We start from the raw sequence: 61,870 nt of genomic DNA on the forward strand, positions 1-61,870 counted from the left end.
CTGAATTTTACTTAAATACCTTTGTAAACTCAAAACACTACTCATTGGGGTCAAACGACGATTGTCACGTAAGCTACTCATCAATTAAAAAAAGGAGAAAAGAAAGAATTGTACTCAACTTGGCGGAATTCTTAATTTTTTCATCATTTCCCTGCAATTGGCTGAGTGCGTAATAAACGCAGTATGCTATTGCAGTCTAAGAACCTTGCTTAAGTAGCTTACGACTTAATCCATTGACGGCAGTCCTGCTCCTAAAGGCATGTGTAAATATGCAACTGGAATTTCTTATCTATAAAATTCAAGTTTAACCTATTAAAACAAGCAGCGGATCACGGCCCTACACCACTTCTCTTGATACTGTTATTCATTTAGCGACTTCTCCATTTCCAAATAAGGCGTTATAATGTAAGTGTTTGAAAAATCCCATCAAACGATCACATCAACAAAATCAGGAAACGTTCGTGTACCATATGTTGTTATGGTATCTTCAAAATTGCGATCAAGTAGATTGAACAGGTAGGAATACAATACACGGACGGATGGACGCACCAGTTTAAACCAAGTCGGAAAATAATTTTGAATCGATCCGTGTAACAAAAGGATCTATCTCAAGTACTTTTGTGGCCTACACGCATCCGCAGAATCTTAATGTACTCACGAAACGCAACATGGTGTAGGGCGTAATAATAAATTGCAAATCGAGTGTCAACAAGAAGAAAGAGGCGCCAACGATGCGATTTCACAGTAATTCGAATGAAAACCGGGGCCATCGATCGATAAGCAAATTCCGCTGTCCTGTATGAATGCCTAATATACAACCTAAGGAACCCACATTCTTATATCATCAAATCTAAAAAGCATTGCCGTTAGCTTACACCAGCATTTAACTGCTGCTTAAGTATAGCTTTGCGAACTTAAGAGGCACGAAAAGGGACTTCAACTCAAATTTTTTATTCTTGTAATCCGCATTTTAATTATAAGTTTTCAATAGATGGACGGATGGACAGACACAGTTAAATCGTTACTACAAATATAACTTCCTGAGCATTTTCAACGCATTCTAATGCAAATGAAATATGCATCGCCGTGGCGAAGTTCTAAAAAAAGTTCTATCAAATGTGATTACAAGAATATGTGGTTATGTATATATTAAGTGGATTTTCGTAAATTATTTTTACATTTAAATTATTATATATAAAATATATATTTATTTTTATGTGTATTAACGCGTATACAATGCCAATTTTTATGTGATTCAACTTCAGATATAATCACATTCGCTCATATACACACACACACACACAATGCACGCACATACATACATTTCTTACATGCATGCGTTTCTATTTTCAAGTATATAGATATACAGGGATTTTTCATGAAAAATGTCTGTTATTCAAAGCATTTTGCAACAATGCACACATTGAGATTTCTTTTCTTTCGCGTCTTCTTTTTGCATTTTCTTTTTCTTATTCTTCGTCGGTGTCTTGGTTGATTTCGTGCGTTTCCTTACAAAATTCTTTCTTTGGAATCAGTGGCGCCTGCATAAGGATTTTATTGTACGTTCTTAGTTACTATAAATTTTCCGTTTTCCTTTTATTTTGGCATTTTGAAAATGTCAGTGGCATTTCCGTACCACAACATCTTAATGATGGAAATAATTTTTATGAAAAAAAAAATAAAAATAAAAAATAAAAAATTTTAAAATAACACAAAATAACAAAAAATGAAAACAATGCCGGCAAATATAGTCTTTTCTGTACAATGCACACAATATTGAGAGAAATATTGAAGGAAAAAAAAGAAACGTTAAGGGTGTACGAAGCGTAACATATCTATTCTTGCGTGTGTACTTCAAATTTTTGAATTGATATTTTTTTAAAGACAAATTGAACTTGAAACAATAATTTTTAAAACCTCTTAGGGCACGTAAATATATGAAAGACATGTCATATGATCAGGATAATGATGCGTCCCTCGCTAGATATCATCCCTATAGTGTGTATATTATAAATCGGATTTTTTGAAAAATTTTTATTGAGAAATTATCGAACTGATAGGAAAGAAATTCTACGTTTCTTCACAAAAAAATATATATATACACTTCCTTTCAAACCACTTTCAAGCCACATGCAAGATTTTAAATTGTTGACATTCTTCAATAACGGTTAAGATAGTGTGTCATTCGCTTCAGTTCGTGGTGTAGGCACGTGTAACCAAACATATGTGCATAACTATTGCATAAATAAAGTCAACATGAAAACAAAAACAATAACAATAACAATAACAATAAACAATAACAATAACAAAAATAACAATAATATGCTTTAAGTTTGATAATTAGCACTAAGCAAGCATATTAAGTTTGCTGCACTTGTGTTATAAACAACTAAATATCAAGTAATGCATGCAATCCGCACGTGTACGCACACACACAAAACACGCCCATACGCACATGCACACACAATAAGACACACAATCGGAAATACAAATATAAATGTCTCGGTATATGCACGACCTCTCTAGCATATGCTCGTATATGCGTTATCACCTATACATACATATATGTATATAGATGCATAGAAGACGAATTGCAAAAAGCAAATCGTTTTGGTATATGAGTTGGTATATAATATGCATGCTTATACGTATGCACGCATATAGCAAACTATACAAATCCCGGATAGAGTTATTTATGAATGCAAGTAGATGTAGATACATAAGTGTACGAGTGATGGCATGTAAGCGTTTTTGTTTTTTTTTTTTTTTTTGCTGTTGTTTTCTTTTCGAAAACTAATGCTAATATGTGCGCTGCTTTTAATAAATAAATCGTACCGTCATAACTAGCAATATGTATGCACGCAATACCATGCATGCACTGTACATAAAGCATGAACTTTTCGAACATGTTTCATTTCTAGTGTAATCGCCCAACAAACCACCCCATTTATCTATATTGAGTGTACGATATGCACGGTATGAACACTAATGTCGATTGAGCGAACGCGAAAGCACACGTTCGGCGGCAACTTTGTTCTCATCATTGCTTGTCACGCATTAAGATATCAAAAAATTTCCAGTTAAGTGCATGAGTGTGAGTGTGGGTATGCGTGAAGAGGTGGCGCAAATATTTTATTAATTCGCTGCTCGCTTAAAAGCAAAATCTTAAAATAAGAGACTTTATTTAAGAATTCCTTATACCTGGATTTCAAGACAATACTACTAAGCCATGCACAAAAGACAAATCAAGAAATCAATGAAGTGGAAATAAAAAAAGAAAAGCAAAGAAAAATAAAGTTGAAGTAGTATAGCAAGAGAAAATAATAAATTATTCTTCTTTTCAAAGTTGAGCAGTTAATTGTCTGTAGGTGTCGGTGGACGCAGGGGGGGCGCAAACTTAAAGAAACCCTTGTATCTCTCTACGTTTAGCCACGTTAATTCTTGTGTGGCATAGCTGGCTAAGCTTTCAAGGCAGATGATTGCTATACAAACAAAGTTCGTTTTAAAGTAAACATGAATTCTCGCGAAACATTCGAGCAGCCTTCACTGGCTGGTTAAGTCGGAAAGATATATGCTTTACGTTCTCTCAAACGTGCATGGCAATCCGGGTAAATGCGTTCATTCTCTGATCGTTGCGTAGGGAATGCAATGCCTCTAAAATCATTTGCCTTCAAAAGGTTCCCGCTTTACTTTAGAGGGCATTCTGTAGAAATGCTTAGGTCATGTTTAACTTCGAGGGGTCGGATATCACACAAAGTTCATTAATAAACCAATGGTAACTCTGCTATAGGCCTCCTCGCAACTCAGGTCTTAATCTAGTGCGACTCAATTTTGTTGAAATTTTCCCCATTCTTTCCTCAATTGGCTGGAACCTTTCATAAATGGTTTTTTCTCGTGCGACATGGGAATATAATCATTCATAAACACACATGTCAAACGTAATTGGCTGATGAACAAAGCAAATATAACAAGAAAAAAATATTTGTTCATTTTTTTAAGAAAATTTCTTTTTTAAGTTTAACTTAATTGAATCGCTATCTGTTGTTCATAGTAGCATTTAATTGAAATTATGAACAAAAGAATTTGAAAAAATGTTTATAGAAAATTAAACTAACGAAAAAAATAAACAATAGTTGTCTTCTAAGTCGAATTGTGTATACGCACAACTGAAAGCTGGAAAGCTACTTTAAGTCCAGATAAGATCTGTTACAAGTGCAAATGGATGCCATAAATCGAATTAATAATAAGCCTATGGTTCTCAGAACCGACATATTGCGACATATGACACTGCAGAGCGTACTTTATGTTTTTCTAACGTTTACAATGTGTAGGAATACGTACATACGAGCGAATCGTTTTAGTTGTGCCCATTTGCTAATCTGTTCCTCTTTGTGTTCTTTGATCATCGTCTAGAAACTGTAGGTTGCATGCTAACATAAATGCGAGTCTACACTTGCACGTATTCGACTCGATTTATATGCTAGTGAACACGGCTTCAATCTTACACGAACGCCACCTTTTGCTCACAACTTGATCTTTTTTTTTTTGGCAAATGTTTGTAAACATTTTCGATCAGCAAAACTCGTACAAGCGATCTGGCCACAATGATTAGCAAGATTTGTTTACGCATTAAGATCGCAAAGTTCTCCCAAGGGCATTGGAGTGGACCTTAGAATAGGATTCGAATTTCAAATTCCTAGAGCCAGTTCACCTGACCGCATATTAATCTTTTTGACGAGACAATTTAGATGTCGTCATATTGATGCAAGAGAATTTTTTTAATCCTGAAAACAGGAGCCTTCTTAATCACTTGATCGTAGTCCGGATCGGTCTAAGAAAGTCTGTCTGTGAACATGAAGATTTCAATTTTAAATTCATTAAAGGCAATATCCCTACCTTCTAGGTTTTTGTTCTTTACTAATAAACTATAAAAGATGTTAGGTTAAAAATTTCACTCTGTACTCTACGGTTTATGCCACCCAAACCCCACACTACGCCCGCGCAGAATAATAGAATATCGGAATTTAGTAAAGGTTAAGAGTGGTGGTTACAAGAAGACCTCCCACATCCAAGTATATTTTTTTTGATTTTTCTTACTTCAAGTGCATTCATTTTGGATATGAACCTATTTGCCTGGAACCTGGAACCTATTATGGTATATTATATCGGCTAGTAAATGCGAAATGAACGTTTCTTAATTTTCATATATAATCTCAGAAAACTAGAATCATGTCAATCAGAGCAGCAATCTTAGGGTGTTCAATAGCCTCTTACCCGTGTTGTAAACGGTCAAGTGATCATACTGCCGACCGCGTACATATATTGTTTACGTTAACAATTCCATAAATTGATGAATAAAATATTTTCTAAAAATTTCACTTATTTATAAACTTTTTCATAAAAATTTAATTAAATCGCAAAAAAAAAAAAAAAATAAATAAAAAAAAAAATATTTCAATTTGTAACATTTATTATTATTGAAATGTTAATTAAAAATTGTTCAAAAATCATTTGTTTGGTTTTTGCTACTATTCAATAAATACACGAATTGATTCTAATTAGAAAAAAAAACCTTTTGAAAAGTTTTAATGAAATTATTCAAAACCAAATGGAAAACTTATAATTATTGTGAATGAATGAATGAGTCACTGGATGAATGAACGAATGAATACATAAATGTGAAAGTGTGTCAATTGAATTGTTAAATATTATTACTTTTTTTAAAGCGACTAAGAAATCTATGTTGAGCAGTAACCTTTGACACGAATCTCTGATGTCAAGAAAGTCAAGCTCAAGTCATTTACAGTCGTTTACAATGAGATACATATATACGCATAGGAATATATAACATGACATCTTTCTTTCTAGCAATCGCATTATTTAGGTGAATGTTTTGTCGGGGTGGCATTAATATTATTACGTTGTGGCGAAAATTTGGTTATTCATCATTTGGGTGCAGTGGCTGCAGTGGGACGAGGAAGGGATTATTTGAAATTATTGTCATACTTTCGGTAAATGTTGAAATTAAATGTCAGTTATCGAAACGTTTCAAAGATAAGAAGATATTAATAAAGTAATCCAGTTATTTAATCCAACGTAAACAGGTGACAAGGCTTATGTCTTACTTGCATTTTCACCTCAATTTTTCCGGCATTCAGATTATTTCCAAGGAAGAATGTAAATTTTCGGGTAGACGAAGAATTTATTCCGAATATTTTACAGGTCGTAAATACATCTACTTTATAAAGCATCTAGAGCGTTTCCTTTCTTCGGCCTTGCTAACGGAAACGCATACCTCATATATGCTACCCTCGGGTGATGTTTTTCTTCTTTTTAATGTTTTTTTCATTTCCAAAATTTCAACAATTTGAACTTAGTTAAGCTAATGGTTATCAACTGCTTCCTAAGTGAATGGATGCCAAAGGCCAAATCTAAGAAAAATCACTGAGGAAACCTCCTCTTCACAAAAAATAGTTAGGCGATCGCTTTGACTTGGATCTGTGACACCAACCCAAAATATTACGCAAGCAAAATGTTTAATAAAATGATAACAGGTTTGTAGGGTCTTTTAGCCGATTTAAGCAGCATTTTCTTATATACATATTTTTTTAATATTGAACGTCTAAGTTGTTCGATGTGTTAGCAGGCGGACCGTGCAATCTTTTCTTTGTAATTTTAGATTATCCTGGTTTGTGCAGATTTTAACATAAATATCTATCCACTGTAAGCTATAGTTTTTTGCTCATTGCGTACGCGTTACTAGGCGACCCAAGTCCTTCTCTCACAGATAAACATCTACAAATCCTATGCTGTAAGAGTTTATCTATTGCAACGGCTTACGGTCGAGTCATGCTCGACGATTCTGTATATGCAGTAAACACCTATTTTTTTGGCAGAATCCCACTTTATTTAACAACATTGTCTTCTTCAACAGTTACACAATCAGTGCAACGACTTCAAACAGTTTTCATAGAATAGTGTCTCAAGTTGTCCAAAATATCATGTGATCCAAATCCTTCCATCTGTAGGACATCTGTAGGATGCAGGTAGTCATTAGCGGGTCATATCTCAGGCGTTCAGCAATTCGGACTTCAAGTCATGACGTTTTGTTAGCGCTTAGAAAGGGTAAAAGGCGAGTACTTCAGTTCTATTCTGAGTAAGGATGACACCCATTAGAAAAATCACTTTCTCGTGTTCAAATTTTTGCGAACAATAGGGTATACAGGGGCTTTTAATACCGCTCTGGCGACGGTTATCCTTTGCAACCTATGCTTTTGATTAGCGATTTTAGATGTTTCCTGGCGTAACGTTGTTTTGTACGCGTCCATTTGCGTTTAGCACACACATCGGTGCTAGTAGAGCTTCGTTTAAAATCAGTAAAGAACCGACAAATTATTCTTGTTTTCACGGAAAAAACTTGGTCGTAGCACTTTTCATATCAATGCCCATTTCGACGTTATTTTGTTGAGTCAAAAAGCGATTTTTAATTAACACAAGTTTCAAGAGTATCAAAAGTAGCACCACCAAGAAGTATCGTAACTCGTGAACAAATAATCGAAATGACTTGAAATGTTGACAAGTATCGATTAAGTAATAGCGGTGACAGCTGGACGTCTAGCCTACCAATGAACAACCGATGTCTTACATAGTCTTTGTTATTGCTTGTAATGAACTTGCAAATCAATATTTGCGAACCATAAATTTGACATCTCTGTCTTTAGCGTATTTATCGGAGAACAACGTAATTTTTTCACTTAAACTTTATATGATAGTCTTTGCTCATATTTGCTTCTTGTTCTAGATAAACATTGTGAGGAGCCAAAGTCGTCCCTCGTTTTGACCTCACACAGGTTCTTCGTCTCTGAGGGGGATTGTTAGAAGGCAGAATTAGGAGTAAGTGAAGAGAAATTATAGTAAAGAGAAATAAGCCGAAGTTGAAGTCAAATTCGTCGATGCTATGGTAAGCGAGAGAGAGTGAATTAGGGAAGTCGAGTAAAAGCGGTGAAACGTTACAGAACTATCGAGCGGAGGAGAAAATCTTTAAGTTGGAAACGTTGTAATAAAATAAAAGTTTAATAAAATAGCTTGAGAGACTTATACCAAGCTTATAAGGGAGTCACTTAACGGAAAGCTAATAAAACTGTTACTTAATTGGTTACATTTCATGAGTTCTGAACATTTCTGGACCATTGCTTTTTTAAGAAACATTAAAATAACAGATCCATAACTCGATTACAAACTATTTTATTTGGTATAAGAGACATGAATAGTTAAGTATAACAGCCTGTGCGCTGGATTTGTTAATTCGATTTATTAAATCAATTTGATATTCATTTTTGGTTTTGATCACATTACGCCGCATTTCTAAAATATATATTAAGAAAATGGTTCAAAGTTATTGGAGATAAGCCACCTATTCAAGGAAACTTCTTGTGAAACAAAACCAGAAGCCACTGAACTGCCCAGGCCAGCACCAGGTATGGGCTTTACCACTCACAATATTTATGAATTGACTTTAAACTTGATCAGCCGATAACAACCAACTATATATGTATATATATATAATAAGCCTTAAGTTTCTATTTCAATTCTTTGTTTTCATTAACGTAGGACGACGTATTGAGGTACGATTAAAACCACAATTGTTTCTTATGGTAATCAATGTACATGTATGCACTTAATTGAGTTTTAAAGAATATTTCTGATTGTTAGTAAATTCAATCATTTCATGATAGGATATTTCCGTTGTTAATTACGTTAAGTGAAGCCATCCGCCATTTCAGTATTTGCCGATTTCAAATCATTTGACTACGTAATTAGAAGATATGTGGAGTTATTTTTATACTTAGAAAGGAAAAAAAAGAAAAACATTCACGTATGCAATTTAAACATCCTTGTGAATCACAATCAAGAAAACATTGTTATAAACATTTCTCTAATGAGGGAAATATTAAATGCAATTTAACTAAGACCTTGTTATGGAAGAGTAAATAATATGTGACAGTTTTTTATTTCCCTCCTTTTTTTTTATCCTCACTACTGATTGTAAAGGCAAAAAAAAAAAAAAAACATCTTTCCACGAAATTGTACTTCGCCGACGTATGTACATACAAACGAATATAGTTTTCAACAACTGTGAGCTACTTTAAGAACGCTTTCGTATATTTGATGCTAACCTAACTACAATTTATACAAAAGTGAAATATTATACCGATATTTATATATATATATGTGTGACTGAATATGTATATATATATATATATATAGTGCTTTAAAATGTTGACTTTTTTCGTTTTTCATGTGACATTCTGATATGTGTGCATTTGTTTGTTTGTTTGTTTTTTTTTTTTTTTTCCTTTTTCGTTCTTTTCGTTCGTTTTTATGTAATAATAAACATAAATCGCTGGCACAAATGTTGTGTGTCTCGTTTACATAAGGACGCTTGTATAGCAGTATAGCATAGTATAGCAGCAGTAAGCACATCATGTATATGCAGTTTACACGTATATGTAAAATAATAATAGTGATACTGGCATGTGAACTTAAGTGGGTAGAATTCAAAACCATCACTACTACGGCTGCTATTGCTGCGATAAATAGGAACGCGCACAATTGTACACACGAAACAAACAAACAGCAAATAAACACTTTTATTTACATATATAAATACAGTGCTGTAGTGGCTTGGTATTCAACATAAAACACATACCTACAATACACACGCGATTGAACATATATATACGCGAACACACACGCACACAGGCATTTATAGAAAACCAAATGAAACTGCATCAGCTAAATAAGGTACAACGTTGTGATTTGTTTGCATATCCACCATTCCACACATCAAACCCACATACGTATAACAAATCCATACCACATCACCACTTGCTCCCGTATTCTGTATTCCTTGTATTCCTTGCGTTACGAATATGTGATTGTTTATTTTTCTATAAAAGTGCGAAAGTGGGCGATTTTTCTCTTTTCTCATCTTTTTCCCCTACTCCCTGCCTCGCTCCTAGCATCAGTCGCTTGCCTTTGTCAATCTCTCTCTCTCTCTCTCTCTCGATCTCTATCTTTCTTTCTTTCCAATATAACATACCCAACAATATTTTCTATTTATATTTTTATTTATTTCTCGCTTGCGGTTAAGTGTATATGTGTATAAGTGAATATGGGTTTATATGAAATTGAATAAAACCGCATAACATATTTTTAAAGCAATACTCGAAACTTTCAACCTGAATACGCAAACAACATAGGTAAGTAGAACACCTATCGTATTATAAAGTCTGTGCACATCTCACACATATGCACACATATGCATGCAGCTAGATGAGCTAGAGAAGAAAAAGAGAAAAGTTCTATGTGCTTCAGTGAAAGAATATTCATCATAAACAATCTTTTGTGTAAATAAAAATTAAATTACTGAAATAAGAGGAAAGGAAGTTTTGCTCTTCTCACCGCTCTCAACACAACAATTCCTTCTCTCTTTGCGAGCGTTAGCGAGCTAAATATTTTACAGGATGATAATGAAAAATTCAAAGGAAAACGTTGAGGCAGAAGAAAAAAAATAAAAATAAAAAAGAAAACAAAGGAGAAATTCCAAAATACACGTTTAAAGGAAAGCAATAACAAACCGTTGTTTGGGTATCTAACGGTAATAGCGAAATTAGGTAATGCATAGCGCGAAAGAAATAACTCAACCCGAAAAAAGCGTACAGACATACGCCCATTTATGCCAAATACACCTTAGTCGTCACATAGTGGGTGTCCAGTGGGTAAACGCATAACAATCACCGATTGGTCACACTAACCCCTGCACCTTTCCCTTCCTCCACTTATTCGGCATTTTGGCCGTCACCGTGTCACACGAATATCCACCGGCTAAGGTGAAGGGATTGAAAATTTGTTAAACTGCTTTCAACACACGTTAGACGTATGCGGCGCAGTTGGAGGGATGACCCTGCTTAGCCTCAATCTTGTTCATGTAACATTTACCGCGTCCCAAAACTAGATTCGTTAGAAAGTTGCTACAGTTGCCACCGCTACAATAGATAAAAGAACTTTAAAATTCCTTGAGGCTTTACGTTTTAGATCTCAACGTAGCCCATTTGATCTTTGAAAGTGGAAAACGTTGAAAATTCTGCAGACAGTTTTTAATAGGTTTTGATCAGTAAGGGGCTGACTCCGATTCGTGTAACATGGCGAACGACAGAAAGTTGCGAAAAACGGGAAAGAGAGGGTGAGGTGCCAGCAGCCAAGTGCGTGTGTGTGCGCAATAGGTAAGCGTTAAGCCTGTATTAGCCATCTTATTTGGACCAACTAAATGCTCTTTCCATTTGCGACTTTGGTTGACGATCTTCTTTTGAAATCGCGACAATCGAAACAATGAGTTATTGATAGGTCAGCGGGCATTTATTCTTAAATATATGCATTTTTTCACTGCATTTTGTTGTTGTATCTTTCTGTCGATTCCTTTCAGTGTTCCTTTCATGTTTTATATCGTCCATTTTTCCAGACGATTTTCATCGTCATTTTCCTATCGCTTCTATATCAGTCTTTTTTTTTCCATTTAAAGGAGAGAAATGCTTTTCTTAAAGTTTAGGGGTAAACACGGGCTAGGAGGCCAGATAAAAAAAAAAAATCAAGTATTACGCTCCCGTTATGGTTCCACCGATGTGATAGAAAAAATTAACTAAAATAAGGATTGATTGCTTTTCTTTAACTTATTTGTAGTAATGAAATCTCATTTATCGTACAACTACACTGGTTCAAATTAAATGGGCCTAGTGCTAACTAGACCTATTTGGATAGATGATTTTTGATTTCTTCAGTGGAAGAACATTTTTTTATCACACGATTTTATCAGAATTTTTGTTAACCGTCACGGCAGCTAAGTTGTTCTTGGGGCATTACGCGTACTTACAAGGCTTGGACTGCTTGGCATTCAATTAGTGTTTAGCTTAGAGATCTAAGAGAGAGGCCCAGTTTTATTTATTTTTTTTTTATTTTTGACTAGCCATTGAGGAGATGTCCCCTGCACATGTTGTCAGGAAATTGATTAGAAAGATCTATAGACAGAGCAGGGACAAAAGAATAAGTTTGTGTAACTTCGAAATGGATGAAAGAGTGTACGAGAGTAGTCAAATCTCATTGCAATGAGCTTGTTCGGAACGCGGCCTATGCAAGTAAAGAATGAAAAATAAACATTTGGCTTTGCGCGATGTAGAGCCTGTTCGAGACGTGCGGATATGATAGCCGAGTACTCCTACAACAAGATTTGAACGGTTGCCTTTGGTGTATTCACAAGTAAACATTGTACAGTTTACCTTACGTTTTATGGTCAAAAGAGCCCGTAGGGTTAAGTAGACTTTTCGTCCATAAATGTCACACAGGCGGATATGCGTGTAAATAAACGCCGTCTAACTCGTGCCTATTTTCGACCCGCACGCCTCTTCATGGGAATTTCGAAAATGTTTCCAGGATTGATATAAAAGTAGCGAATTGTTAAAAAATGCTATTCAATTAAAAAAAAATCAAAAAAGAAAAAAAAAATTTTTGGAGCAAATTCAGTTATCGCATTATAAACTTACTTTCGGACTGAGAAATTTTTAGTATTGATCTGTTGGGCATGCTATATTCGTATCTTTCGTGTCGGTCGAACAACGCTTCCTATGTGAAACCAAGTTTTTAGATCCGATAAATCCGCCTGAGCGGCCGAGTAGGCAAGAGTCACCACTAGCAACTCAATGGTCCGTAGGTTCGAATCTCAACTGCGGTAAAGTTTTTTAATAAAAAAGCCGATAGCCTTAGTGCTAGTTTAGCCTTAAAATTCACTTCTCTGACGAAATTAATAACAATAATAATAATAATAATAAATCCGATAAAACAATTAAACCCCGTCTTCTCATCTAGTTAACAGAGTTGAAAAAAGTAGAAACATTTTATTTCGAATATGATTTTCTTAAAAAATTTTCGTTATATAATTTATTAGGATGTAATAGAAGAAAGAGTTTTTGTTTCATTGAATTTTATAAATTCAATTTATAAACTCAACTTTTTCCCAATTGTGTGCACACTCTATATGAATTAGTTGCTATGGGAATTCACTTGCTTTGCTGCTGGCTGGCTTTCGCACAAACAACGATAAATAATAATAGTTTCAACTGAGAATTTAACTCATTATTATGATTATAGAGAATTGTGTCCATAAACTTTGGTTTCTTCTTCGTTTTCCTTTTCTTTTTTTTTTTTTTTTTTTTTTTTTTATTAACACTAAAGTTAGAAACAAATATTTACTCTATTGAATTCGTTCTTTGTGTCTGTGTATCAAAAAATTGTACGGGAAAAGTTTTCGGAAACTTGCGAAATTTCTTTTCGAATTTATGAAGAAAGGAGTTTTTTTTTTTTTTTGCTCTAACGTTTGTGTGATAAGTGCAAAGTAGCACATATTTTATTAAATTAACACCTGCAACGAACCATATCAAACAAAAACACTCGCTCGTACAAAACGCATACACCAACGCATGGGCAGAAACCATTTATATACAACTTCTTTGACTTCGGCACATTCGCATAATATTTGTGTACGAAAAACTTAAATTATTTTTCAGTCTTTCTTTATTATGGTTTTTCGGACTTTTATGCAACATTAGCGTCAAGTTTCTAGAATTTTGAATGAAAAGCAAAAAAAAAAATATATATAAAAAAATAAAAAAAGTCAAATAACATCAAAGTGTGTGTGCATTTGATGATAACGTAGAAGTTGAAAGTTATGATGCCTTTACCGCCATCGACCGATGTGAGAATATTTTCAAATGAGAAACTAGAAACTCTGGTCATTCATATCGTTAGAAAACTTTGCTTTTTTTTCCTTCGAAAACTTTGACAATTTATGTATTTTATGTATTCGTCGTAGTAAGTCGGAGTATATTTTTTCTGCGTATAAGAGAGTAATCATAATAAATTTATATTTACACTTAAGTAAAACTAGCTTTTCTTGTTCGATTCCGTTTCTTATTTTTTGCAACGAGTAATAGAAAAATGTTCATTTAGAATAAAGTCCATCCATTCAATTTCTTGACATGACTTTACTATTGCGAGCAATGCAGAACAAAAATCCCATTCTTTATACAGACAATTATTTTCTTAAAAATCGTAAGGGAGTTACAAGGACAAATCTATCAAAAATCTTAAAGGAGCTGTAAAAAGTTACGTTTCTTGAAAAACCTAAACGAAAGGAGCAATAGGAGTGAGTTCCTTGAAAAACTTAAAGGATTTTTAGGAGCTAAATTCTTGAAGAGGTAAAGGACTTACGTTTCTTGAAAAGCCTAAGGATTTGTGAGAGTTACTTTCTCGAAATACCTAAGCAGCTTGTTTCTTACAAAAAGTAAAGGAGTTTTGGGAGTTAATTTGTTAAAAAATCGAAAGAGTTTTTAGGAATTAATTTTCTAAAAATTAGCACATAATTGTTTTCAATCTTTACATTTTTATTCCAAGTTAGATCGAAAACAGCTTACGTACTAGTAGCGAGGCTGTATTCGCAATTCGACCAAATCCAACCAGACCAAATTCAATTATTAGTGAAACATAGCCGCCTTTATACCCATGATATGCCGTTTAAATGTAGTTTCTGTAAAAAGGTCTTCAGAAGAGTTGACACCTTAAAATGTCATCTAATACAGCACAGTAAAGGAAACTTGCATACCTGTCCGGAGTGCGGTAAATTATTTAAAAGGAAGTATCCCTTGGCGTTTAAAAACAGAAGGCCGGTTTTGCAGAAGTTGATGAAATCGATTCGCCTAAATGTTATTTAGATTAGATGAGCTTAGGCAATCTAAACTAAGTTCATGTCAATCGTGCTATGAAAAGCAAGGCTGTGCTAGGCTATGAATACAATATGTTTCTTCAAACGGTATAAGAGCGAGTCTTTTGTAACTAAATGATACGAATTTTCGCCTTTAGGTCGGCCGTACCACATATACATTCTAATCCAGGTGTTGTTGTTTATTAATGTGGAATATAGTGTTTCCGATAAATTCCATGCTGCAGCCTTAACTTATTTGCAACTACTAGCAAAAAAGAAAATGCCATTATTTCGGAAAACTCTGTATTTGGCTTGTTCATTACATAATAAATTAAGGGAAAACTATATATTTTTAGCTGGCAAGAATCCCGCGACTAGTTGTTGGGGTTAACTTTGCAGAACAAGTAGGATTATTGTTACGTATTATAAATCACAGGAAAATGTATGGAATAAACAGCAAAAGTATTCGATTTATCGTAAAAGTATTGTATGCATAGACAGGGAATAGAAACTACTTCTGTAGCCGTCCTCGCTTTTATTTCCTACCAATTTTTCTATGGAAGCACCCGATCATTCTTGAAAACGTAAGTTTAAGCTGTGGTACTGCAGTCTTGTGCATTTTTCTTTTCCTTGAGACTTGCCTTGCATACCAAGCTAACTGCTCTCGTCAACGTGGACTTTATTTCCTACCGTTTGAAGATTTACTAGTGGACGCGTTAAGTTAACCTGAAATGCTGGCAGTAAATTTGCAAATTTTCAAAATTCTTTGCCTTTCCACTTTGCTTACTCTTGCTTATTCTTATTTGCTTATTCTTAAGATCAAATGAAACAGTGGAAAAAGTGTTTTGATCTCTTCTCCTTTTTTTGCTTTTTATACAAAACTTTGTCCGGAAGTTGTTTCGTATTTATTCATTTGGCAAATGAAACGTAAGAAATTGAATATGTATTAAATAAAAAGTATACACATTTATCTTAAAGCTTTTGTTCGTATTATTTATATATCATTTGACGTTACAAACTTAAAGAAAGCGCAAAGAACATACTTCTTTTTATGCAAAGAGCGAATTTTGATTAGAGAAAAACGAAAGACTAATTAAGAATATAAAAAAGAAAATTATTTCATTTACTTTTTTTTGGTTGTTCTTTATAATCAAAGCATTTTGTGCATCGTAATAATATATAACAGCATTCATTGCAAATGTGACATGTTATGTAAGCGTAAGCCGTGTTATCAAATCACTATGAACATAGCGAGGAATGCATTCTGGCAACATATGAATGATATGAATATGTGGGGCAATATTCTGTTTTCTTGTCGTAGCTTAATCTACACTTAAGCTACTGGCGAATGCATGCAACGGATATCATACATAGTCAAATTGATTGTGTTCATCAACTTAGCTTGTTATCAATTAGTAATAAGACATTTGAACAGTACTATGAGAACATGCGGATACTACATATGGGATATGTGGATAATATTTTCCAGCTTCATGTTTTCCTTTTTGAATAATGCAAGAAGGAACTGTGGTAATAATATTTGGATTTCCTTCATAGGTTGCTCTTGGGTAAAAGCATGTTACCTTAGCAAATGCGGACATCAGATTTCCCCCTTATAACTGTTTCAGCGAAAGAGAAGTGCAAATTTTTAGCGTGATGCTTGCGGTTATAATAGTTGCTATCGATTCAGAGATAAAGCGTGCAGTCGTTTCTAAATTCAAGTTAGCCTGCGCTCTTTAAGTTAAAATTTATTACAAGTTTTTTTTACTATTTGCTTCAAAACAATGCTTTTCTAATGAAATTGTTGGAGTTGAAACATACGAAAGCTATTTATTCAAATTCCTGTATTCAGAGATAAAAAATAATGCAAATCTATACCATATTTTCGGACAGAAAATTACAGTCAATAAGCCTTAGGTAGAAAAATTGATCCGCCTGAGCGGCCGATAGCCTTAGATGCTACTGCTTTAAGAATTTATTCTCTGGCTAAATTTATAATAATAATAATAGTAATAATAATAATAAAAGAAAACCTGAAAACATTTCCCGTAAAAAATTTTAAGCTTTGGTCGCATCTCTTCTCTCACCACAAAATTGTTAGCGAATCACAGAAGTAGAATTTCGTGCACTTTTAAACATTTGACGCTATTCTTCGCAACATCAAAGAGACATCATAAATCACAAGGAATTTGTTTTTGTGTTGGTTGCGGGACTTAAAACCCTATTTTATTGATTAGACTATGCCTCCGGAATATCAAAACTGATATACTAGAAAAGAAGCTATTATAACAAGAATATATGTTGTTTTATGACTAGGGACGGATCACAACTCCAGACCCATACAGTCCTTTATAGCCAGCAGCCTACAGGACCTTGATATGATCCATTTACCTTTATTCTATTGTATTCTTCTAAAAATAGTTGACAATTATGTTAGTTGCGATATCCCGAGCTAGGTAATTGCGATAATAGTGACTAGAACAAATTCAAAATTATTTCCTATATTTATTTTTTTTTTACTAGCTGAAGCATCTTCTTCTAAGCATCATCGTCTAGTATGTACCTTAAGAGTTAGACGTCAAAAAAAAGGCAAAATTTGTTTTCCTAAAATCACTTCACTTAATCATTACATTAGCTGATCTTAAGAATAAGTATAATTTCAACTTTTTTTATACTGTTTTGCCCAATTTGTTGCTCGCTTAATTTGCTCCAGCAACACAGCATTTATTTTGCTTAGTAATTATCAACAATTCATTAACAGCTTGCATGCGATATAAATAAATAGAAATGAAAAGAGCAAAAAAAAATACATAAATAAATAAATAAAAAAAAAACAACAACAATCAAAGAGAAGTAATCTCATTTTTCTGTTCTTTTTTTTTTTTTGTGTGTGTGTGAAAAGCAAATTAACACTTTATCTTCTTCCATATCTTCATTCATTTTATTCAATGCAAACTAATTACACACGTGAACGGTTCGATAGCGATAGTGTAGTGTAAGGAAAGCAAAATAAAATAAAGGAAAGAAAAAAATGGAATAATTTTTTTGTTCATTTTTGATTAGTTCCATCTTAACGTTAATAAATTTCACATCATTTCTGGATCTTTATTGCTTTAAAAACGGTTTAACACAAGTGCTTTAATTTGCTTTATACTACTACAAGTACGCTACTCAACTAAGTTTAACCAGAAATAATATTAACAAATTTTCTGTCGAAGGTTTTTGTTTATTTTAATTAAAAATTTCGTTTTGCATTTAATAAGTATATGCACATAAGAGCAATTTGATAACCGGATGGAAAGAAATCGCTTTATGACCATTAATTATATGAAAATAAAAGCAAACTTTTTTTTTTTTTTTTTTTTTCATTTCAATAGTTTTTGCATTAATCACGCATAGCGCGACGTGTATACTAAATCAAACAGTGGCTAATGAATTTTTTTTAAACAAATAATCTTAGTGATTAGAACGAATCTCGCATATCTCCTCCTCGCATATGGGACTTATATGAATATATGAATACTGAATTCTTCTCGGGTTTTGTTAAATAAATATTTTTTGCAAATTTTTTGGGCTGGTTTCTGATAATTAATTTACGAGAAATTATAAAATTTACAAAAACCTTGAAAAAGATTTGCGCTGCGGACTTGTTTGCCGCTCTTTTAATTAATTAATGTTTTGTATTTTATGCAACTAACTATATATATATAGTTAGGTTTCCTAATTTCATTTTTAATCAACATGGTGATATTTTGTTGTTGTTTATTTATTTATTCATTCAATAAAACTCAGCTACAAATCAAATTATCAGTACAAAAACAATTAGAAGAAAAAAAAAAAAAAATCAAGTAAAAAAATTATATTCAGTCGTGATCGAATCTTTTGCACTCCATCATCCATCCTATGAAAATGATCTAAAAAAAAAAAAAGGGCGAAGAATGAGATTTTCATGCTCAAACATGGAGAAAGCAATGATGTTCACAGGTTTGGCGTGTGGGTGTGTTATAGGCAAGTACTTTGAAATTTTGACTTCTTTGCAAATTCTGTCTTGAAAGCCTCAGTTTTGCGGCCACGACAATAGACATTACCCAAACGGACAAACGGACAGACGGACAGAGGGACATGCTTAAATTGATTTAGATTGTTACTGATCAAGAATATATATATACTTTGTGGGATCTCTGAAGCTTCCTTCTGGGCGTTGCAAACATTTTGTTAAATTGAATATACCTCTCGTCCTTCGTTGATGGCTCCACTTTCAAGTGAAATGGAAATTATTAAAAACTAAATCAAAAATGCAATTAAAACAAAATTAAAATTTAGAAAATATAAATAACAGAAACAAAATTTGTACATGCACTGTGGCATTAATGCACGTTCACAGCCTTTAAATCTTAATGGGACCAGCATATCGGCCGAAGATGTACCCTATGTAGACTCAAACATGAAAAAAGTTTGCCAATCATTTGTTTGAGAATAGTTATACCTCACCGCATAGATAGACTCTTTGATATTTTTCGAGGTGAAATTAGGGACCGAAACGAATAGTTTACCTCATAATTTCTCCTGCCTATATTGGGATAAGGGCAAGGTGACATTGTTACATAAAAACCGAATTCTTTTCACAAAATTGATGAGCTATTTCTACAATATTCAAGCAAAGCGATATGAAGATTATCGCTAAGCGCTAGTGGAATCATCAATAGCGTCTAACAAGCTAGCGAGATAAAGAGATTGTAGGGACTTATTCAACATTACATTATATAATGAAGTCTGCCGTACTCTTTGCTTTGTGCCCAACGACTTCAATACATCAAAGATGAATCTTTAAGCCAAAGGAGAAGTACATGTTTTCCATATTTAATTTATATAATTATGGTTACATTGGATAAAGTCCCGTAGTGTCTCTGATTGTAACTTGAAGAGACAAAGTGTTTTAAATTGTAGATCATACTGAGCGAACTCCGAAAGCAAGTCCTGTCTATTACTCTTCGCATTTAAAGGCTTTAAAATCACTCATCTTAGTCAAATTTTCGATATCATCTCATATAATAAATTGTGGCATGCATCTCAGTACAGCATAGTACCCTTAAAGACATTTGTTAGATTTATGCGAGCATTTTTCCGAAAAGAACAGTCATCGCAAACGAAACGAATAATAAATTAAACCTTGTTCGCTCGTCTTTGCGTCGGTGAATCAATTCAGTCAGGTCAGTTTAGTTCTGCGCACGTGGTTGATAGCGAAGTAGAAAAAAATGAAAAAACATTTAAATCATTTCAGTGCAAAGTTCATATGTCTTAAGCAGTACTTAAGCAATGATTAGTAAAAATAGCCCATGAATGAAATTGACGATATTTCGTAATCTAAACAGACATTGTTAGCGAACTGCATGACCTTTAATAACAAAAGAGTGCATACAACATTCGCTGATTGCGAATTGCAACTTTTCCTGCCGACAGTTGCGCAAATCCATTCATATCGAAAATGACATCCTATTATCTGTATAAAGAATGGAGGTAAGAAATTTAAATCTTGAATTTCCAATTCTCTGGTCGTGAGAACTGGAAGAGCGGACGGATGGACAAACAAAAAAATATATGGATAAATCACCTTGGATTTTTAATTCGGGTATTTCAATATGGGAAAAATGGAACGTAAGGGAAGGGGCAAGGCATCACTGATACATCTTTGTTGTGTGTGTAATTTTATTAGTCCTTAAAAATGATTATTAGTCTTCTCTTACGGAAAACTGCTGTAAATCTTAAGGTGAGAATTGCAGAATACTAAAACTGGGACAGAAATCTAGTTCAACGAATGGGTCTTAGTCTAAAAAAAAAAAAAATAAAAAACTTTTTTAATCATAGTATATAAATCATTATTGTTTGTACAACAAAATCTTGCAGAAGCTTCACCGCGCATGTAAATATTTGCATTAAATTAATGCGAAATGACTAAAACACTTTGAAGGCCAAATAGAAATAGTGCCAAGAGCTTATACAACGCATTTCATAATGAAATGTACCGGCTGTTAATGACAAACATTTGATTTATTTACTTTTATTAGACAAAGTAGTACTCGTGTCGTCATTACTTTAATGCTCAGGCAAACACAAATACATTTCAACACAACATAAATGTTTATGCACACATACATTAAGATATTAAAGAAATGTACTAGTAGTTAGCTGCATCTTGCTTAGTAAATTGAAGTCCTTCCCCTAACCAGGTGAAAAATGATAATCGATTGTGAATTTTGTCTAACGGTAAAGTGAAAGAGTAAAATTTGGCTTAGAAAAAAAGAAAATTATGGAGACTGGACCGCGTCTCTCTTTTCCGATATTACGCATGTGTGTTTCACACTTAAGTAAGTAAAACATTTGATTTATTAATCGTAGCTGAAAATATCAATTTTCGCAAACCGCTCTCTTCTAAGCTAAAGAAAAATAAAGTAAAACTTGATTTACTTTCTATAAAGAGCACCACAACATGGTTTTAATTACTGCTTTCTCAGAAGTGCTTAGATTGTCTTTTGTTAGTCAAATATATCGTCCTTCAGCATATCGTTCAATAATTCCCGGGACTTGCTCCCTATTACTATCATCACCCAAATGGCTTTTATCAAAATTTCATATCGTTTCGAACACTTCCTTACGAGTTAGGCTAGTTTCAGCGGTCCTACTTTTTTCATTCTCAAAAAATCATCAGAATATCCAACTTGTCTTTGTCGATTAAAGGTTGGCCTTTGAAGGGGCAAAATCATCGTTCGAAATCAGTATTAGTTTGAAAATTGTCATCGCTGTGAACAACAATTTGTGCTGCTGAATACAGTAAACGTCCAAAGGAAGTCTTTTCACTTGAACTTAGAAAATTTTCTCAATAATCGAAAAGTGAAACTGCAGAAAGAAACTCACGGGGTAAGGATATTAAAACGGACTCTTTTCACTATTTTGTATGAAAATTTAAGCCTCAGATATTTGTTTTCCAAATCAATATCAGGTTTGCTTACAGTGAGAAAAACACCGGCGCTAGTCGATGGCAAATTTTTATGAATTGAATTTTGTTTTCCTGCCACACCCATCCTCTTCTCCACGAATAGATCCCGACGACTATTATCTATTTCCAGAATTACGCTCCATTTGCATCAAATATTGAATGGATTGCGGGAACTGATGTTTTCAGAGACGTTACAAATCGTGCGACTAGAAGGTGCTTCCATAGCGTTGGACAATTGATTGTGCGATTCTAGGAAGAGACTGCGTCGATGAGTAAAGTCCAGTTTAGCAAACAAGAAATGTTTATTTTTCTTACTTAGTCCCTGGACTTATCGATCTATGTATCTTAATATCTCTATTTCGCTATGATTCCTTTTCGTCTGTATATCTTATGCGCAGCAAACGTTAGGATGGATATAACGTAAGAAACAAGGATATAAATTTCAAGCACAGAACGAAGGGATGAATTGTTAGGGGATATTGTTTTTAATTGTTTTATTCAGTTGGAACAACAGTGTAAATGAGAAATGCCTTAACTGGCAGCTCGTTAATACTCCACGCAATCATATCAGAACATCGTAGGCAACAGCAGTTAAGTATTATAATTTTAATAAACGCCTTCGGGAGACCCTATGGGGTTAAGGCGAAAATGTTACTAAATGCGCTACAGACTGAATAATGCATGTATGTAAGGAGTAAATACGAGAATATTGCTTTGTCTTGGGTAAACGGATACTATGCTTGTATGTGTTTGTGTGTATTCGTGTATGGGTTTGCCTATGTATATATAGAGGGTAGCACTCAAGAAGAAGAAGTTCACTTGACATATCAAACTCCTCTGCATATTTTAAGCAGTATCTCGGCTATAATTGCCAGCTCAAGAGCATGGTTTGTATAAATAATTGCTTAAACTGCTTACACCCGCTTCGCGGAGTCACGCCAGCTTTCTTCCCTTCTCCCTTACCTAAGATGCACGCACAAATTCAAAAACATGAAAGAAATATCAATACTTTTGCGTCTTGGAATTCAATGTACAAACCATACTCGTTCGTTGTTCAGAAACGCCGTACTTTAACGTGTACACATAACGATGCTGGCAGCAAAGATGTATTGTTGCACGGCGACTTTCATTACCTTTCCCCTAAATACACTACCATGAATTCCGAAAAGGTCTATTGATCAGATCATTTCAGACAAGCGAATATAGTGAAAATGTTTTGTTTCAGAAATGTTGAAACTTGGCAAAATCTGCTTTGACTGAGTATTTGGTTAAGAAAAGATTAAACGATAACAGAATTCGTGAGTAGATGAGTATTGATTTTATCAAAATGTTTGCAACGTCCAGAGGGAAGCTGCAGAGTCTACACAAAGTTTATATATTTCTCATTAACATCAATTTCTGAATTGATTTAAGCTTGTCCGTCTGTCCGTCTGCGTAATCATCTACTCATCGTTCGTAAACTACAGCAGATAAATCCCGGGAAATTTGAATCTATATTTTGTGGGTGAATCTGGAAATGGAAAAAATTGATCTCGCTCAGCCAATATCGCACCGAATCAATATATAGTTTTGAGTAGTAAAACATACAAATTCTTGGACAGTTGCAACGTCGAAATGCATCTAAGCATTTCCATTTGTTTTGTCCGCCTCTCCAGTTATGTAGTATCCGAATTTGAAAGTAACCCAAACCGATCAAAAAAAAAACACATCTACAACGCTCACACGCCTATGTTACAAAAACTGTGAACACCGTGCATCGTATATGTACGCGTGTTTCTACTTTGATAGTGAAAATAGAAAAAACCGGCCACGCCCATTCAACATTGTAAAATAAGATAATTTAGTTATTTTCAATCTTTTTTTTTTTGTCCTTGTTAGGATAACGGTGTACGGTAACGATGACGGATATACCAAACTCGGTCACGACCGAATACAATTTTTTTATTTGGTTTTTTTTGAAACCTTTTGCCGGAACTGGAAGAAGTTGTTGTAATCGATTCGCCCTTAACATTGTCCAATCTGTCATCTTACGTATCTTTAAGAAAGATAAAAAGATCGTATAAAGAATTTTAGAAAAAAGACCTGAGCAATCTCAAATATTGTAAAGAAAATCTTTGTAAAGTTGAGAGCAAGGAATATTCTTTCTGAACCTTCACGAGTTATGGTCACAATTTTTACCAGATAAAAATGTGAAGCTTGCTAAATGAGCCTTCAAGGGCATGTACGTACGCATGAACGCATTGGAATATTGTAGTAGTTTTCGGAATTTTACAAACGCCGACTTTGGCATAACCAGATAGTCACCTATTTTTTAATTATTGTTTTTTAATAATTTTCTTTTTTCATCTAAAGCACTTCTTCTCGTTAGCGAACACCGGCTACAGGCACAACGTAGGCCTTATAATTAAAATACCGGTGACTATCGCAGAGTCAAAAATAGGTCGGTAACTGTTGTAATTGCAAATGAATTGTTAATTATTACATAAGTCATTTATTATTGTATTTATTACTTTCCTGTAAAGAATAGTTTGTGTATTAGAGAGTAAAATTTATAACTAGCAGTGAATACATTATCTCCGAAGTTAGAAGATAAAAAACAATCGCATTTATTTGCAGATAAATTGTAGTGGAGTGATTGGAGTGTTACGCTCGTGAGTCGCATATCAAGCAACAAGGCAAGGACAGACGATATCCTCCTCCAAATTGGAAGCGTAAATATTTTCATATGGAAATGTTGCCGCCTACTGACAACAATAACGAATTAAACGGTCCTATAACTTTAACGCCAATATCGTTAACAACAACAAATGCCGATAACTCGCTAACAAGATTCGGGAGTGAAGGAAGGCCAAGAGAAAATGAAAAATATGATGACCATCAATACAAAGGACCAAAAATGTAAGCCTTAAAAAAAATCTACTAAACATAGTTTAGAAGTGATATGAAATTTCGAATCATGGCTCAATACTTTTTGCACGTCCCATCTCATATACGGTTCCGGCATATAGTAGAACAAAATCTAGCATTCACTTTTATGCCTCTCTGGTTCGTTTTTTTTTTTTTTTTTGTTTAATTTTCGTTTATTTCAAGTGCACTCTACTGCTCTTTTATCCAGCACGAGTGTGAACATAAAACACTCAGACATTTGCTTACTTTGCGGCGATATTGCAGCAAGTGTGCAATTTTGTTTATTTGTTTACTTGTTTGTCTATGTATTTTACCTGTGTTTAACTAAATTACTTGTTTCACAATTAGAAGGCGAAACAGTAGAACAGAAGCTATTGTGTTAAACAATGTTTCAGGGTTTAGGACGCTGAGAATGTGACTTTTTTGTATAATGATTACATTGTTCTTATTATGTAGGCGAGTTTGTCTGCATAGCGGGTCTTCTAAGTGACATTGCGGTTGAGCTTGTTAAATATTTTGAATCTTTTGTGACTCATTTAAACGCTATTTATCTGTGACACCGCAAACACCTCGAGTGTATCTTGAAGCACGACAATCTTTTTGTCGGTTAACACGCACACCGTTATCGTACGCTTTGTTGCTTATTTTCTTTCTTTTTAACTTGCTACTCTACGCTTTCCGGATTTTAATGAAATCTTTTGTTCAATTTAACATTTAAGTTTAACGTGTTTCAGGCGTATCGACCTGATTGCGTTTTGGAAAATCTTACCGCAGGCATACTATAATTATATGGACAAACTCAACTTAATAAGGCTTTTCGCGGATTAAGCCAAGTTGTTTTTGTTATTTTGCAATAATTGCGAAACGAAATTCTAGCAATGTTCTAACTAGCTCCGCGTTGCATTCTAAAGATGGCCATCTAAGGGCCATGATAATTCAACGTATTAGGTATTGAAATTCAAATGTCATGTGAATGGAGAAAAAAAGTGCCCAGTTTTTATGCGGTTAAAGAAAATATTGCAAACATTTTGTCGTGAATTGCTTCCTATTTTCCTAAAGCAAGGCTTAAATATGGTTATGAGTCCGCGTGAAAACTATCTGACTTTCTAAGAAACTATATACTAAAGATAGGATAAACATAAGCAGATTCATCATGTTTTACCTGCGTACTCAGCTGCGGTTAACATGAAAACATTATTAGTAACTTGCTGAGCAAAGTTAGGGGAGTCAAGAGAGTTGATTTGTTAAATTTCAAAGAACAAGACCAGCATTGTAAAAAATATACGTACAACCTTAGAACGTAATCTTAAAAACAGGTGGGTGGAGGTGTAAAGTCATAAATGGCATATTTTCTACCGAATAATATAATAAAAGTTTCTAAAAAATATAATTAAATAATTCACAAAAATCCTATTTACTCATTAGAGCAGGGAAACATCTGGAGGTAAATCTATTTGTCGTTGTTTGTTGTTGCCCGCTCTAAAATCTAAATTTATTAAAACATACACTTGTCCGGATATATGGATTACATTTTTCATAAATAAGTTAAGGACCGAGGTACGTAAATAGCGTTGCGCAAAATGCTTCTCATTGTTAGTTTTACAACAAGTACTTGCGAAGCATAGCAAATATAATAATAATTGAGCCCTGGTAATATGGCTAAAATAGTTCTATGCCGTAAGAGAGCTAAATTTGGATCTGCTTCTCCTGGAAAAGAGCGAATTATGATTAAAATTTGCTGTATTTCAAGGACGAAATGTCAAATTCGGGCAACTAAAGTTCGTAGCAAATATGCTCAAGTGTTCCGCAGCAAGAGAGAAGCATTCACACCTGTTCCTTAAAGGTTTGAGAGCTACATAACCTATCAATTCAGATATTTCTATCAAATGCATAATTATTAGTAATTTATACCTATCGTATAAGTAAAATAATTCATATTAATTAATATTGTGAGATAGATTAAGAAAAAAGTACATATTTTTGAATAAATTATTTTCGAGTACCTAAACGATGAACATAAAAGAGACTCTACCTAAGATGAAGCTTTCATTTCCATACGTATTTGTTGCTAGCCTCTCGCATATATCAAGGATTTTATTACTATCCGTTACTTTACGGTAGCAGACTCTCATTCCAGTTCTTCATTGGCCTTCAAGTTTCCTCAACATTTCATCTTTCCAAAACTTGTATTGGTTTTAATCAGAATAATGGTCCGTTTGTAAAGATATTCGTTCTAAGGCAAACGCAGTTATTTCATCTGCTTTAGCATATTCTTCTAAAAAAAGCTACTGAGAATAGAATACAACTTTTTTTAGTTTTCTTTTTCCATATGACCGAACTTTTAAACACTTTTAATGCGCGGTGAACGTGTGGATTGTTGAGAAGATGCAACGAGTTTAACCAGAAATAAAAGCATATTATTTTACTTAACATATTTAATCCAAACAAGAAAAAAAAAAAAAAATGTCTTTTGCAGATGGCTTTACTTGGTTAGAAATTGGCCCATAATGTCAGAACCTTTAGCGATAATTTTCATCTTTTTATCACTTTGGACTATTGGATATATATTGATGCCAACGTATGCATTACCGCATACAGTTGTTATGCGTATAATTTTCTTGTTTATTGGAGCTCAAACGATTGGCGTTTTATTCACATTCATACAATTGCCTGATATGCTAGGTATGCTGTTCTTTGGTGTTCTATACGCCAATCTAGGTTGGGCCAATTTTAAAGATTATGAAAAATTTGAAGCTTTTTTAAGGTGAGTTTTCTTTATTGTTCTTATTTTTTTGTTTTTTTTTTGTTTTTTTTTTTTTTGTTTTCTATTTTGTTCTTTCACTTGGAAAGCTTTCTTTCTTTTATTCAGAGAAATGGCTTTAATAAATATTATGCTCTTGGCTGGGTTGGGTTTGAATGCCAATGCTTTTAAGAAATTGTGGTTTATGATTTTACGCTTGACTTTGATACCCACTGTGGCTGAAGTAGCCATTATTGCAATTTTGGGTCGATTCCTTTTAAGCATGCCGTGGCTGTGGGGCGTTTGTTTGGGGTAAGTTTTAATTTTGCGCATTGAAGATACATTTTATGCATACATATAAATGAAGGAACAAATGCTCCCTCATTACCATGTTGCCTTGAGCAAGGCGTAATATTAAAAAATATAAATTTCAATATTGTATAATAACAACATAACTGTATCCGTGTATATGTGAGTGCACGTATTTTGTGTAGTTTTTTGGCTGCAAAATTTCGCACAATTATTAAATATGCAAAACTGCTATGCACTCACCGCGAAAGAGTTGTTAGTTGGCCCGAACTGCCCATTTAATTTGACACTTGGCAATTTAATACAATTTCATTAGCAAACCTCGCACCTACTTCCCGACTTACGTTATGGCAATGATGGCGAAGATGGAAGCGGTTCAATGTGTGACAAGCACCCAAGGCGCGCAATAATTGTCAGCTAAAGAAACAAAATGTTCATTTTTACGTACGTTAAAACGACCTTTATGCAGAAGCACACGTACGCATACACAAACTGGTGCAGTTGTTTTTCTTATGTTCATATAACTGTGAAATGAAAATGAATTCGCTTATAAAAATACGTTATTTTTCTCCCGTTCATTTGCATACTGGGAGAAGGTATGCGAAAGGTTCAAGGATTTTCCAAACAATTTCATTAGCGTTCTATCAGACGTTTGCTCATTGCCTGTAGTCGATAGGTACCTTGAATTTAGCTGAGATTTTTTTCAGCGAATAAAACGCTTTACTTACTTTTACGCTGCATTAACTCTTGAAATGCCAAAAATGCCTTTAAAAAAACCCAAATATCTTGTGAAATCACATACGCACTCTTTCTTATCATTGATTTCCTTTAAATTTCTAAAAAAACAAATATGCTTTTCACGATTTCCTTGAAGCATTCATTGCTTTTGTTCAGAGAAATTCAAATGAAAAATTAAATGAGTAGAAGGTCAAGCTAAAAGGGCCATACGGGAAACGTATTCACCCAATATCGGTTAAACTTGAAAGCACATTTGTTGTTAGTGGGACGTAATATTATGTGATATCGCAAAGACACTCTTCGAAAGTTAAGAAATTGTTAAGATCCTTGATTAGTTTAAATTCTGGATCCGTTTGTCCATCTGTCTGCCGACCTATCCGTAGTGGGAAATATTCTTCCGGTAGCAAATATTAATATGTGGTCGGCAAATTTTGCAACGACGTTAGAATTACTTGTAAGTAGATTGGCGATCCAAGTTTAGAGCACTTCCGGGTTTTAAAAGAAAAAAATTGAGTTTTTTCCCTTCACTCAAACTGCAATACGTTCAGCGGCGATTAAAGTTTCCAATTATATGGCATGGATTATCTATCCTGCAGTACGTGTAAACAATAGAAAAAATCGACCCTAGTCACCCTATCGTGGTTATAATATATATGCTATCAGAATCCAAATCAATCTTTTTCCTTATTTTTCGATTTATTTATCTACTTTTTCCTCATCTATAAGTTTGAGTTTGTGACTTGTAACTTGACTTGAGTATGTGACTTGATCGAGAAATGGTAATAGGTGGTTTTTAGATGCCCTTCATCGAACTTGTTTAAAATCAATAATTTCAATAGAGATCGAAACAAATTCTAGTTAGACAGCACCAGCCCACTCAATTTTAGGACACATATATTATCATGTTATGAACAAATTCTCTTAACTCCTAAGATGTCAATTTGGACCCGCTTCTTTTAAATTGTTAGGTATAATAATGTCACTTGAGAGCAACAGCTTGTGGTTACCGATATCTCTTCAAAAGTATAGCATAAACTTTTTCAAAGTTCTCATCAACAAAACAACATTCGTTGCTTTGACCACAACATTTTTCATACAAGAGTTATCAAGAGTTATCTCTCTATTAAGAAGTGTTTTTATTGATGATTGCTATACACACATGTATCCGGACTGAGTCAGTCAGAGTTTTTACAGAAGAAAGCTTATTGTTGGGTATCCATCCCAATTTTAGATTAAAAAATGAACAGGTGAAAAACTTTTTCCGCCTAATTCTAGTATGGGTGGCAAACACATCATTTCTCAGCAAAGGGGAAAAAGAAAAGAACGACACTTTTTAAAATTTTTATGCAAAACTAAATGAAGTCATATATTATAAACCGCGCTACGACTAGTGATTTTCAGCAAACACAAGCACATGCACATGCACATGCACATACACACGCATACATTCACCACACACAAATTTACGTAAATAGCAGTGTATCTAACGACTATTCGCTTCTACATAATAGTATTTGTGATATACCGATATACGAGTGGTAGTCGTAGTAATAGTATGTGCGTGTGTACCACATAATACGGGCCACATATATGAAAATAGATAGCATTTTTAATAATTAGATGTATACTCGTTGAGTACTTGTGCCATTCTTCTTTCTAGTTGTATCTTAAGTGGCATTAGTCTTCTGGCAAACCATAGAGAGCGAGAGAGAAAAGGATAGGGAAAAAGGAAGACTGCCTATATACACATATAATAGATAGACTGTGTAAGAGTTTTATAAGCATGGTATGTAATTTTTAAACACAGTGAAACTTTCCTTCTAACGTAAAATTTCTATTATGGCAGACACCACACAAACGTGCGCACTTATGCAATGCACCTCGAATGCCGCCTAACAAGTGCTTAGTAAAAAATTACAAATTCTTAAATTTTATAATCGTAATACTTTCCATGCATGCATGCATGCATGCATGTATGTATGTATGTACATATGCATGCACCCATGTAGATATAACTGTATATATGCTTGAGTACGTTCACATTTATGTATGTATATGTGTAGTAATGTGAAGTAGATGTATGTATGCGTTTTTTATAAAAATATTTTCGCAACGTTTGTTCGCCTAACACAAAAGTATTCACGTTAAGCCTTTACTCGTGCAATTATTTCTTTTCTCATTCTTTTAATTCTCATTTTTTTGGGTAGTTTTATGCTTATGTACCGAATATGTCTGCACTTTACTCAAAAAAGGAACAAAAAAATGCAGTTGCACTTATATGATATATACACTTAAACAAGTTGTTGAAGAAGTCTTATGCTAATGACACTAGAATTTTTAATTTTCTCGACTTTTACTGCTACACTCCAGGCTGACTTATTGCCAGCCATGATATCATTTCATACAAATTCTTTACTACGGCCACTACTACTACTACTACTACTACCACTACTGTTGGTTCTGTTGCTACTACTGTCACTTCGTACAATATCATAACATCTGACGATACATTCTTGCTAAACGTTGACAGTTTACTGATGATAATGATGATGTTGATGTTTGATGGCTGCCGGTTTTACATACATATATACGATTACGAAACGGATGGGAGACGACATGTTGGAACCCTTTTTGTTATTTCCTTCTATGACTCTTTACGTATGAGCGCAAGAAAGAAAGAAAATAAAAAAGAAAAGGGCACTTATCTAATTATAATGGTTATGTGAAATGCAATAAATTAAGTCGTTCATGTGGTTGATTAACATGAGTTTTCCTTTCCGTCTACTATTTTTCCTAAAAATTTTTATATTAAAGACACCATATTTCCTTTTTTCGCAGCTTGATAATAACCGCCGTCTCGCCTAATGTAGTCGTAACCGTTATGCTCAAATTGAAGGAAGAACGTTTAGGTCTTAACGATGGAATTCATACTCTCATCTACGCCATGACCGCCTGTAATGACATATTAGCGATATTTCTATTCGGTGTTATGATAGGCATAATCTTTTCAAAAGGTACACTACTTTAACGCATGTGATATGAACGATTTTCTTGTAATAAACTTTAAGGTCACTTAAGTGAACAGCTGCTACAAGGTCCGATTGGAATCGGCATTGGCCTCGTATATGGGTCTCTATTTGGTTTGATGTTACAGTTTGTGCCTTCACGTAATGCGGTAAGTGGAATATACTATGGACGAGTTATGAGAAGAAGGGCACCAACTGTCACTATATTTTATCTTGAGAAAGTTTTTTCGAAAATGAACCACCACCTTTGAAATATGATAGCCTACATGTTTCATGGTTGCATTTGCAGCTGTCCAACGAAAAGGAAACACAAGTTGAATACAATGTATGCACGTTTTTGGTATGGACACCGAATCTTGGTTCGATGTCGCTATATCCGTCCGCCTGTCCTTCTGATAGTCTTACTGCTGCCTTTGAAAAAATAAATGAGAAATGTAGAAAATATTCAAATGAGAAATTAAATTGGAAAGATCGACTTTAGAAATGATCGTCACCAGTCCTTGACATGACTCGCATTATCTAAAACATTGAATAGTTCCGAAAGAAAAATTTGAAAAGCTCGTCAGCAGTGTGTTTTTGTGATATTCTAAACGCAACTTTGTTTGTTTTGTTCGACTGTTATACAATAGCCTTCTCAATTAAAAAAAGGTTGGGCTTATATCTTCGGCCGGTTAGAAATATGCTCCTTGACATCGAAAATCACTCAGAAGTTAAAGCAGAAAATGAAGGCTCAACTCAAAAAAATGTTATATACATTTTTTGTTTGTTCGGTATACAATAGATTCAAAAAAGCCACATGAACAAGTCTTTCGTTGAAAAATCTAACACAATTCCAGAGCAAAGCCGAAAAAAGGATGACAAGAAAATTATATATTGTCCCGACTGAACCTTTTATACCCGTCACCCTGATCCTAAAAAAGGGAAAGGATTAAATTTTGATGTTCTATAGTACGGAGTGAGGGCTGCTGATACTTCCTGTTTTCAAAATAAAAGTTTTATCTTATAAACATGTGGGCCTTGTCGGCGTGTCCTTTGAAAAGTTTAGGTCGATTCCAAATTCTTTTGCAAAGTTGTAGGCGATCTTTTCATATGCGCCAACGTGAGAGTGTTTACCACAAACACTACATAGTTGGGCAGACGGACAGATGGACAGGTGAGCAACAGGACAGACGACATGCTTAAATCGATTCAGAATTTGATGCTGATCGAGACTGCACACACTTTATGGATTTCTATCTTTTGACAAAATGAATATATTAAAAAAAAAGAATTTTCATCGTCATACTGGGACGATTTAGCCCACGACACGATAACATATACTTTTAGATTCGTCCAATAAAGTTCAAACACTTACGTAATTCGCCCATAAACTAAAAATTTCCAAAAAATGCAGCAAAGTATGATACCAATCTGCTTACAGACGCCCCTGTCATTATTAAACAAGTAAAAATATTATAACGGCCCACGACACACCATTGAATACCCTACACCACGCTACAGTTATTCGTATAACCATTTTTCACAATTTATGGAAAGCAATAGAAAAAGTACTTCGATCCGAACCAATTTCCTGGTCGGACATTGGAAAAAGCGTGAAACAACTTTCGTCACAATGTCTCAAAAATTGTACGTGGAATACAAGCATACAAGATGGACAGACGGGCAGCTAAGATAAGGTGGATCCAGTAAATGATTTCCAAACAATAAGTATAATAAAGGTGGGTTATGTGAAATTCTGCTGGGCGTTGCATACATCCACGCTAACTGAATATACCCTAGCAGCGATGTAGGGCATAAAAACTTTAGCACACGTCCAGTACAGACCTGTCAGAAAAATTCGTATACTAATGGCACTGATAGATTATTAGACCACGATCAGAACATCGCTTTGTCCTTTTTTGTTTTGCGTTGGTTCAAGGACTAATTAAATGATAAGATTGGATTTTTCCCATGCCAACGTGTAAAGTATCGAAGAATTGATAGTTAAATTATTTTAAAAATTCATAATTATTAGGAAGGCGATGCAATCTGTGTTCTGTTCTGCGGCGCCGCGGTTTATAAAAGTTTGGCAGAATTTAATTCACCTACAAATATAAGCAATAAAAATGCAGCTCTCCTTATGGCATATTTCCATTAAGGTAATACTGTGTGTGTGTTTATTATCGGCATCTTCTCTTATGTATATAATAAACAAAACACGATTTCTTTACGCTTCTTATTCGCATATGTTGCCGCCTAATGACGTCTACCGTCTTCTCTTCTATTTTTCTTCCCTCTTTCTTTCTTTCTATTATATGCTATAGTGTAAAACTTTGCTTGTTTCTTACACTAGTTGAGAGAAGACGATGTTGTGCTGTTTGCATAAAAAAAAAAATTTCTTCACTTAATGGTGCACATAATCAAACTTACTGAAAAATTATCGTTTGTTAAAAAAAGTGAAAAAAAAAAAAATGAAAAAAAAAAAACTAAAGGAAATAAGAAAAAATAAGGGGATAGCAAGTGGAAATATACGATCTTCTGCTGCATTAATATAATACTTTTTTCCGCATCTCATAAACTCTCACCATGTGTGTGCAGCATTGCACAGTTTAGTCGGTGAATCTGTTGTTAAGGTTATGGTATTACCTGTCATGAAGGCAACATGACGTAAACAATTCGTTTTTTTGAAAATATACTGAGGTTAGAATTTTCCCTTTTTATGCTGATGAGAAAGTTTGTGCAAAACATTGGTTGCATTTTATGCAAATTTCATACTAAAACGACAAGTGAGTTATATTCGCTTTAAAGGGAATTTTAGATAGAAGCTCACTCAAGGAAATATCGTCTAAACTTTAGCAAGTTGTTTGTTAATTATACCTTACATCAGTAGTTGTCGTAGTACAAATAAGTTTGCGCGGATGTATGTAACATACAGGCGGAACTGAGATAGATCCAACATTTATTATACCGATCGATTCAGAATCGCTTTCAATTAAGATTAAGATTATCTATCCGTCTGTCTGTCTTGTTTTCTTGTGTTCAACCTACAGGCTGCAATTTTTGAGATATTTTGATGAAATTTGGTTCACGTTTTTGCCAATCTCCAAATATGAAAGCTATGGAAAATGGTTCGGATCGTAGCACTTTTTCGATCACTTCCCATATATTGCCTTAATTTGAAAAATCATCATATGAATAAGCACGAGTGACTTAGCGTATTTCTTTGCGAGCCGTGGCCCACTGTAGTCTTACTAGTTTTCAAAGTTATTTTTGAAGCCATAAAGGACTAATGCAATAGCAAATATCAAATTGAAACGATGCCTGCTATGGTTGACAAGTTACTAACAGCATTGGACTAAAAAAACTGTTGATAAACTGTTGTTTACGGTGAATTCGTTCTATATTGGTTTCTAGTTTAAAGCCTTTAAATAACAGCACACAGACACGGACTGAAAATGTGACTAAATGATCGCAATACATAATTTTGTGCTACAGTAAAGCCAAAATAAAACCTCATATTAGGCGCCTGTATGTATTTTGATCAGCGACATTTATCGGCGGAAATGATACGAAGTATCAATGTGCGCACAACGATCAAATTTGATCATTTAGCTGATGAAGCAACTGTTTCCACGATCCAAAAGGAGAGAAAATGGCTATCATACGAATTAACTGAAAGAGCGTACGTTGGAGTTTCTGAGCATTGATTGGCCAAATATTGTTAAATTGGATACAAAAAAAATTGAAAGGACTGATGAAACTTCCTATTAATTAACAACGCTTGAGAGATTTTTTAAAATGTATTTCTCGTTCTTACAAACATGAAAAGTACTTTACCTCATTTCTGATGAATTGCGTGGGTATAAGACTATTTGAAGGGAATAAGTAAGTGTTAGGAGAGAGAGAGAATTTAAAGAAATTTCTGCATTTTGCTTGCATTTGTATATTTAAAATCTAATGTTTTATTTCTTGGTGTCTTAAGTTAAGCATAAGTTAAATAACATTTAAGCATATAAAGTACAAATTGCATTTATATATAAATATATACAATATTCTTACTATGCTCGCTGCATATAAAAACGCTTACAAATATAGAATGGTATATACAATGCGAAGCATATAACAAAATCAAATTTGCATTTTCAGCTTAAGATAAAGAAGGGGGGGGGGAGAAAGGAATAAAAGAACAAAAAGAAAAAAAAAAATATATTCTTTTTTAAGCATATCCGGCTTTTGTTGCCAATATTTGTGTACATACGTGTGTGTGTGTATACAATATAAACCGAATAGAATTTGTTGCTTTAAATATAAATTCTTTCCACACGTTTCGTTTGTTACAGGAACACACGATAGGAATTGAATGAATGGAAGCATACGTAACGATATACATTTTTAGGTAACATTATGGTAGGTATGCATAACTATGTGCGTAGTTTTAACAAAGCTCAAATTGTTGTCAAATACGTTGCAAAATATAAAGGATGCTACTTACTTCACTTTCTCGCTTCTCGTTCCCCTATCTTATCGCTTTTAAACTGCGAAAGCATCGCAGATTTAAAAGGTTCGAAGCTAACGTTTGCAACATCTTGCGAAAATCCAAAAATAGAGAACCGAAAGAGAACGAGAGAGAGAGAGAGAGACTTTCTTATAAAGAAATAAGATTTACTGTTTGATTCGTCAGATTTATGCGTTCTTTGCTGGCAGTTTGTTTTCCTTTTTTATTTCATTATTGCTTTTCTTATACACAAACTTTTGCACTTTTTACTTAAATCTTCGCTTTACACCTAATGCCGAGATAATGCTGATATGTTAATTTATTTAGGATATTTGCCACTATTAATAATATCTTTCTTCCATTGAATGGTCAAAGGGGACAAAGACAGGGAGGAAGAAAAAGGAGAGCGAGAAGGGGAAGCGGATAGAATTATTCCTGCCAGCGCGTTCCTTTAACCGCCTATTCTTGAAACTTTCACAACTGAAAAACCTAGAGGTACTGGTCATGCCTCCTTACCCTGCAGGGAAACTTTTCTTCATTGATTAGCTGGGAGCAAATCCATTTTCATCTATTAGTCGAAAATTAGTCCAACCATCTTTCGAACTGCAACGAGGCTTAGTTCGTAATATGTGGAGGGATTTTTGCGTTGACGACGTGATAGAGCCACAGTTTTTTGTCGAAAATGTTACTAATGTTACTCTTTCGATTAAATTGATTGAAAAATCCCACAGCGGCTACAAAATTTATCCATTGGCTTAAAGGGTCAGCATTTTTTGAACGATCCTTAGGCCAGAAAGTAATTTCATCCTCCGACCGTTCACATTTCAATTTCATCTCACAGTCGTAGTGTGTAGGTAAGCAAGACTCGACCCCAAGACGAAAATGCAGCTTTTTTTCGTTGCATACTTTGCTGGTTGGCATTGGTAAAAAGGTACAAGTCTTTTAGCCTGCTACTAAAAAGAATAGAACAACATTTTCGAGAAATTGCATTTATAAATTAAATTGAATTTGCTGCAATTTACGCACATCTTTAAGAGTTAAAAAGGATCTCTTAGTGGAGTGAAACTGGTTACGAGAAGTGCTTTTTCTTTTATTCATTCATTCATTCATTCATTCATTCATTCATTCAATCCTATTGTGCAATCTTTCCATTCTCACATCATCTCGTCGACGACGCACGCACATTCAGGTGCATGTAGCAATTGATGGAAAGGTTTCGAGAAAGAGCAAATTTTGGGGTATACCTGTAATGTTGTTTGGGGCTAGAATGGCTGGTTGAAAGCAATTTGTTTTGAGGTTGTTCTTTGTTGGCAAAGGTGAAATGAGCTGATAATAAAAATGTCAATGGCTTGAAAAATGTTTTACAAAAAAAAAAAAAAAAAACCAAAAAAGCAAGAGAAGCAAAGGAAAGCCATGCATAGGTGGCTTAAACTACTTAAAAAGGCAAAAGTTCTTGCAAAGTGATAAAGAGAGAGTATACGAACGTACATAGACATACATGGATGAAGCAAAATTTCCTACAAAACTCCGAATTAGAAATTGAGAAATCACTTTAACAATACTTCCAATGAACTGACGCTTGCTGCGCATGGATTTGTTAGAAATGTTAAATAAATGAAAATCATCTCAGGCCATGCAGACACATACACGAAGCGATTTAATTCACAGTCCATTACTCAGAATTTTATACCTGCCATGAAATCGTGAAATCAAGAGTAAGATACTCTTGTCGCTACTCTATCTTTTCTCATTAATTAATATATGAAATTGTGTACGACTTGGCTGACATATGTATTTATGGGCATAAATATAATATTTATGTAAAGTTTTGCTTATTCATGCTCAGTCATTCATTCGTTTGTTCCTTTGACAACGTTTTCAAACCTTTTTTTTTGCTTTACACAATGATATAAAGAAAAAAATAAAAATACGAAACGAGGAGAGAGAAATAAAGCGGAATTTGTCCTTTTAAATGTTATTTGCAGTCCATGAACGCTTCAGGCTTTTTCACGTACATTTTCATTTACGAACAGCGTAAAACAAATAGAGGGCGGTTTTCATATTCACCGCTTACTCGTTGCTAAAATATTGAATGGTATACTAATTTGACCGTTTCTTTTGTAACGTTACGATTGCGTTGTGGTTTTCATAACGTGATTGGTCCCGATTTAGTCCTGTTCGTGTGTTCATTTTTTTGGATGTAATGCACCAAGTTTGCAAAAGGTTAGCTGAAGAAACCTTGGATACCTTGGATAGTTGGAATGAGCAGAACAGTTGAAAGGAGAAATCTCTTAAATAAACAACATTATCCGTGATTTACAACTTATAGCGTATAACTGTATAAAATTTGATCTAAGCTTTTCTTTTTTGCATTGAGACTAATCACTCACGGGACATGCCCGTGTAACCCCGGTTCGATGAGAAGAGAATGCAATCGCTAAATGTTGTTCCTTTACTGGCTGCGCATCACTTTAGCTATGACCAAGCTAGTCTCTGCGGCATTTGAGATTTGAGTCTACGAACATTAGTTTGCTTGTCGCGTTTCTTACCAACTCAGCCATTCATGTTTTTTAGAGCCATCGAAAATTCCAAGCAAAGAAATATTTCAATGTAAACCCATCAAATCCTAGATATTTGAGATATGCATCAAAGGTTCCCCTTAGAGGGATTATATATTCCTTAATTTTTACAGAACTGCAATTTATTTATGTGTAGATATATAAGACATATATATATATATATATATATATGTACCTATTGCAATGCTTTCCAAAAGCATATCTGTATAGAGTAAGAATTCAAATGCTTATGAAACCTTGTCGCATACAAAAAATCGGCAGTAGTTTACTTATGAATTATCAAAAGTACAGAAAAAAAATCACATACCACAGTTATCCCGAGCAAAAGCGTACAAATAAGTTACAAGCTTGAAGTGCAAGTTATTAGAAAAAAAAAAAAAATAACTGAACGAAAAACCGATTTGAAAAACAACTGGTCACCGCTAACAAATACTAGCGCAGCACAAACTAATCTGAGTTCATTTAAAGGATTTTACAAAACGGAAAGCCTCGTATGCAACCATATTACATGTGTGTGTAGGTAGTATAAGCGTGCATGGCGACAAAATAACATTTATGCAGCTGGCCTTTGGTCAAAGAAAAAGAAAAAATAGTCTTTAGTTATCATGAATTGGCGACGGGACTATCCAAGTATTTTTCTAATATGCTGAAAAAAAATTTCGAATATTTTTTCTATTTTTTTTCTTATTTTTGGTTTAGTAAATTTCGGTCTTATCGTTCTCGTTTTAGACGTATGCAAATGGTTTACGTTTTGTTCTAACCGTCTTGGGTGGCACCATTTCGGTGATGGGCAGCAAAGCTATCGACTATACCTCAGCTGGAGCATTGGGTTGCGTAACACTTGCATTTATAGCTGGCATCGGTTGGAGGCGTCAACAGCTCAAGCTAACTGTCGAAGAGCGACATGCAAATGAAAATGTAAGTAAGTAAGTTTCCATCCATTGCGACTGAAGGTTTGTTTTTTTTTTTTTTTTTTTTTTTTGCAATGAGATCCTTATACATTTTCATTTTTTTCCCGTTTTACTTTTATTTATATATATAAATATATATATATATATATATATATATATTTTATTTGGTCTTTCGTTGATGTGTGATGTTTTCGTTTTAAATTCGTGATTTGTTGAGTGGTGCATGTTCAAATATTTGATATGTAGGTCTAACAAATAAAGCAGATGCCGCTTTTCTTTTTTTGTTGTATGCATTTGGTTGACTGTAATTACAACTTAAGCAGGTCAAATGCTTCGCAGGGAAACTATTTTTAACTCTAACTGAAAACAAAATTTTCAAAACGTAAGCTCAAGTCGAATTTTAGGGAACCTATTCTAACAAAGTTTCTTTTTTCGACTTTTTCGTTTTTTGCTTTGTAGATTTGCTTGGCTAGTTCCATAGGCCTGCAGGCCTAGGGCAAAACATCAAAATGTTTCGATCGTCCATCTGTTTCCATCGGGTTTTCTACGCATGTATTTTTTGAATGTAACAATCCGTTTGGTGGATGTAAAGTGGAACTCCCTTTACTGTCGAACTAGTTTACTTTAAAATGACAGGAATGCCTTTATATCCATTTAAACGCTTAACGAGTCTGACCTTTTAATATATCAATGTAATATATTAGCCCGTTGGGCAAAAGTGTCTGACCTTCACTGGATGAACGGTTGGCATGATCTTCAGTTCTTGGAATGCGACTCTTTTCGGGCCTTATACGTTTTATGAGATCACTTGGCACTAGGAGCTCGTTACTTTTTAGGTCAATTGTCCACCCGTTTGCTTCTACATGGGCTTTCTTACCTAACCGTATATTTTTAAATTTCTTAATCGTTTTCAGTTACTACACTGCTTACTTTAATTTATGTCTTATCAAAAATTCACTTCAAGACAAATAAAAATAGTTCACTTCACTTATCATTTACTTTTTCACTTATTGCATTTAACTTTTTTCATTAAAAAGATAAGATACAGCTGAGAGTAGAGTTTACATACTTCCCTCTGCCATTATTGTTATTATTATTACTCTTTATCTGGAATAAGAAAAAATCCTTTTGCAAATATGTCACTAGAGAACGAATTGCAATTAAGGATACAAAATACAGTGCAATGGATAATGAAGCATTCCACTCAACTAGAAAACCGTAGCCAAGTGATTGAGTAGGAAAGACATAGAAAAGAGCAGATATGTACTTTTTATTTTTTTGTTTATTTTTTTTAAATTTGTTATAGTGAACTTTCTGTCACTGTCACCGCAAAGCCTGTATTAAGAAAGATATTACAAATGTTTTGCGTAGAAGACAAACCTCCGTCCTTTCGGTTTAAATATAAATTAAATGCAAAGCGAAAAAGTTTGGTTTTTTACGAGAAAAATTATTACAATAGTTCTTTTTAAGGGTTAAGAACTTGCATAAAAATGTTTTGACTTTCGTTGGAAATGTGATGGCATCAACATTATTACTCCTCGCTCCTCTTGACAATTTAAAAACTAATGAATTCATTTCATTTTCATTCATTATTTAAATTTAGTAGCCCTAAACAACACTTCATCCTCCTTACTTAGATGCACTTCAAACTCATACTTAAAATTTGTTTTTATTCAAAGCAGAAAATATGAAAAAAAAAAACAAAAAACAAAGAGTAATAATAATAAAGAGCACGGTCGGATTGTAGCTTAGAGCGAATCTCTATACACCCATCGCCTACTTATTGCTTGCTTGATTTAAATCAAGTTAAAAGCAGCTGACATAGACTTCATCAATAAAATAAAGGTTAAAGTCTTAAACGGGAAGATTTCCGACAAAGCGTTGTACTCGCGCTAGTTTAGGAAGACAACAGGACAGTAAATCAGTTGGGGAATAAGGTATTTAAAGTAATTCATAAAAATTAGACGAGATTGGCTTTCCTTTTAAAGTATTAATTAAATATTTATTAAAGAAAGCCTTTAAAGTTCCGATAAGATTTTGCGTAACAATATTTATTCACATTATTCCTATTAAAACAATTATTCAAAACAACGCTGATACGCTGATGGTTAATGAGATATTGCAGATATTGCAATAGGTGACGAAACGTCAAAGTGTTGATATATAATTTTGGCACGTTGAGATGTTCTATTTCGACTTAGTTGTCTCAATTGTTTTCGCTGAAGTTCCGTGATGGTGGTTACCCTGGATAGGAGTAGTTCATAATCTACAATGCTTAGCTTATTGTACTAACAGAAAAGCACGTCAGTCAGTTTACGTCATGCTATGGGCGTGTCCTTCGACCAATTTTGCCCACTTCCAATAACTACTTGCGTGCGAGCTCTTCCACTGTTTCTGCCAAATTTGAAGTCGATATCTTCATTTTTGCGGTTGGGGGAATATTCACAATAGCTATTACACAGACGGACAGACGGACATCCTTAAATCGATTTAGATTGATGCTGATCAAGAATATATACACTTTGTGGGCTCTCTAACGCTTCATTTTGACAATATAAATATACTCCTCATCGTTCCGCCATGGGTATAAAAAAGTTAATCAGACTCACATGGCCAGCTATTAAATACATTGCAGGCCTTGACCTTATACAATCCTTTATTTATTTTCGCGATAAAGTACCAAAAGCTTTCTTCCCCTGCAAAGGCATCATTTTCATGGGAGACTTCATATTAAATGGCGCTCAAAATGCGAGCTGGCACGGTCCAAATACGCTTTAGCTTTTTCATAAGCTAGTGCCCAAAAAAATCTGAAAAGTCCATAGCTCCGTTAATTTTTATGCCAAATTGTAAGGAAGGCTTCATCGTAAAGCACTAAAAATTGGACCTTTTCCCCCTATAAGCCGCACACTTTTAACTACGAATATATATATATATATATATTCATAACTGGAGAGCTGGAAACATTCTGTGCAAATGAATGCACTTTTCACTGATATAATTATTTATCCCAGTACGGGCGTTATCAGCAAAACTCAAAATAATGTTTTTAGTTTGTTGAGAGCATTATCTTGACACACAAGTGTCATATTGAGTGCATTTCATTCTAAAAAAAATTCAAAGAAATTTATTCCAACCCGTTGCGAGAGTTTGCTTACATAAATATAACTGTCTATCATCACATTATTTTATCTACAGTGTTTTATATATCGTTTGCGATGTTTGTATGCTGTTGTTGTTGTTGTTGTTGTTGTTGTCGGTACTATTGCCTCTGCTGCTGTGCCAGCTAGTCTTTTAAAAACATTTCACACTTTTTTCCTTGCGAAGCTATGAAAAAAGTACCGAGAAATCTTATCAAAAAGTCAATCTTGTTGACACATTTAATTGCAAAGGCAGCTTATGACAATTGATTTTTTTTCTCGTTATCTCTTCGCATTTTTTTTTTTTTTGCCAGCCCCCTTTGCACTTGTACTAGCATTTGGTTACACACGGTTACACAAATAGCTGAAAATTCATCTGCAACATTAAGAAGTACGTAAAGTAATGATAAGTGTAGAGAAGAGAGTGTAACTGAAGAAGACCAAGAATAACGAGAATGAAAATAAAAATGACAGAAATTTGCAAGAAACTGAAGTTCCATTTATCTCTCTCTCTCTCTCTCTCTCTCTCTTTCTATCCCCCATTTTCATAGATATAGGCTGAGGAAATTATTCTGTCGTTTATATCCTTTTTTATATGTACGGAGGATATGTGCCTGTGCATCTTTTACAATTCTGTAAATAAAAGCCTTTAAAACTCGTGCATAAAAGTGTCAGAAATATTGTTGTTATTGCTGATGTTTTTAAGTAAATGAAAAAAAAAAAAGTGTTTTTCTTTTCTTTTTTCCTTTTTGTGCATTAATAGCCACTCTCTAAAGAAAATCCGTGCAAAGAAGTGCAAAAAAAATATAACACGTAAGAAACTAACAATAGAGCACATATATATATATATATATATATATATATATATGTGGATGTCGAAATCAACATATGGTACAAATTAAAAAATCCAGTTAAACAATAGCATCTCGATTGTTGTTTAAGGAGGGCAGACAACAAACAGCAACCGTAACGTTTATTCCCTTAACCAGACTGAGTGCATGTACATTTGTGTTTATATCGACATACATACAGTACTAAACCGGGCAACTTGTAAGTTCAGAAGGGTTATTTAAGTATTGTTTGATGTTTACCCTGTAAACAGTAGAGACACAACTTTATAAACAAGTGCTTTGTCAATAGATTTAAGTGAAATGAAAAAATAAAGAAAGATACAAGAAAAAGAAACTTTCTCTCAAAGTCTATATTGATATTGTGGACAATTTCCGGACAGATTATGTGCCATTAATAAAGAGAGTATCGGGAACATAAGTCAAAAAGCAAAAAAAGAAGGGAGGGAAACGAAAGAAATGTGGGATAGAATTGTTGCATATTTTCACGTTCTAGTAATAAACTATAATATTTTGCATGATTTCAGGAGAATTCTTTTCGAGCCCGATGCTATGCAATGCAAAGAGTGAAGTATACTTAAAGTGATTTATTATCGGAATTTTATTTATATACAAAAAAGTAACACACGAAGAAAGTTTCTTTAGTTAAGTGAGTAAAAGCTTTGTCAATAAAATGATAGATCACTCAAAAGGGGCAGAAGAAAAATACTTTGTTAGTCGCGGTAGTAGTTGTCTAAGTTTCATTCTTCTACGAGAATCTCTAGGAGAAGCTCTAACGTACTAAGCATAAGCAATACATAAATCGCAGAGGATCATCTTCAAAGTTAAGAACTAACGTTTAAAGCTAATTGACGTGAAGAGAGTTTTGAAATAAAGTATACAGTAGAGTCGATGTGAGAGAAACCCGGGGTAACCTCCCGATCCTATAAAGGGGTGGGAGAATGCAAATTTCTATGCTTAAGCTATTCTTCGCAGGGGATGTAGAATCACGGCAGGTTACCGATATTTTGCAAGAAGTTGAACAGCGCCCAACTACTATTGTCATTGGCAAGTATTTTTGCATTTCTTACGGAATAGAGGCAAAATATTCGACGACATCTGGCAAGAGATAGGATAAGTTGAAGTTTGGGACCCTGTTAATTCGTATTAAGAGACATTTTACTTGAATTTCTCTTTGCATATATCTTTTCGAAGGGAATGAATATTGATCATTTTTGAAAAGGCTGATAACGATAATTGAAATGCAACCTCACTACAAAGAATGAACATTCTGCAGTTTGTAGCAAATAACGAATTGATGTGCTCTAATATTCTCCCGCATCCTAATGAGAAGGATTAGAAGAATATCGTGCCTACTGCAACCTGCTGCTTCTGCCAGGCACTGCTGTGTACATCCATTTGCGGACAATTACCATTACTTTACTCAGCTCTAATCAAGAGAAATGATTAAATGTATTACTCGATTTTGAGTTTTCATCAAAAACACAGCAAACTGATATATAAAAAGTAAGAAAATTATATTCTACTATGGCAAAATCTTCTGTGCCCATCGACTTCAAAAAAAAAAAAAAAATTTGCCCGATCTCGTGTATTAGGACCTCTGTAGTATTCTACTGCTGCAGGCACTTTGATAAAATTAGGATACCTCCAAATCTCGATGAAGGATATAAAAATATATTTCAAAAGGCAATTTGCTGCCAGGTCGGTGACACGTAATATATACTCTGGCACAGTTTATAGTGTAAAACATTGACATTCGGAAACTATTAAGCGGCGACGTTTAAGGTCATCAAATAAAATGATGCATGCTTCTTGCATGATTTTAAATTATGGATAGAGAAGAAAAAAAGAGAAATATATTTTCCCCTGTTGCGCCGATTTAACATATTTCAAGGCACTTTAAGAGTGAACTTGCTATTCTTCTATTATATGGCCATCTCAGTTAGGAAGGTGACCTGATTTTTGGAATGAAAAACGTCTTGGATGGCGTAGCAAAAAAAACCGTCTAAACATTTGCATCGTATTTTAAAATTTAAATAACTGTCTACCTCTGTATATTCAAGGCCTGGGTGATTATAATTCATACAAGAAAATGAAATGATGAAGAAAATGAAATGAAATGATTTGAAAAATGTTGATAAACAAGTCGACGAATAATTACATATTTTAAATGTATATCCGAGTAATAGGAGCGAAATCCTAGATGTAAATATATTGCGTCAGGTAAAAGCAACTATAATTTAATTTCTAATTCTATATGGAAGGAATTTTAATCATTTTTAAATTGCTTTTAATATCATATAAAAATGTAAAATAGTATGAATTTATCAACTTGTCTACATTGAAAGAATGTCACGAAATAAGTTTATTGCCTACCGTTAGGCTTTCTAAATACTAAAATTTCTTGCATACTTTCTCGTGGTAGCATGCATAAATTGTAAATTTTTCAACTTTTAATGCTTTTTCCTTTGCATTCATATTCATAATTTAAGTTAGTAATTTTTTTTTTTTGTTTAACTCTTCATATATATTACATTTTTGTTTTGTTTTATTATTATTTATGTATTTTCAGTCTACGGTAGCGAAACGTCTTGATTTGTTATGGAAATTTTTGAAACCAGTTTCATTCGCACTCATTGGCAAGGAAATTAATTTTGCCGTGTTGAATGCTAAAGTTGTTAGTTATGGTGCCCTGCTGGTGTTACTGGGTAGTTTGGTAATTACAAAAATATTTTGTCGCTATATATTGTTGTTACCAAAATGAAAAGAAAACAAAAAAAAAAATAAACTCGATTGCACAGTTACAGGGTGAATGCAACACCTTTTTCGATGTCCAGACGGGCCCGTCCAAGTCAATGCGAACATTCAGAGTCAAACAAAACCTACAGGGCCATACTATGAATACAAGGTTTATATAGGTGGAAGCATTCAAACGCTGAACGTTAGTTGTCTAAATTTCGAGAATCATTTCAAAGAATTATATAAAGACATATATTACAATTTAAAAATTACTATTAAGAAAGTGACGCTAATAATCATGCTTCGAGAATTTACACAAACTTGGGATGACAGACAAGCTTGAGTTTGATTTTAGAACAATTGTCCGGTTATGTATGCAAGTCCTCTGGTAAATATGCAAACGTGGAAGTCTTTCTTAAGTGCAATGTATATCTTCTCGGACTTGGCGATTCATTGCCTAAATTGTGCTATCTTCGTCAAATAAGTCAAATAAGTTCAGTATATCGAAGTCAATATTTTATAGTGAAAATCGTAACTGTACGAAATTTAAATATAAATATATTAGCAATTTATTAACGCGAATAATGACACGGTTTGCATGTAGGGTCTCTTAAGCATATAAATGCCTCGAACTTAGAAAGTCGTCATAAAGTGCTCCTGTACCTATCCGTTATAAACGCAGCGCCAATGGCACAAATTTAATATTTATTTCTTTACATAAATATTATATTTTGCTCTTGGCCAGTTGAATATGAAAATGGCCGCATAACAGTGCACAGTCGAAATTCTAACCATAAATTTAACTGTAGGTTCTTAGCTTGGTAATGCTTTTTTATTTTCCTTTTTAATTTATTGAAATATTTTTTGTTTTCTTTGCTTTTTGGCTTTTTTTTTTTGCATTTGTTTTATTTTGTCTTTTATTTACAGTCTCGTTTAGTATTTGCCTACGTATCTACGTATGGCGGGCATCTGACGAAAAAAGAACGAGCCTACATTACAATATCCGGTTTTCCCAAAGCAACTGTCCAAGTAAGTTTCCGTTCGTGTGTCTCACCATAGCTGATTCGTCATTTGAACTTCTGGCGACGTTACTTACTTACTGCCTTTAATACTTGCTTGTTCTCTCTTCTTGCTGCTACTGCACAAATTTCGAGTACCTCTTAGCGTTTGTTTAAGTGTTATGCGCTGTTGTGTGTTTATTTGTTTGTGTGCGTGTTTAATGTATGTGTGGTCATAGATGTTTCGGTTAGTTTTTAACAAAATCAAGTTGTAGCCGGGTATACGTTGCACTCTGTTGGTTAACTCGAATTGGCCAAACTTGCAACTTAAAGCCCGCAAAGTGTACAATAACAACATAGTTTTCGAACAAGCATACAGCGAAAGGCATCAACAGCTCCCGGAGTTTTTTTGTTTATGTATTATTTATGTATATTATAGTTGTGTTGCCACAATAAAGTGTTGCCACTTGTGTTAGTTTTTGAGGCTTGTCAGTGGTTTTAAACACCATACCAAAGCGACACAGCAAAGCATAGAACTACTACTAACATTACTACTGCTAGCAACAAACAGAAAAACAATCTATTCCCTCTTAACCAGAAAAAAAAAAAAAAAAAAAACAGGAAGAACGAAGAAAACATAATATTAAATGTTTCATTTCATATTTGTAGACTTGTTGTTGTTATTGTCGTAGGTTTTGTTTTGTTTTTTTTTTTTTGTATTTTTTGTCGTTTCATTTGGTTTCTTGCTTTACTTGGTTGCATTTCCAAAATACTTTTCGGTGTCGTTTGCTTATGCAGCCGTTTGGCTCATATGTTATGCTGCATTGCGGTTAACTGTAGCCATGTTAGGTTAAATGTGTGGTTGTCACACTTGAAATGTTGGTTGTGTCGTGCAACAGTAATCACAATTTTGTTTTTCTCTATCTATCTATCTCTCTCTCTCTCTCTCTCTCTCTCTGCCCATAATATAACAACAATCTTTTTCCAGTTATTATTTAGCTTAGAGTATTGTTCGTCTCCTTTTAATCCTAGGGCAATAACAAAAAACCAAACCATTTAAGGCGAAATATTTAAAATTTTTTATTTTACCAAATTAAAGACCATAAAGAAACAAAAATGTTTGGGTAAATTCTCAACAATACGTTCACCTCGTCTTTGTCAGTTTCTCTTTCATGAACCCCTAGGAAGAAAGTTGTGGATAATATAATGTTTCTTCATGAGTTAAATTATTTGACCTATGATTATCGTTACGTTTGTCACGGTTATTAATGGGCCAGCCCGCATTTGTTACTAAAACAGTACTTGCCACTCAGTGAGTTTCTTTTAAAAGTTAACATGACTGTAAGAGCTTCAAAAAGGTATGCTTTCTCACAAATCTTGTTTGGTTGCAAATAAACGCAGCAGAAAAATAATATCTAGCGACGGATGTCGAGAATATTGGAACTACGAATGTTTTGCATATACCTACCATGAACTAATGATCTCATGACAATTTTTCGGAAAATTTGCTGCCAAAAAATAGGCGAAAAACCGCACGTTTGCTGCATGTTTGATCGAAAAATGGTTTCGACTAACGGTAAAATTTCAATTTCAGTTTATTTGTAATTGGATTCAAGAAATGTTAACGTGTGTTAATATAAATTGAAAATGAATTGGAATTGAAATATATTCGGGAATTGTAGCCATGGCCAGATCATTTTTGCACAAAGTATGACGATGATCCTGACGAATATAAGGGTTACGGCTTTTCAGAAATACTTTCACGGGATCGCAAAGTTGTAGACGAAAATATGAAAAAATTCTGTTCATGTTAAGTCCTGCACCCTTAATCGATCAAGGAATGCTTATGCTACACTTCAGTTTCCTATCTTCATTATTGTGACTTCATCGCATATCATCAAACTCAGTACATATCATCTTGAAAACTAGACCGGATCGAGAAAAACTAGTTTCTTGCAAATAAAAGTCATTGAAAAATATTGAAAAAAGCTTTATAATAATTTTATTCAAGTTCAAGGGTCATATTGGCCTAAACATAGTTCTAGTGTTAAGTACTAAAAAAAATATTATTTCTCAAAGCCCAACCAATTTGTGGGATTCTGCGGCCAGCAGTCACTATTCCAAATTTAAATTACGAAAAACAAAAAAATTATTTAATCTACATATGTAGATATGTAAAGAAACATGTAGGATGGATTTTTTAGAAATATTGAGTTCTACATGACTGGCAAGCGTTTGAGTGGAAAAGTTTAATTTTCAAACAAAAAAAATGCGTTTATTTGCGAATAAAGATTACCGCGTATATCCTCTAAAGAAGGTCGTTCTAAAGATGCTGTGAAAAACTCGAAAGAAAAATAATGAAACATATGTGAGTTATGCTGCGTGCCGAGTTAAAGTTTCAAGTGCCCATCTACGCCCATACAACTATGCTTGAATAACCAAATTTTTTGTTTTGATTTAAAGATTTGTCATGCCCACTTTTGCCTTTTTATGTCAGTTCATGACTGTTTAAGGAATCATTTAAGCCAATTAAAAAAAGAAGATTTTCTGAAAAATTTACCGTAACTTTACCTCTTAGTGCACATTCCGCAGCTGTTGATTTATTTGCACAGCAAATTATTTTTCCGAATAAATCAACGCTTTATTTAATGCATACGCTTCGCAGTGTTTTGTAACATCGTTACATTGTCTTCTTTTCTTTTGCTCTTCCAAAGAAGTGAAAAAAGCGAAATACACGTACGGCATACTTGTGCATCAGCAGTATTGATACGCAATGTTATTATAAATAAGTTAAAGAATATTCACGTTTCGGTGGCATTTTACCCTTACTTACAGACCATTTTCACAAAAAGCCAGTGGTTTTCGGTTCATTGATACTCTATACATAATCCCTCCAGCCCTTCCATACCTTGTAAAACCGAACAAGTATATCACTATTTAGGTCGTTTAGTTACCTTGCCTTTGACTTGAAACGTATTCCGAGAGAATTAATAGAAATTTGAGGGAAAATGGCTCATTAGTTTTATTTCAAATTTCGATAACAATAGATGTCTTTTTCTATTTTATTGATATGATATGTAAAGCATATTTTCAGACAAAGGCAGGAAATAAATATGGTTATAGTTTTTTAAATAGTTTAGACGACATTAAAGTTAAACACTTCCAACAACAATTGTATAAAATATCTTAAAGACAAGATAATAACTCTCACAGGATTTTCTCTCTCTCTCTCCCTCTCTCTCTAGACTAACCCTGCATCCTGCATTCCTGCATCGCAGTTTAATCTAAAGAAGCAATGCTTTTCATACAGAAATGGATTTATGGCATACAGTTGTGGTAACTGCTAGTAGGTTGAATATTGACAAACTTCAAAATTATCAACCCAAACCCATTCGCCTAACTCCTCATGCCACAATCGTCTGTTTTCAATAAAACTAAAGGCTAAAGATCCCCGTAGATAAATCCAATGAAATAAGAAGACTGAAATAGGCATCACATACTAAATCTAGTAACTGTCTTTCTTTAAGTTCATTTATTAAACTTTATTAATTTGCACCCACGTACCCAGGGACCCACATATTTATATAAACATCGGACATCATTGTATTAACGGACAACAAGCTTAGACCATGTCATAACACTTACTTCTGCGTTTACGGAATATATATACATAAAATTCGCTAAAGGGTACATTTTCCAACGATAGATATCCGAAGTTAATAGCGATCAAGGCAAAGTATACCTTTTGTTTAACGCCCAGTTTTTAATAAAATGTCAAAAACACACACATGTCAGATGTAAATTGTGATAGTGAATCCATTCACAATTTCCTTTTCTTTTTGTCAAGTTCAGCTTGTTGACGAACGCTATACCTCCGAGCAAAGAAGAAGAAGACGCGAAGGTAACAAGTGTATTCAATGACAATGTCTTCTTTACCCCGAATTTTTTATGGAATCCAATTCGGACGGGTAGAAAAAAAAGAGACCGAGCAGTAATATTTTAGAAAAATATTTTTTGTAGTTTATAATTATTGTATGATATGTAAACCATACTTTTGGACAAGGAAAATAATTGACATTTCAATGATCACAAAAACATTGTCATTCAAGGTAGCGCTTAAAGCAGTGAATCTTTTATAAAATGGACTTGATAATAATATCCGTAGTTTCAGCAGATGAATACATCCGGTAACTCTATATGAACTCTGTGGAGAAAAGATCAGTAATATTCTAGCTGAAGATGTTTGTTTCAATTTCCATCTGAAGTGACAGCTATCCCACGAAAGTACAAGACATCATGTACAACCGAAGACAACTGGATGACAACGCCTCCCAACCTTTTCTACAGATTCAACCTACGCCTAGTGGATCTGTTCGCAATATAACAATAGTAACGCCGTTAATTAGTAACCATTTTATTGCTAGCTTTTTCATTCCCATTATTTGTATTCGCAAAAAATAGATAATAATAGAATAATAATAGAATATTAGAGTGGTCTTCAAGACATAAAAATATGATTTCTATTCTTTCTATCTTCTTCGTATGAAACGTAAACCATATTCGCGAACGAAAAGAATAAAATGCATACAATACGACCTGAGCGTTATCCCAACGTATGATATATGGCAGCATAAAAGCTGCATACACTTCTTTACTTGATATAAAAATCAAGAATATAATAACTATGCAAAGGAAAATTTTTAAAAGAAGATACGTAATATGAACCCTGTTGCTGTGGTTGAATTCAACGAAAAATACATTTTTAAATGAGTACAGGAACGTGTAAATGTACACGTACATTTATATAAAAGAGAAGAGACAAGGCTTATGAAAATGAACTGAAGATATCTTGTATAAGAAAATGATTTTGGCTACCAAAAGAGGAAAAAAACATAACAAGAAAAAATAAAGTGTTATGAAAAATTCCAGAGAAACGAATGTGCCATTAAAATGTTGTCTACGCATTTATATGCATAACTATAAATATATATATATATATATATATATATATATGTGTGTGTATATATAGAAAGGAGTCTCTTGTTTGGTGATATAATACAACTTAACAGAGAGAAGAAGTTCGTCATTAAAAACACATTTTTGGGGACGCGATAGATATTTACTAAAAGTATATTGTTATGCGGTTGTATGCGTAGGTGCATATATTTCTTCTTGTTTTTTTTTTTTTCTTTTTAAGATTATGATGCAAGGCAGAATGTATTAAAGAAAATGGAGGCGCTGTTTTTTAACGAATCAATGAGAATATGAATGAAAAGCATAAGGAAACTGCGTTTTGTTGGGTGCGATAGTGTCGGTGTGTGAAAGCATGAAAATTGAGTAAAGTCTTAAGTAATGTGCATATTTTTCATTTTATATGCGTACGTATACATATATATGTGCATATATAAATATATATATATATATATATATATACATGCAAATGCAACTATGATATAGATATATATGTATGAATGAATGTATACATGTGTGGTTGTAAGCAAATGGCTTGCACTTACCCAGAAACCGAAATGAATAAATTTTGTTTTTGTTTTTGTATAAAAATACTGCTAATGGGGGAAACACTCAGATGCGCGTAAACAATAAAAGAACACCATGGACAGTGTATAGAGGGAGCAAAAGAATAATGTGATAACAAATGAATTAAATTAAAGTAACGGAAAGAGACCAAAATTCCCTTAAGTTCAAATTTTGAAGGAAATTCTTATAAAAATTTAATTAAAACGTTAATGTTTGTCTTGCAACGATATTTTACATATGTAAAGCAAAAACAACAAACTGTTATTTGCCCCATTTAATGATTTCTTTGGTTCTTTTTGTTTTTATTCTTTAATTTTAGGCAGCTTTGGGTCCGATAGCTTTGGATTTGGCCCGGTCGTTAAATGCTTCTGCAGATAAATTATTACTGGCAAGCAATGTATTAATTATATCGGTATTAGCCATTATTTTTACAGCTCCTCTGGGTGCAATACTTATGTTACGTTTAGCTCCTCGCTGGCTAAAACATACCCCGTTGGAAGGTTCGCATCCATATGCATTCGATAATCCCGCACAATACTCGGTAGAGGACAATACTATTGATACGGTTTGCGAGCAATGCCATCGCGTTGAACCTATTAGTTCTCAAAAGAGACGGAATTCGCTTAACGTATAAGACATTCATTCAAAGAGTTAACTAAAGAAGTATTACTTAGATAAACATTTTGATTTGCTGTCTTATAAACAGATGCAGTTTTTTTTTTTTTTTTTTATATACATTTGCCTTCGATTTATGTTATGGTAGCGTTGATAGCATTGAAGTTTTCTTTATGTAATGTATTCTGTACAAATTGTAAGCCTAGGAGGCCAGTTATAATTTTGACAAATACAACAAATATAATACAAAGTGGTCTTATTGCAAGTCGGCATCCGATTTTTTTGAAACTTTTCAGCTTAAAAAAAATATTATGAAACATGTAAATATTTTGGGAATATTTTTAGATGATTTTCGATTATTTATATGAAAAGACCTTGATGTGTACCCGGAATTACAACAATTTTTCGGAATCTTTTGCTGAATCGGGATAAGTTTGTCTGTCCAGGTATTTTCGTATTCAATCTACAGGTTATATAAATACAGATATTTTTATAAAATTTGCTTTTGACCCAAGGACGAATGGTTCGAATCGGTCCACTTTTCTGCTCACTGAGTAATAGCAGTTTGACCTTCTAAATTAGTATGAAAAATTTGGTTCGACTGGGGCAACTTTTTTAAACCCTTCTCATATCGCTGTTTCTAAGAAAATGGAATCGAAAGGACTAATTTTTTAGTATTCAAGCAAATTTTTTGAAGGTGGAGAATAATCCCGATTTGGACCTACCTATTGTTAATAAGAACACAATTGCTATTCAAATTGGCAATACGGACACTGTTCTTTATATTTCTCTCTTGACAAAAACCTCTTCTCTTATTCACTACAAGAGAGAGATATAAAGAAACTTCTTCCCCTCTTAACTCTTCCTCTCTAGCTCTGAATTATCCCAGTAGAGGTTCGAGGTCTACTTTTTCGCCTATCAAAAATTCGCCACTTGTGGCTTCTGATACACGCGTTATAAATACCGTGACCTAAATGGCTATCCCATCTAGAAAGACTATATTTATCTTCAGGCTAGCGCCGAAACCCTTTTGTGGGAATATGATGAGTTATTTGGCGGGGAAAAATTCCATCGTTTGATCTAAAGTCATCTTCAAGTTGTCAACAGCTTAACCTAGAGCTATATCGTCTTTTAGAATTTTTGTACCCACAGCAATATGTTGAGTAAATCATTGTGGCCAAATGTGGCTTGGTTTAAGGAACTCATTCTGAGAAACAAATCCCGTAGTAAAATCTCTGTAACGCATCCAGCCACAAAACACTGAGCATGTCCATACGTTTACTATCTGTCATTTACGAAAATGTTGGGAGCCTGAGTTCTAAAATAAATACGTACGTACGCTTACCTTAATTGGTACAAAATTTTCATGCATGGTTTTTACTGAAACTTAGCTGAAATCCGAATTTGTACTATCTAAAATTTTTCGAGATAACTTCCATGTTTTTGGAAGGGATAGAGTAGATCGAACAGAGAGTGTTGTTTTAATTGCCATTTCAGTAGTATTTTCATCCTGTTTGCTTGAACTTATGACAACATCGGATATTGAATTCATTTCGATAGGGATGAAAGTGGATAATAAGATTGTGTTCATTAGGTGCTCGTATATTCCTCCTCATGCCGATGTGTCTATTTATACGGAACCTGCTGCTCTAATTCGTGATATTATTAAAGCGCCTAAGCCTACGAGAATAGGGAGTGCTGCGGGACTTTACTGTTCTTCTGAAAGTTTTATTACTTGGTCCGTATTACTTTATCAAATAGGGCTAACACGTTTTTCAACGAAATGTCGCACTTGAACCTTCAATACATGCAAGTTCGAAATTGTGGATTAGTTGATCTGAAGGTGTGCATCATCCATCACTTTGACCGTCTTTCCAAGGGCTGCATGATAATTTGGGAAAGAGCTCGGATATACAGTACGATCAACTAAGACGTTACTGCTTCAAAATTTGCTATCTAACATTGGATGCGACGTCGCGATGGCCTGTTATAGGATATAGAAAGGTAAAAATCTCGATTATGTGTAGCAAATGCAGACACATCAATCAATTATTGATATTTCGGGTAATTTTTCCTCGTATTCATTACGCATATGAGAATACTGACGTGAAAGAAAATATATATCTTGAATGTTTTCATCGACGAATTCGATATCATTACACGTTTACTCTTCGCTTGCATTAGGTATGTATGCACCGATAATTATATGTATATATAGTTTCCAGAACTATTACTGTTGCGCTCTATTGGGACAAAATCAGGGAACTATGTTTACGTATCTAAGTGGGTAATATTTAGTTATTAACATGTGATGGCATTCTTCAACGAATCTTTAAAACCCGACATCTCAAGCTAAAACATAATAAATGGAAAACAAGGATCCTGAAGACTGAAAGATGCATATGTTTTTTATAGTGTTTTACATGAGTGCTCCGCATGCATACATACAGGCTTCTTTAGGCGATATGAAAATTTATTTTATTCCTTAACCAATCGAATATTATGTTCACGTTTTCATCTATATCCTGTTTAACCCCTTAACGTAAATGACGTCCATAGACGCCCATTGCATGTGCTTGTAGATGCACGCGATGTCCACATTCTTAGGATTATAAAACAGAAAAAAGGAGTGTAAGAAGTGTGGAAGCACTCACTGATTTTAAAACACATGCAAACATTATAGTCAAGCAAGGCCGACTGTTAAATACCATGCACCACATTGTCTAACACAACTCTTATTTCATTATAGAACAAAAAATTGTTTCTATATAAAGGCATGTTTTTCATGTGCGTATTTATGGGAAAGCAACCTAATGTGGTAAAATTTTAATCCTTATATAGGGCGGGATCCAAATTTAGGCATAGGCGGTGCAAATTTTGTAGTGTTCAATTTTATATGATATTACTATTAAAACGTATTTTTTATCTTTATCTTTATTCTTTTTTTTTTTACCGATCGAAACCATTTGCAAAAGCATTCGTCCTTGATTAAAAAACGTCAACGTACTAAATTTCACCATAATATTTACAACATTTCGACTTGTAGCTTGAATACAAATTTACATGGGTAGACATCAGACGGACAGGCAGGCTTAGATCAATTCAGATTATGATTCTGAATCGATCGGTATAATAAAACGTAGATCTATATTAAGGCCTTCTGTGTGTTACGTACGTCTGCACTGACTGTACCACAAGCGGTGTATGGTATAATGAGCGCCAACGTGTTAAGTGTAAATTCACAGGAAACAGGTAAAATGTTAAGTCATTTCTTGCGTATTCACTGGAAAGCGTAGCCGGCTGCGGTCTTGTGTTCAACGTAAATCCCACGAAGTAACGATGGAAGTGTTTGAAAAAATTCCCAACGACACATATCGCAATAGGAACAATATAAGAGCTGTATGCGCATAGCCGTAGCAGTGGCATTTCTCGCAGGAGAAATAAAAATTTTCCCTCAATCTTGGCAAAGTATTTCTAAGGTAAGGATAATTAAAAATTATTGCTTTACTTAAGACAAATATTTTTTAAGAAAATAATTAATAGAAAATAGCAAGGAAACTTGGCTAGCGAGTAAAAGTATTTTGAAGAAACACGTCAACCTGCTGGCCCCCTTTATATTTTCATTATATATCTTTTTCTTGCATTGCAAAATTTCTTTAATGATAAAAAATTGGAATCTAGGGAGGATTGTGAAAATCGACTACTAAGGTTTTTTGCAAATAGAGACCAGGACTTCTATGAGAGAGGCATTTTGAAGTTACTTTTAAAATGGCAACAAATCATACAACAAAACGGTGCATATTTGACCCAAATCGGACAATCCGAATCATGTTAAATAAAGTCCTGAAGTTCATATAAAAATAATGGATTTCTTTTTCCCCAAACTAATATTAAATAAATGCAATGCATGTCAAACTATATATTTGTTATCATAGATATTTTGAACTGACCAAGTCCGCCATTTAAAAACGCAAAAACATGTACTTCTAACTGTTGCGAGAGAATCGCATCAATTTTAAAACGGGCACTATCGCCCTACGATCACAGGCTAATAGGATTTATTTATCACTTATTTAGTTATCGAGAAAGAAAATTGGAGAGAACATAATAACACGTAGAAGGTATTCTTTCTTTTAACGGTGCAAAAGCATCCTAGAAGGGCAGATCAGCTGTTGTAGAAAAAGTGCAATATGGCAGAAGGTAGAGCGGTAATGAAAATGGTCTTCCTCAGGATGAAGTCACAATTACCAACCTAATTGTTAGTATAATATGCTTTTCCTTATTATTACAGCAACAGTAATTGGAAATTTAAGACACGTCATCTCACATGCATACGAAGCATCGAAAGTTATGAAAGATGTCGGGAAAGAAGTCGAAACTACTTATACCGCGCGAAAATTAACGGCCCATGCGGGCAATATATTGGAAATAGTCGACAGGCTTGAACGTAGCATCCTGAAAAGGCAATCCTTTCGCTTAAACCTTTCCATAAACTTGTAATTATTATTTAATCTCAAAGTCAGATGACAAACAACAAAATGATGTGACTGCCAATATGAAACAACAAAATTTGGGAAGTGCATAATCCCAAGAGCGAACCAAAATAATAACTAATATGGAAGCATGAAATTTACAAGGCATGCATCCGCATTCCAGTTACCAAGGGCATTTGCGACCTTATTTTTTTTTAACTTTATTCATATTATTCATTTTATGTGCAAGAAATTTTGGACTTGTTGCTTTGAGCTTAAAAACGGGCGTTTTGTTGAAGTTCGGGAAGAGGGACCAAGGAGAAAAAAGTGCAAAGTTCTGCGTGCTACCATGCTTTTGTTGTGCTTCTTAAAAAAAAATTCAAAATAGTTCTTCTAACCACTTTAAGATGTCGACAATTTCATATGTAAAATAAAGAAACAATTTTCAGAAAGATTGGATTGCCCTTAGTGAACACAAGATGAGATAAATTGTCTTTTAGCATATGAGCAGATTAAACTTTGAAAGATTCACTTAAAACTTTGCATTCATTTCATGAAAGAAATTTCATCTTCATTTCATATTTGTATGTTTAAGTTACTTTTCATATATTAAAAAAAATTCTTTTAAGTTATTTTGTACACATGAAACTATTAAACTTCTTCTCGTATGTCCTACATAAATTGCAAGCCTAACAGATAAGTTATGACTTTGTTCAAGTGAAAGTAAGTAAACGTTTGAAATCATTAACTGGAACATCCATATATTTGAGCATATATGTATATGAAATTTCGACTTGATATGATATGATAATAATTATCGTGAATTGATGATGATGATGACATAAATTTTTTCTCTCTTGATTTGCATTGATATGTATAAGGTTTGCTTAGAAGAAAATATGTATACATTGAGAAGAGAAAGAAAATGTCATCCATCACTTCTTTTTTTTTTTTTTTGATGTCGTCATGATTTCCGAGATATCATATTATCTAGAAATTTCTTAAAGGAATATCATAATGCAATAATATGTGCGAAGACATTGAATATTGAAATTATTCGAAATAACTATTTATTTATATATAATAAACTTACCTTCAATGTCTAATTAGAAATTTGGTAGATTCCCGTTTTTAGTTTTAATTAAGTGTTCATCATTTATTAGAATTCACTTCACATAACCCGTCACGCACTTATATTTTCTACTTTGCTATAAATATATATTAAAAACTACGCTATGTAAACGGAAGATTGCAAAAAAGGCGCTACTTCATCAAAAGCTATTTACAATTTTTTAATTTTTTATTAAATGACAATTTTTCGATAAATTATGGCAATAGCAATAATAATTAAACGACGCCATTGAAACTTTCCATGTTCTTCGGTTAAAACTTCTTCCGATAAAAACTAATTTTTGACACGCAATGTTTGCTTCGTTAGTACATCGGCGACGACATTGAATATTGAAATTATTAGAAATAACTATTTATTTATATATAATAAACTTGCGTTCAATGTCTAATTAGAAATTTGGTAGATTCCCGTTTTTAGTTTTAGTTAAGTGTTCATCATTTATTAGAATTCACTTCACATAACCCGCCACGCACTTATATTTTCTACTTTGCAATAATCATATATTAAAAACTACGCTATGTAAACGGAAGATTGCAAAAAAGGCGCTACTTCATCAAAAGCTATTTACAATTTTTTAAATTTTTATTAAATGACAATTTTTCGATAAATTATGACAATAGCAATAATTAAACGACGCCATTGAAACTTTCCATGTTCTTCGGTTAAAACTTTTTCCGATAAAAACTAATTTTTGACACGCAATGTTTGCTTCGTTATTACATCGGCAATTTTATGCATGGAAAGAGAGTAAACATTTTAAAGAAAATATTTTAATTCTCCCATTGCGTAGTTATTACAACGCAAAGTGAATGAGCGGAAAAACAAAGAGATCATTTGCAGAGAAATCTTACTACGTTTTAAGTGTTAATGCGTGAGAGCAAAGTAAACATTTATAGAAATTGAGTTTAAAATCGATATATACATCGAGAGAGAGCGAGAGGGAGAACACCAAAAATTGTAAAGCATTGCTTAAATGTAATATAAACGCGTAAAACCAGCATCTATTTAACTGTTGAGATTGCAAAGTGATGCCTTTATCAGTCAGATTTTGATTTCACCATCATTTAGGTTATTTTTCTGGACATTTTTTTGTTGCTTCGATAAAAGTATTTTGCTTAGAAAAACAAAATTCTAAAATTATGTATGTAACTGAAATACATGGATAATGTTGAATTTATTCTAAATAAACGGTTATGTCTGTCTGCTTAATTTAGAGAACTGAGCAAGAACGTACTGAATTTCTAATACAAGTATTATTCGTTAATATTCTGAGTTCACATAACTCACTCTTATGTATTTATGTGTTCAACACTTCACTATAACCATATTGGAATGTATTTTATAATAATTATAATTTTTGAATTCTCAAAAAACTGTTTAACCATTTTTCACTAAGTTAATATAAAAAACCTATTTCAGTTCTTCGAGACTTCCGCGAATAAACCCATATTTTTTTTGTGATATAAGTCAGCAATTTTATGCATGCTACCAAGCAATATAGTTGAAAGAAAAAGCAATGGGATCAATTGCAAAGCGTTTTTTATGTGATAAATACTAATGCGTGAGAGAAAAAGAGTTTATATGTAGAAATCGAGTTTGTATTCATTGTTTTTACTAGTTATAGACTCTGTATTGAAAGAAGTCGTGCTTTTATTGTTAAATACTAGAAACTCGAAAGATTATTTTTCATTTCATTAGAGAAATTTTTACACAAACATTGCATATATGCACAAACATGCCCCATGCACGAGCACATTTAAACCATATTCTCTGTCTTTCTTAATACTGCCATGCACAAGCATTGCTCTTAAGCAGGTATACGTGGTTTGTTTGGCTTTATACCAGTTCGGACACAGATGATTATAATATATATATACACATATATATATTATATATCTTATTTATGTATTTTTTTTTTATTCCACGGATCATTCAGAAAGGAAATGAAGAAAGGGCGGAAGTATGGGGGAGTCTGCGACCCATATATTATAAAGTACATTTCTATATCTAGACAAACATGTTCAAGCATTTTGCATTCTATGACTCTCTTTGATAACTTTCTTTCATTGTCGGGAAAATTAATTCTTTCTTCATTTTCTCGTTCGTTCGTTCGTTAGTCATATTACCAAAGTAAACAAATGCTTCCCATTAATTAACACCATTTCAAAAATTCTTGAATATTTGATCCTTTTTCCGTCAATCTGTTTCCACAAGGTTCTCTTTTGACTGGTGTGAGTACTGAAGTCTCAATAGAGTTTGCTTTAGAATTTTTTTCAGTCTCTTTGATTATCTGCAAAAGTTCTCTTGAATAAAAATTGATCCACAAAAATGTTATTAAGATCAAACAAGTAAAGATTTTCCTTTTTTATACTCCTTTAAGAATTATGGAGATATATTTATTTTGTGCAACTCTTAGAAAATATATAACCAAACATTCTTGATCAGTATCAAAATTTGAATTGATTTGAGAAAGTACTTCTGTCCATCAGCTTGCCTGTTGGTCTTTTTGTAGTAAATATTTTTCTGGTCGTCAAAAATTAAGATCCCAAAATAGGCTTTTCTCCAACTGATTAAAGTAAAGAGAGCCAACTTTGACCTTTTTCTGAAACTAGTTCAAACAGAGGGAACAAACGTTACTTATTCTTTTTGAGGATAGCAACATGACAAGAAAACCTATTTTTTTCTCTTTTTCTATCTTTACTAAATGATGAGTTAAATTAAGTTCTATAATGTTGCCTGCATGTACTCCTTAACGAGAGAATAGTAATAATCGTTATCGAATATAACGAATGCAAACAAAAAAAGGGGAAGGTGTACACTTCTGGCTATCATTAATAACAAAGTTGATTAATCTCCCCCCACCTCTTCTCCATCCGTCTGACCGACGAATGTTTCTTTACAGAA

The 61,870-nt window shown here is 33.7% G+C and overlaps 1 protein-coding gene across 2 annotated transcripts; it reads left to right on the top strand.

The window, feature by feature from the left end:
- Nucleotides 1-17,773: 17,773 nt before the first annotated feature.
- LOC119641941 (sodium/hydrogen exchanger 9B2) lies at nucleotides 17,774-53,612 on the top strand. Of its 2 annotated transcripts, XM_038040867.1 has the most exons (11): nucleotides 17,774-17,804; nucleotides 17,873-17,971; nucleotides 24,420-24,701; nucleotides 27,187-27,474; nucleotides 27,580-27,762; nucleotides 31,336-31,511; nucleotides 31,566-31,672; nucleotides 39,306-39,494; nucleotides 46,045-46,188; nucleotides 47,139-47,240; nucleotides 53,067-53,612. In XM_038040867.1, exons 3-11 carry the CDS (start codon nucleotides 24,529-24,531, stop codon nucleotides 53,379-53,381), a joined length of 1,677 nt encoding a protein of 558 aa, XP_037896795.1. In that variant the 5' UTR covers nucleotides 17,774-17,804; nucleotides 17,873-17,971; nucleotides 24,420-24,528; the 3' UTR covers nucleotides 53,382-53,612. The 2 variants fall into 2 exon arrangements, with proteins under 2 accessions (XP_037896795.1, XP_037896796.1); XM_038040868.1 differs by lacking the exons at nucleotides 27,187-27,474; nucleotides 27,580-27,762 and having other exon boundaries at nucleotides 17,781-17,804.
- Nucleotides 53,613-61,870: the final 8,258 nt, after the last annotated feature.

The sequence above is a fragment of the Glossina fuscipes genome, unplaced genomic scaffold (assembly GCF_014805625.2).
Source record: "Glossina fuscipes isolate IAEA_lab_2018 unplaced genomic scaffold, Yale_Gfus_2 197, whole genome shotgun sequence".
NCBI lineage: Eukaryota > Metazoa > Arthropoda > Insecta > Diptera > Glossinidae > Glossina > Glossina fuscipes.

Bases quoted from the DNA above. Each gene is read 5' to 3' on its own strand.
- LOC119641941 (XM_038040867.1), top strand. From the start codon at position 24,529: ATGGAAATGTTGCCGCCTACTGACAACAATAACGAATTAAACGGTCCT. The intron at 27,475-27,579 runs GTGAGTTTTCTT...TCTTTTATTCAG, and splicing joins AAATTTGAAGCTTTTTTAAG to AGAAATGGCTTTAATAAATA. The intron at 31,673-39,305 runs GTAAGTGGAATA...TTCTCGTTTTAG, and splicing joins TTGTGCCTTCACGTAATGCG to ACGTATGCAAATGGTTTACG.